This window comes from Scardinius erythrophthalmus (assembly GCF_964197995.2).
Source record: "Scardinius erythrophthalmus genome assembly, chromosome: 15".
NCBI lineage: Eukaryota > Metazoa > Chordata > Actinopteri > Cypriniformes > Leuciscidae > Scardinius > Scardinius erythrophthalmus.
Genome location: NC_138235.1, coordinates 13291241 through 13363329, shown reverse-complemented (window position 1 = coordinate 13363329; position 72089 = coordinate 13291241). Strand labels below are relative to the sequence as shown.

General features: G+C 40.2%; 1 protein-coding gene across 1 annotated transcript; it reads right to left on the bottom strand.

The window, feature by feature from the left end:
• Positions 1 to 21545: 21545 nt before the first annotated feature.
• On the bottom strand, positions 21546 to 48139 carry LOC308703180 (cadherin-like protein 26; the record flags this gene model as incomplete). The annotated part of the gene is made up of 15 exons (XM_081386501.1): positions 21546 to 21675; positions 22434 to 22591; positions 22765 to 22842; positions 25895 to 26013; positions 33818 to 34039; positions 34280 to 34504; positions 35293 to 35435; positions 35545 to 35864; positions 37303 to 37485; positions 37617 to 37748; positions 37902 to 38092; positions 43009 to 43153; positions 43248 to 43403; positions 43547 to 43663; positions 48017 to 48139. 15 exons carry the CDS (start codon positions 48137 to 48139, stop codon positions 21546 to 21548), a joined length of 2442 nt encoding a protein of 813 aa, XP_081242627.1.
• Between the last annotated feature and the right edge of the window lie 23950 nt (positions 48140 to 72089).

The window sequence follows — 72089 nt, the reverse complement described above, 5'->3', positions numbered from 1 at the left end:
GGGATGATGCACTAGGCTACCTGTTTCAGCCGTATATATGCCCATAGAAAATTAATTTTCTAAATAAATAAGCTAAATAAGCGGAGGAATCAAGAAATTAATAGGATAATGTATTAAGGTTTTTAGTCTATATTGACCTTAATTAAAGGTGGTATCAGTGATTTCAGGCCCAAAAATATTTTTATCACATTCATCTAATCTTTCCTAACGATCCGCTAGCTGCCCGCCCCATAAGCATGCCGTCAAAAAAAACGCGTCTCTGTAGGCAGCCTAGGCTCTGAGATCTACACACAAAAACAAATGGTTTAGCCAAACACTCAAAACCAAAACAAATAGTGTTCCAACCAATCACCGACAGGGGGAGGATGTTGTGAGGTTTTGTGCTCGTGCACGGCTGCACGCGAAGTCAGAGCTGAAGAAAAAGCTGGCTCAAAACCTCACAACATCCTCCCCCTGTCGGTGATTGGTTGGAACACTATTTGTTTTGGTTTTGAGTGTTTGGCTAAACCATTTGTTTTTGTGTGCAGATCTCAGAGCCTAGGCTGCCTATAGAGACGCGTTTTTTTGACGGCATGCTTATGGGGCGGGCAGCTAGCGTATCGTTAGGAAAGATTAGATGAATGTGATAAAAATATTTTTGGGCCTGAAATCACTGATACCACCTTAACAATACGTAAATTAATTAATTCTGTAATGTTACAAATAACTAATAAAGACATGGTGGCAGTTTAACAGAGACTTAACTTTACTCCGCTCATAGTGCAATGCAATAGTGCAATACTGTCTTGTTCCTTGCTTTTTGAAGAAGCCAAACACATGTCTGCATCTTTCATTAAAGGGATATAGTTCACCCAATGAAAAATGAAAATCATTTACTCACCCTCAAACTGTTTCAATCCTGTATAAATTTCTTTCTTCTGATGAACACAAAAGAATATATTTTGAAGAATGTCGATAACCAGACAGTGGATGGACCCCATTGACTTCCATAGTAGGAAAAAAAAAATACTATGGAAGTCAACAGCTACCATCAACTGTCTGGTTATCGACATTCTTCAAAATCTATTCTTTTGTGTTCAGCAGAAGAAAGAAACTGGTTTGAAACAACTCGAGAGTGAGTAAATGATGACAGAATTTTCATTTTTAACTAAGTGAACTAATCATTTAACAGAAACGAACTGTTGGCATATGTTTCACATCAGTACTGTCTAGTTTGTCCTGTTGGACACGACACACAGCAATACTGTCAAGTGTCACTTGTGACCATTGCTCTGAGCCATGTTTTCAGTGTCCTAAGAGCACTGAAACTTCTTTCAGTCCAGCTGATGAGACTGGGATGATTTGATCATCAGGCCACTCATTTCAACAAGACCAGCCTTCAACAGACCAAGCAATGTTATTTTTTCATGTTTTATGGGGACTTTCCATAGACATAATGATTTTTATACTGTACCAACAAACTGTGTATTCTAGCCCCCTATAGACTAACCTTACCTATCACAGAAAACTGTCTGCATTTTTACATTTTCAAAAAACAAAAGTCTGATTTATAAGCTGTTTTCTGAAGAAGAAAAAAATCCCCAAAAGGACGAGGATTTCGGATATTGACATATTTGTGGGGATATTTTGACCCTACAATGTAGAGTTGCACTCTCTCTCTCTCTCTCTCTCTCTCTCTCTCTCTCTCTCTCTCTCTCTCTCTCACGCTCACGCACACACACATACACACACTAACGATTATGTTAGTGTTATGTTACGATTGTCATTAGGCCTATATTGTAAAAACGTCTGTAGATCATTATGACAAATGATCTGTACAGAAATGTAATATAATTTGTATATTCTAATCTAGTGTATCACTTTAAGAGTGTTGGGCTCTTTAAGAATGCCCTCCCCTCCCTCAGTGCGCATGTTCTGAGAATGCACAGGTGAACTATGAGTGTACCGAATGTGCGGTGTTAGCGACAAGAGCTCAGTTAATAAATACCATTGTGTTCATACATGGATGTGGCAGTGTAATTAATGGAACACACAACATGGTGTCAGAAGACGACACAGACTTTTCGCCTGTGAGTAAACCATTTGTGTAGAAAGCAAAGGTTGAACTCGTTAAAGTTTCCTCAAGACCTCGCAGTGAGTGACAATGGCGGACTGTTTTAGAAGACCAGACCCGCTCACTTTTGATGTAAATATCGCCGACAATTGGCGAGTCTTTGAGCAAGAGTATGACATTTTCATCGCCGCAGCGCACTACGATAAACCTGCCAAGACAAGGGCGTACATCCTCCTCAATCTCGCAGGGCCGGAAGCCATTGAACGAGAGCGTTCATTTGTCTATGCAGCGGAGGTGCGTGCACCAGGCGAGGACGGCGCGATCTTGACTCCCGCAGAATCCAGAGAAGATCCGGAGTGCCTGAAGAGGAAATTTCGTGAAATATGCAGCCCACAACAAAATAAAACAATGGAGAGGCACAAGTTTCACTCCAGAAATCAGAAACAAGGTGAGACTATTGAAGCTTTCATCAGTGATCTCAGGATTATAGCTAAAAGTTGTCATTTTGGAGAATTGACAGACGAACTAATTTGTGATCGGATAGTATGTGGCATCAACAACGAAAGCTTAAGGAAAGTACTGTTAAGAGACAGTGATCTAACTCTGATCAAAGCAATCTCAATTTGTCGTATACATGAAATGACAGAGGAGAATAACAAAACATTGGCTATACCTCAGACTGGATGCAATACAGCCATTTTCCAGCAGGTGGCGCCAAAACACAAAACATAGACAGAGAACAGAACAACATGATTCACCAACCATAACCAATTGCAAAAATTGTGGAAATAATCATGCAGCAAAGAAGGAGAAATGCCCAGCTTTCGGACAACAATGTCATAACTGCAAGAAAATGAATCATTATAAGAAATGTTGTAAAGCACGTAGTCAGTTCGGTCAGAAGAAATTTAACCACAGGAAAGCGGTACATGAACTCGAAGTAGACAATCCCCCAGACCATGATGACACTTTTTATGTTGATGGCATTGAATTTGACAAGTGTGTCGACATTATTAACCCTTACATGCCAGTGTTGGAAGAGGGATTTGTCACTGTCCACATAAACAAAACTCCAATAGAGATGAAAGTTGACACTGGGGCAAAATGTAATGTAATGTCACAAAAGACTTTCGAACAAATTGCCAACAACGAACGGCCAGCGAAACAATCGAAGACACCTAACCTTGTAGCTTATGGTGGAGGTAAAATTGAAACGAAAGGCTTGGTCTCATTGCAGTGTGGCCTAAATGGGCAAAATCATTCACTTTCATTCTTCTTGGTGGATCAAGATGTCCAACCGCTGCTAGGATTTCGTGCATGCCTCGACATGGCGATCGTTACAATCAGCCCGGATGTGCATCATGTTAGTATGGAGGGCAGCACCGGAGACATTCTAACAGAGTACAAAGACTTATTTACTGACAAGCTCGGAGAACTTCCAATTACTTATTCTATGACGGTGGACCCCAGCGTGCAGCCAGTAGTTCGCCCCGCTCATCGCATTCCTCTGGCGATGCAAAGCCGTGTAAAAGCGGAGCTGGATCGCATGCAAGGTCTTGGCGTCATAACGGCAGTCTCAGAGCCGACGGATTGGGTTTCCTCCATGGTGGTTGCGCACAAAAAGGACAGGCAAGAAATCAGGCTGTGTATTAACCCAAAAGATCTTAACATGGCTTTAAAAAGACCCCATCACCCTATGCGCAGCGTAGAGGAAGTAGCGTCACAGATGTCAGGAGCAACCGTATTTTCGGTGCTAGACGCAAAGAACTCTTTCTGGCAGGTTCGCCTCGACCACAAGTCCTCCATGATGACCACATTCAGCACTCCATTTGGGCGCTATAGATTTCTTCGTATGCCTTTCGGCATAAACTCCGCAAGTGAGGTGTTCCAGCGCTCAATGGAGCAGTTGTTTTCAGGGTACCCCTATGCAATTATTGTAGATGACATCATCATCGGAGGTCGCAACCCTGCTGAACATGACATCAATCTGAAAAGGGTGTTAAACAGAGCACGTGAGATCAAGCTCAAGCTAAACCCTGTCAAATGCAAATTCCGACTGGACCAAGTCAGCTATGTGGGCCATGTCTTTACTAGTGAAGGCCTAAAAGCGGATCCTTCCAAAACAAAAGCAATCTCTGAGATGTCAGCCCCGAAGGATGTCCCTGCATTACAGCGTTTCCTCGGAATGGCAAATTATCTGGGGAAATTTATCCCAAACTTCAGCGACATTGCTGCGCCACTCAGAAAGCTGACACACAAAGAGACAGTATGGTGCTGGTACCAGAAACACCAACAAGCATTTGACACCCTCAAGTCGTGTTTGTCCACTCCACCTGTCTTATCATACTATGACGTAAAGAAGCCAGTCACGCTAACCTGCGATGCCTCATGCTTCGGGCTTGGTGCTGCATGCATGCAAGAGGGCAAACCAGTTGCATATGCCTCTCGCACGCTCACAGACACAGAGACACGGTATGCCCAAATTGAAAAGGAGCTGCTAGCTGTCGTATTTGCCTGCACCAAGTTCAGAGATTATGTGTATGGGAAACCTACACTCGTTGAGACCGACCACCAGCCTCTGGTAACAATTCTGAAGAAACCAATCCACACAGCTCCTGCAAGATTACAGAGGATGATGCTCAGATTACAGTGTTATAACATCACTTTGGTATACAAGAAGGGTAAGCTCATGTACCTTGCAGACACTCTATCTCGAGCTCCAAACACAGAAATTCCTCCAGACACTGAAAACAACACATTGGAGGTCATGTCTATCAACTACATTTCCACTGCTAGACTGGAGGAACTCAGAAAGCATACGGCGGAGGATGAGGTGTTACAGGATCTCAGCACTGTGATTCAACGAGGTTGGCCAATTAAAGAACACAGCGTGTGCCCCACTGTGCGTCCATACTTTCCCTACAGAGACGAACTGGTTGTGGAAAATGGAATAGTGATGAAAGGCCACAAAACAATCATCCCTCGCTCTTTGCAAAGAGAATACATCGGCATAGTTCACAGAGGCCACCCTGGGCTAGACGCTACCAAACACAGCGCGAGAGGAATAATTTTCTGGCCAACGATGACGGCTGACATCACAGCAGAACTCCTGTCATGCTCAGTCTGCAACAGCACTAAGCCACACCAACAAAAAGAACCACTAAGGCCATATCCGGTCCCAGACCTGCCTTGGTCTACAGTGGCAACAGATATGTTCGAATGGCGTGGACAAAACTATATGGTGCTTGTGGACTCATATTCGGATTGGTATGAGATTGACCTTCTCCATAACATAACATCGTCAGCTGTGATCATGAAACTAAAAAGACATTTCTCTGTGCACGGCACACCACATACACTCATTTCTGATAATGCCAGACAATACGCATCACAGCAGTTCAGAGACTTCGCTAAACACTGGGATTTCATTCATGTCACCAGTAGTCCAGAGTTCCCACAGTCGAATGGCCTGGCAGAAAGAGCAGTTCGAAGCGCAAAACAGCTGATGGAGAAAATCCCACAGAGATGGCACGGATGTGTTCCTTAACCTCCTGAATCTGAGAAACATTCCCCGTGACTCAATATTGGGTTCTCCTGCGCAACGCCTGTTATCACGACAGACACGGTCAGCCATTCCTGTTAATTCTAGACTGCACAACTTCGTACCAAAAGGATGACCCAAAAACGATACTTCGATAAATCAAGTCAGAATGCAGACGGCGAAAGGATATGAGCGCCTTGGCATGGTAAAAGAGGTGAATAAGGAGCCTCGCTCATATACCATCCAAAGCAATGGAAGAACATACAGGAGAAACCGACGTCACATCCTTCCCGTTGCAGAGCCCCCTCCATCGCGGTTCACCCCGGAGAACGTTGATTTTCAAAGCATCGCTACACATGCAGAGGACTTTGCTCCACATACACCACAAAAACACATTCCTCAACCAGAATCCACATATATTGACTTGACAAAGCACACGGTACAGTCTCCTACCAAGGTCAGTAATGTACCTTACAAAACACGTTCAGGTCGCATTTGCAAGCCGAATCCAAGGTACCAACAATAAGTTTCGGTAATGGGAGATAGTGACACTCAGGGTCTGATTCTGAATGCCAGATAAATGTGTTGATTATGGTCATTTCCATATACTGCCAGCATCATTTTTATGATGTGTTTTCTTTATGCATATAGAGATCATCTTGTGATCTGTACTTGTTATTGTTTAGTTATTTTCTGTAATGGATACATTGTTATAAAGGGAGTGATTTATGTTTTTGGTTATTGATCAAGTTAATATTACACTGTAGTGTTGGTCGTTGTTAAACATGTTTACTCTCTTTCTAAGATTGATAGTTTTATCTAAAGGAAGGGGATGTAGATCATTATGACAAATGATCTGTACAGAAATGTAATATAATTTGTATATTCTAATCTAGTGTATCACTTTAAGAGTGTTGGGCTCTTTAAGAATGCCCTCCCCTCCCTCAGTGCGCATGTTCTGAGAATGCACAGGTGAACTATGAGTGTACCGAATGTGCGGTGTTAGCGACAAGAGCTCAGTTAATAAATACCATTGTGTTCATACATGGATGTGGCAGTGTAATTAATGGAACACACAACAACGTCTGTCACCAAATCAATATTTGACGCGATTTGCCCCGTATTCTTGAGCACAGAACTGTTGATTTCTCCCTCGCTTACCGCATCTAGGTTTCCTTAGTACTCGGAGGAGTTTTGGCGCTTCGCACAACCGACTACAGCCTCTCACAAGTTAGAAAGAAAACACAAAGCCAATCAGTTTAGCCATGTGTGTTCAGGAGGCGGGACTCAGATCTATTAACCGTTTGTGTAACTGGCCAATTTTTTTTTTTAACGACGACAAGCCGGAATGAAAACAAGCCAAAATGAACTAGGAGTAACGAGGCTGTTTTTCAAATGTTAGGAGTAGAAAGTACATATCATTGCGTGAAAATGTAAGAAGTAGAAGTAAAAAGTCGTCTGAAAAATAATTACTCCAGTAAAGTATAGATACCCAAAATTTCTACTTAAGTAATGTAACGATGTATTAAGTAATGTAAAAAGTATTTGTACTACGTTACTTGACACCTCTGATATTTATATATATATTTCACTGTGGACTGTCTGTTTTTTTGGCACTGTAAATAAATTACACCTTGCACGAGAGTGCTCTGCGAGTAAGCCATCATTTTGTTTAGGCTACATCCTCATGGACCCAAGTTTCCTTTATTCCCTTCCGCGAAAGCGAGCAGTGGCACTCGCATCATCACATGCGGAGAGCATTTACTTTTCATTCACTAGGCTACATTTTTGACATAGGTGGATTTTAGAGGCTTTTGCATCAGAGGTTTTCATTTAGTAATTTAGCGGACACTTTTATCCAAAGCAACTTTTAAACACGAGAAGGGCTAGCATTATAATGTTTCAGAGATTGTTCAGAACTGTACAAGCTAGAACAGGGAGGGAATAAGAATAGTGAGCATATACGATTTTTATTTTTATCAACATAGTGCAGGCAGGGGTATTTAATTAAAGATTCAAGAGGTCCGGTCTCTATATTTCCTTCCCAGCTGAGGTAGGACAATACTTTTTGGAACAGTAATACAGTCACAAATCCAGGGCCCAGAGAGCCAAAACAGTGAAAATGTTTACCAAAAACTTACCAAAAAAAAAAAGTAAATATTTTTTCCAACTGGATATGAACACAAAAAGGTTAGATTAGATGTTTTAACAGGCTATTTTTTTATTTAAAATTTATTTTACATTTAGACACATTTGTGTATGGCACATAGAAGGTCTTGTGACTATGAAAACATAATAAGAAAAGTATGGACCATTTTAAAATTTTGCTCAAAGCAATAAACTGCTAAAACAAACAATGTAGGCTACATAATCTAATAATCAAAACTCACCCTATCTCTAAATAATTTTCCAAATTATAACAATAGAATAGGTTAATATTCTGCTAAATGTATATTAACCTTAACTTGTCTCAAACCTGGTTTAGTTAAACGGTTGGAGTCATCTGTATGATAGATAAAATAATTGTATTAGTGGCATTCTCGTTTTCTGCAGTGTTAGAAGGCATCTATTTTGCTGCTCACAGCGTGCTCACAGTAGCACTGTTGTTAAAAAAAAAACAAGTTTTTTTGTTAATCTACCCGAGGCAACTTTAGTTTAAAAGCATACTTAGAATGGAAACGCCACTTTTAAGTTTCACCAAATTTCCGTTTTCGGTCAAATTGCCTTTTGAATGGGAGTGTTTGGGGCACGACTATGATAGCATCAAAAATCCATCTATTTTTAAAACACTAAGAAGGCTCGACACAACATGAAACTTTGCTCAAAGTATCACCAGGGGCTCTACACATGAACTCCAGCATTGAGAACATTGTTTGTGTACACAGAGTTTACTAAAAAGAAAGATTTTGAACATTATTCGCTGAAGATGTAATTCTTTTTCTAAAACATTGTGATACATCAATACCTGCTTTATTAGATCTTATTAATACATTTGAAGAAATTTCTGGATACAAAATTAATAATGCAATAATGAATGGAATAAAGTTCCATTCTATATCTAAATGAGATTGACAGACAGCAACCTAGTAAGTGTGCTGCAACCTTCAATATCGTTGATTGTTTTACATATCTGGGTAATATATATAAAATATAAAAAAGTAAATTATATCCACTTCTTGAAAGTGTTAGTAGCTCTAGAAAGATGGATGTCCTTACCCATATCTTTAATTGGCCGAATAAAAAAAATCCTCTAAAATAATCTTGAATTACAGATGTTCCAGACTCCGTCTGACACTTTTGTACTTGCCATATGAGAGAGGACGTCTACAGTGTCCTAACCTTCTTTGGTACCATTGGGCTGTTCAACTTAGAACAATTATGTTTTATTTGTTTAACTCAAGACTGCCCACCATAAGTGGATATAGAATCTTCTGCTATCAAATCGGCCCTGCCTTTATATTTATGTTTATATTCATCAGAATTTAAAGAACTAAAAAAAAATAAAAAATTCCAATCCTATAGTTATAAATATGATTGCCGTATGGTATGTTGTGAATTTTTTGTAGGTGTCTCCTAACCTTTATCTTGTTTTAGTCCCATTTGGGGCAATACAAAGTTTAAACCAGGCAGATTAGACGCAGGTTTCAAGATTTGGGCAGACAAGGGCATACGTAAAATAGCAGATCTATGTTAACAACACTCTTATGTCATTTGAGGAAATAGTCAATACATATAATATTCCTAAAAAACATTTCTTTAAGTATTTACAAATAAAAAATGTCATACTCAAATCACAAAATAATTATCTGGATATGCCAACATTGTCTATCTTAGAAAAATAAATTTCAAGAAATTGTTCAAGTAAAGGCTTAATTTCATCATTATACAATATGCTGGTGTCAGGATCAAAGGACTCATTAAACTACAAACTGCAAGCCTGGAGAATGGATATTAACGAGGATATTCAGATGGAGGACTGGATGGAAGCAGCATGTAAAGAGGCTCAATCACAAAAAATTAACACACGTCTGAAACTGCTACAATATAAGTGGTTGATGCGGATTTTTTATAACTCCAGTTGTATTGCATAAAGATAATGAAAATGTCCCTGACACTTGCTTAAGATGCAGTGAGTTTAAAGGTACATTGTATCATTGCATATGGGAGTGCGAAGAAGTACATTTTTTTCGAAAGGTGTGAAAGAGAAGATCCTTGATGTTGTTCATTGCTCCCCAAATATATTAAATAATAATATAAATAGACACTGTGTATAAAGTTTGAAACATCTATTTTTGCCCCAGACATCAATTGTGTATTAAAAAAATGTCACATTTCCAAAAAATAAACAATTCTGTAAGCAAATCATTATGTAATATATTTCTAACTATATTGTGCAAATGAGGTACTGATAAAGAACATTAGTGTGAACACATATATTAATATATTTTGTTACCGTAACCACAGTTTTCAACATTTTAATGTAATTAGTGTAAAAAGACTATTAAAGTGTCACAGTTTAAACTTGTTCGGATTAGGTAGGGGGGTTAATGGAAGACCACCTTTAAATACTTTGTATTTGGTCATTCCAACTAACAGTTCAAAATACCTAATATAAAGTGAGACCATTTCATAGGTTTTAATTGAAGATGTTATGACATTCAGAAGAAAAAAAACCCACAGAAATTCAGAGACAAACACTTTTCACAGCACTGTATATCCAGCAGGTTTTTTTTTTTTCATTTATGTTTTCAATGGCATGATTTTAACCCATGCCTGTTTTGTCTTCCTGCAGAATGTCTGATACACTTTGTTTTGTTAACGGACCTTAGTATGAGGCTGGATTGAACCTGGTTAAGTGGCACTTTAAAGCTAGCACTAGATTATGTGAATTGTTGTCAGCTTAGAGTCAGGGTTGCAGTGCAGGCAGAAGATGAGGAGTCAAAAGTTCCAATGCAAAATGTTTACTAATAATATAATTCAAACAGGTACAGACAAGTCAAGTCAAGTCAAGTCAAGTCAAGTCAAAGTTTATTTATATAGCGCTTTTCACAACATAGATTGTATCAAAGCAGCTTTACAGTATTAAATTAAAACAATACGTCAATGTTTGTTTCTAGTGGAACGTCCACGTTTGGTAAGGCTGATCAATAGTATTGTTGATTGATTTTATTAAATATCCCCAAATATCCCCAACTGAGCAAGCCAAAGGCAACAGTGGCAAGGAACCGAAAAACTCTATCAGGTGACCTAATGGAGAAAAAAAAAAACACCTTGGGAGAACCCGGGCTCAGTCAGGGGCCAGTTCTCCTCTGGCGTTTATGAACTAGAGGTCGGATTTAACTATAAGATTAAAAGTATTATATGAATGCCTGGCTGAAGAGATGCGTCTTTAATCTAGTTTTAAACTGGGAGAGCGAGTCTGAGCAACGAACAGTATCAGGAAGGCTATTCCAGAGTTTTGGAGCTAAATGTGAAAATGCTTTCCCTCCTTTGGTGGATCTGGATATCCTAGGTATGACCAAAAGCCTCGAATTTAGTGATCTTAAAGAGCGCAATGGATTATAGGGCGATAGAAGATCCGTTAAATAGACTGGAGCTAAGCCGTTTAGGGCTTTATAAGTCAGTAGCAATACCTTGTAATTAATACGGAACTTTATAGGTAACCAATGTAGTGATGATAAAATCGGTGTTATATGATCATATTTTCTTGATCTACAGTAGTAAGAACTCTAGCGGCTGCATTTTGGACTAACTGTATCTTGTTTATTGAGGTTGCAGGACAACCAGCTAATAAAGCATTACTGTAATCTAGTCTTGAGGTCATGAATGCATGATCTAACTTTTCTGCGTCAGAAACTGATAGCATATTACGTAGCTTAGCAATGTTTCTAAGGTGGAAAAAGGCTGTTCTTGTAACATATGAAATATGATTTTCAAAAGACAGGTTGCAGTCTAATATAACACCCAGGTCTTTTACTGTAGGATAAAGTAACAGGACATCCTACCATGTTAAAGTTGTATTGTGACAGGTTTTGTGGGCGGTTTTTTGAACCGATAAGTATTACCTCTGTCTTGTCTGGATTTAATAAAAGAAAATTGCGCGTCATCCAATCTTTTATATCTTTAACACACTCTGTCAATTTGTATAATTTAGCGTTTTCATCCGGCCGTGATGAAATATAGATTTGAGTGTCATCAGCATAACAATGGAAACTAATTCCATGCTTCCTTATAATATTTCCAAGTGGCAGCATATTGAAAGTAACAGAGGGCCTAACAGAGATCCCTGTGGCACTCCATAGTTTACTGGAGTTGATCGATTTTTCTCCATTTAAAAAGACAAAATGGTAGCGGTCAGATAAGTACGATCTAAACCAGCTTAATGCTTGTCCTTGAACACCAGTATAATTTTGTAGTTTATCTAAGAGTATTGTGTGATCTATAGTATCGAACGCAGCACTAAGATCAAGTAAAACTAGTATTGAGATACAGCCTTGGTCAGAAGCTAAAAGTAAATAATTTGTGATTTTTAACGAGCGCAGTTTCAGTGCTATGATGCGGTCTGAATCCTGACTGAAACTTTTCATAGATGTCATTTTCTTGCAAGAAAGAGCCCAGTTGGGTGGACACAACTTTTTCTAGTATTTTAGACATAAAAGGAAGATTTGAAATGGGTCTATAATTTGCTAGATTATGTGGGTCTAATTGTGGTTTCTTAATGAGAGGTTTTATAACTGCCAATTAAAATGTTCTTGGAACATAAGCTAAAGATAAAGACGAGTTAATAATATTGAGCAGAGGCTCTTCCACTACAGCTAACACACTAGTTTAGTTGGTATAAGATCTAATAAACATGTTGTTGTTTTAGATGAAGTGATAAGTTTATTTAACTCTTTGTGATAAAACAGAGAGGTCCAGAGACGAAAAGCAGGTAGAGTTCTTTTAATAGAAACAAGGTAAATGCCGTACAGGCTGATAACAGAAAGTCACTTCTCAAATAAACAAACAAAGGTATCATTCACTGCTTCTCTCAATGTATGTAGAAACTGAAGAGAAAACTGTCGATCTGGACCACTCCTGAGTAGCGAGGACTGGGAAGCAGGTGAGCAGTCGAACCCTCTGCTATTCTCCACGGAGAACACTGGGTACAGTACAGAAGAGGTAACTCACAGCAGTTGATAACAGTTGCACAGTATTCAGCAGGACCAGACAGGACAAGACAGGACAGGACAGGACAGGACAAGACTAGGTATTCCTTCAGAGCAATAACAGCCGACGTGCATCACAGAGAAACAATAATCTGACAATACAGACACGAAAGAGAGAACTAGATATAGCGAAGACAAAAGTGAAAGATAGAGAACAGGTGTGTAGATGGGATGCGAATGAGAACCAGCTGATGGAGATGAGGTGAAGCGTTAATGAGTGTGTGCTTAAGTGTGTGAGAAAGGAGGTAGTAAGGCGTAAAACAGCCAGCAGAGGGAGACAAAGGAAAGAAAAAGAGAAGGAAAGAGCCAGGATCATGACACTCTTTTTGTTCTATAGTTGTAAAGCACTGTAAAACAGACAGGCTGATGGTTCACACACACCTAAATACAACGGAGAACGGACAAAGACTAACTAAACGGGATGACGAACTAAACCCAGGTGATACAGATTAGAAATGCGCGGATGGGCTATTATTTCATCCGCAACCGCATCACAAAACTTATCATCCGTCCGCCATCCATCTGCACCAACGTTTTTAGAAAGCTCTTACCTCAGAATATCAGCAGTGAACTCCGTCTCCGATCGGCGCACAGGGACAAAAATAAATAAATAGCCTAAATGAAACTGAAACGCACTTCGGCAAACCTAACCTTATCTGATGCTACTGTACAATCCTGGAAATTTGTTAATGAAACATAGATTAAAATTAAGATACAATTAATACAAAACTAAATTCGCTTTAAAGGGTTAGTTCACCCAAAAATGAAAATTCTGTCAGTAATTACTCACCCTCATATTGTTCCAACCCCGTAAGACCTTCGTTCATCTTTGGAACACAAATTAAGATATTTTTGATTAAATCTGAGCCATGTCTGAATCCTCCATAGGCTGCTATGTGACCGAAACTTGCTGGCCCAGAAAAGTTATTAAAGAGATCGTTTATATAGTCCAAGTGACTCCAGTGGCTCAATCTTAAGTATATCAAGCGACGAGAATACTTTTTGTGCGCAAAAACAAACAAAAATAACGACTTTATTCCACTATTCATTTCCTTCTCTCTGGACCTCTAGTTGGTTCGCATAGTGTTTTTGCGCAGCGCGTCCGTGTTACACGTCACCACGTAGGCTCACTATTGGCCGACGCCGGTCATGTGGGTGATGCGTGATGACGTACATCACAGACGCGCAGCGCAAAAACACTACGAGGCCCAGAGAGAAGGAAATGAAAAGTGGAATAAAGTCGTTATTTTTGTTTGTTTTTGCGCACAAAAAGTATTCTCGTCGCTTGATATACTTAAGATTGAGCCACTGGAGTCACTTGGACTATATAACGATCTCTTTAATAACTTTTCTGGGCCAGCAAGTTTCGGTCACATAGCAGCCTATAGAGGATTCAGACATGGCTCAGATTTCATCAAAAATATCTTAATTTGTGTTCCGAAGATGAACGAAGATCTTACGCGGTTGGAACAATATGAGGGTGAGTAATTACTGACAGAATTTTCATTTTTGGGTGAACTAACCCTTTAAAGAAAGGCTTTGTGCTTTCTGTTTGAGGTCTCTGTGAAAGTTTGAAAGTCTTTTAGTGCCGCTTTCAGAGTGGTCGCGTCCGTGAGAACTGTCAAGTAACATTGTTTTTTCCTCATAAATGCAAACACGAAAAATAAATGACAAAAGACTTTTTAAAAAAGAAAAACCATCAATTTTTGGAGAAAATGGATAGATTTATAGCGTATTGGGGAAAAAATGGATGGATTTAGTGTTTTGGGGGAAAAAATGGATGGATTTATAGCGTTTTGAAACGAAAAAAAAAAATAACAGATTTTTTCATCAACAATATTGTTGTTTGATTTAATAATCATTGTTCAACATGTTCAGGCTGAGCCAAAAAAACAACAACAACATTTTAATAGGATAAATTATTCACAAAATGTGTTGGTCTAGGTAAAAAAAAAAAAAAAACATTTTCCTGAAAACTATTGAAATGGATTTATCATGTTTTGGAAAAGAGCTTCTCAATTATAAATTATTATTAATAAATTATAATACAATTAATAAAAGAAGTTAAACTACGCATGTATGGGTTGTGACACAGTGATGAATTTGGAAACTTAAAATGGCACTTTATAACGAAAAGGTTGCCGACCCCTGGCCTATAGGCAAAGTATTGACCCACCTTGCTCTGTTGGTGGCATGGGCTCGGTGATAGGAAACAAAAACCTTGAAATAATTATAAATGGCCCCGCCAAATCACAGAGATGCCGATTCGCACGGGATTAATATTATCACAGGACCTCGGTGTTCGGCGAAATATGGTAAGTCATTTGCGGGGAAATTTTTACTTTACAAATTACAGACATGGCCGATTCGCACGCGATTAAGATCATAGACAATCTCTGCAATTATTACAAATTACTAGAGTTCACCAGGTAATACTTATCCCATGCGAATAGGGCTTAAAGGGGTCATATAATGGTACATGTACTTTTACAAGTTGATTGTACTGAAATGTGTGTTGGCAGTGCCTGTACACAACCATCATAAAATGATAAAAATCCATCCAGTGTGGATTTTTTTTAATCTCCTTGTATGTTTTCTAATCTCTAAAATCAAGCCGTTCGACCTAGTGACGTCACACGGTCAGATCGCCCCTCCCACGATTTGTGATTGACAGCAGAGGTTCAACACAGTCCCGCCCTCGCTCGTGAGCGAGCTGTCTATCATCATAGTCCGCGCGTCATTGTTGATACTCACTGGAGCACTGTCTATGAGTAGAATGGCGTCTAAGCGATTGGGGTGTTCTGTTCTTGGGTGTAATAATGAACACAGCAGTCATGTTGATGTTCCTAAATCCGAACCACTGAAGATGCAGTGGCTGAGTTTGTTTTCGAAGGGAATATTCCCCACGATCAACGTCAATGCTTTCATGTTTGAGCGAATCATTTCACACACCATCTGATCTGACTCGATTCAAGATGGCGGCAAGCTCAACAGGTGCTACTGGTGCTCTTGTAGCCCTTTTGATATACTCCTTTGTTTGCAACTTTTTAAACCACCCATTTGTTAATGTTCACGTTTGTAAATGGGAATATGACCAAAAAACGCTTGGCAGTTGCAAGCTTTTTTGTTCTGGACGAAACGTGATCCTCGCTAATTTTTGGAGGTACTCCTCAATAAACAAATATGCGCATGGTATTGTTCAAAGAGAACGCAGGAGAGATAAGTTGATAATATCTCTCTGCCTTTTGTTATCGGGAGACATTCATCAGTGCCCTGGGCCTGAAAATCAATCTTTTCGGGGAATCGGAGATTTTACAACGGCGGACATGGATGGTGGCTGGCACCGGAAGGAGGGCGGCAGGTGTGCGGTAACGGAGTTTGAGGAGAAGTTGGAACATCAAGCCGGCAAGCACGTGGAGATCGGAAATCGCCTTTCTGTGGGAGCAACAATGGACGGCTTAGTAGATCCCCGGCGGGGGGAAGTTTCTTTATCATCGGACAGGCTGTGCCAACGGAATGGTCAGCAGTCAGAAGCTGGCGGCAGGGGACACACAAAAAGGTCTGCACAAACTCATACTGATGCTTCCGTGTTGGAAAAGCTACAAGCAGAGTCTTCGTTCCTGGACTTCAGTTTCACTAAAGGTCTACACATTATGCACCTCAATGTTCGCAGTCTTTTTTTCAAATTAGATGAGATAAGATTGATGATGTGTAATAGTAAAGTTGGAATTGTGTGCTTTTCAAAGACCTGGCTGGATGCCTCGATCAGTGATACAGAAATTGAAATGTAAAATTATGTTGTTTTAAGAAAAGATAGAAATCGTAATGGGGGTGGAGTATGTGTTTATATTAGGGCTGATATTTGTTTTAATCGTAGAATGGATTTAAATCACGATCTTATTGAAGCTGTGTGGTTTGATGTACAGTTAACTAAAAGTAAGCCTATATTAATTAGGGCTCTGTATAGACCTCCTGATCAGAATAATTTCTATCAGTTGTTGGAAGAATCTTTTGTCCCCTGTAGTGATTTTAAGGATGAGGTTATAATGATAGGTGATTTTAATACTGATGTTTCTAATAAGGATCATGGGATGTACAAAGCCTTAAATAGGTTTTGCAGGTTTTTGATTTACAGCAACTAATTCAAGAGCCCACACGTGTGGCTAAAATGAGTCAAACGGTCATTAATCTCATTTGGTATCTGAGCAATCTATGATTTCTCAGAGTGGGGTTGTAAATTGTACTATGAGTGACCACTCATTAATTTATTGTACAAGGAAAAAGTATAAAGTTGTATTGAAAAAACAAAACACAATTAAGATCAGGTCATTGAAAAAATACAGTCGTGAGGTTTTTATTGAGTGTTTGAATTCACTGAACTGGCCTTTAGTGTTATGTTCGGATGTTGATGAAGCATGGGGGCAGTTTAAAAATATGCTATTAGAGGCAGTAGATAAAGTTGCTCCAATAAAAACTATTAGAGTAAAACTGAGGTCAGAGCCATGGATGAATGGTGATATTTTAGAAGCAATTAGTAAGAGAAAAAAAGCCTTTTCTGTATTTAGAAAGAGTAAAGAGCAGGATGACTTGGATAATTATAAGAAGTTAAGAAATATAGTGCAAAAGATGATTTAAACGTGTAAAAGGGACTTTTTTCGTGATAAATTAACTGAGCATAAAGGTAACCCAAAGAAACTTTGGCAGTCATTGAAACAAATTGGGTACAGTAATAGGCTTAAGACAAAGACAAAAAATATTTGCCTTAACATCAATGGGGAGCTCTCTTCTAATCAATTAAAGGTTGCAGATAAATTTAACTCCCTTTTTACTTCTATAGCTGGACATTTAGTTGAAAAGCTACCAAGAAAAACTGGGTTATATGATGGTGAGGTCATGAGTAATTATTATTCTAAGCTTGGAGTGGTAGCAGACTCTTTTGGCCTTTCTATGGTTTCACAGGACGAGGTATTAAAGTTATTGAATGAACTTAAGTGTTCAAAAGCAATTGGTCTAGATGAAATTCCTGCCAGATTTTTAAAAGATGCTGCAGAATATATTTCTCCATATCTCACTCATATTTGTAATCTTTCAATTATGTCAGGTAGAGTTCCGAAAGATTTGAAGCTTGCTAGGGTTGTTCCGCTATATTAAAAAGGGAGTAAATTAGAAGAGGGTAATTATAGTCCTGTTTCGATTTTGGGGGTTGTATCAAAAGTTTTGAAAGAATAATACAAGAGCAAATAAATAATTACATTAGTAATTCTGATTTGTTTTATGATTTGCGATCTGGTTTTAGAACATCTTATTCTACGGACACGTGTTTATTATATTTGACAGATTATTTAAGAAGTGAGACCGACTTGGGCAAGCTTTGTGGTATGGTATTGTTAGACCTCCAGAAAGCATTTGATACCGTTGACCATCAGATCTTGTTGATTAAACTAAAAGCCCTAGGTTTTAACAGTATGGCATGTGAATGGATTCGATCATACTTGACTGAGAGGTGTCAAAGAGTTTATATTAACAGCACTCTGTCTGAGGCTAGAGAAACAACGTGTGGGGTGCCTCAGGGTAGTGTCCTGGGCCCATTGTTGTTTCTCTTGTATATAAATGATATGAAATCTGTTTGCAATTGAAATCTTTTTCTCTACGCGGATGATTCAGCCTTGGTGTTCTCCCATAAGGATAAATAAGTTATTGAGAACCATTTAAGTGAGGAATTAAAGAACATAAGTGAATGGCTGATAGAGAACAAACTGTCTTTGCATCTGGGGAAAACTGAATCTATTTTATTTGGTTCAAAAATAAGGTTGAGTAGGACTTCTGAGCTCAAAATTTCTGTGGGTGGCACCCAGATTTGAAGTTAAAAATTGTGTAAAATATTTAGGCTGTGATTTGGATAGTTCTGTGAGTGAGAAAGTATGGGTCAAAGTGTTATTATAAAGGTGAACCAAAGAATTAAATTCCTGGCACATAAGGCTCAGTTTCTAAATAAAGAAACCTTAAAAATGTTAGCAAATGCTTTAATTCAGCCACACTTTGATTATGCTTGTACTACATGGTACAGTAGCACCCCCAAGAGGATAAAAGTTCAACTCCAAACGACACAGAATAAATTAGTCAGGTTGATTTTAAACCTCAACAATAGGAACCATGTCGGCTCTCCCGAATGTAAGAAATTAAAATGGTTGACAGTTGAAAACAGGGTGAGACAGTTGAAATTGAGATTAACACGAAAGATTTTGTATAGAAATGAGCCAAAGTATTTTAAAGATTATTTTAAGCTTATTAGGAACTTTCATAGCTATTCAACTAGAGGTAGTGCCACAGACATAGTTCCTTGTAGATTTAAGAGCTGTTCTGGGCAGAACACTTTTTTGTACACGGCAGCAATGGAATGGAACAAACTCCCAGTTGAGATTAAGTTAAGCCAGTCAGATCGTTGTTTTAATAAAGCATGTGGTGAATGGTTGCTAAATGCTAAGTAGATTGTTTTTTTATGTGATCTTAAGGAATATTTGTTATTGAAGTGTATGTAATTGTTTATATTATTTTTATTTTGGATGTGGTTAAATGTACAAGGTACCTTTTAGTCATCTGTAGCTTGCCTGGCCATCTTTATCAGACTACAATGAGGACCACAATGGAAATAAGTTTCTAACTTTTTTGTGTTATCCTCGACAGTTTTGATTAATGTATAATGTCATTGTGATGACTTCTTGTTATACATTTTTTTTTTTTTACTGTCTAATAAATCAATCAATCAAAACCAGACTGCTGTACAAACGAGGGTCAGTATAAAGCTGGATTTGCTAAGAAGCTGCTCCTGAAAAAAGGATCAGTACCAACTATTTGTGTTCCTGCTGCACCTCCAGAAGAACTGAAGTGAGTGTAACGTTTTATTAACCTTTATATTAATATTTATATTAATCTTTGCAAATCGCTTGCACGCTTCACGATGAATGCGGCTATTTTTACACTCAGGTACATTACTGCATGTTTTCTATGTACGACGTTATCAATATAATTCATAATCCCATGTTTATAATGAACAACGCGTTATGGTTATTGTGTTATTGTGTTACAAACGGTGTACGCACAGAACAGAGGGGCGGGGTGAGCAAAGCTCATTATCATTTAAAGACACATGCACTTAAACGCATGCTGAAAACAGAGCTGTTTTTGACCAGTTAAAATTAGTGTTTTCTTACAGAATTTTTAAAGTACATTACAAACTTTTAATTTAGACCCTAAAGAATCATATTACTGTAGCTTGTACAAAAATGGCATTATATGACCCCTTTAAAACTTATTCCATGCAACACTTTTCTGACCTTCTATTTCCTTTGTTTTTAATTCTCCTTTTTTGAGTTTGTCACGTACCTCCTTCGCCGGCGTTGCCATCTCTGATAATAACAAGCAGTCTGCATAGACTCGACTAGGCCATATTACTGCCTGATGAAAATTTGACTATTTCAAAGTGTGCTTGATTTTTTTTGGATGTAGGTATAGTCAGATAACAATATTTAACAATGTATACATATATTTTTCATTTGATTGGTTCAACTGCCCGCCACCCGCCCGAATGTAATTAAAATATTATTTTTCGTCATGTCATCCGCCCAATCCGTGGTTTATCCTGTAACCGCCAATCGATACGCGACATGAAGACAGGCAGACAAGTCCAATGAAAACAAACTAAACAGAACACAGCTGTGACATTACTCTGTCCTCGCACCGTAGATATACCAACTGCGGAGGGAGGGGACTCAGGAGGACAAAGAGCAGGTAAGGGCAGATTAGGGCAGGAGAGGCCAGGGTGGAGCAGACTATGCAGGTGGCCAGGGCGGAGCAGTTGGCCAAGGCGGAGCCATGGAGGCGGCAGGGCTGACGACTCCAGGGTGCCGACTGACGGGGGCGCAGCAGGTGGGAGAGGAGACAAGGGTGGAGCCGGAGAGCCGACGAGTCCAGGCGACGCAGAGGATCCGGCGGGACCGCTGGCTCTGGCGACTGGGGTGCAGGCAGGGACACAGAAGGGCACGGTGGAGACAGAGGGAGTGAGGACCAAGGAGGAACTGAAGGGAGTGAGGAGTCCAGTGGAACTGGGGGGGACGAGCCATAGCCAGAGGAGTGCAGTCCAGAGGTGAGGGAAGGTTGACGAGCGACCAAGGTGGATCCGGGGGGACGAGGGAGCCTGGTGGAACTGATGGGCCACGGTGGAACTGAGGGAGGTAGGAGCCAAGGGGACATTAATGGACTGTCAGGCTGAGGCGGAGTCCTGATCGCGGAGGTTGGAGGCGGAGACCGGGGATCTACTGACCAGGCTGGAGTTGTAGGAGACAGACTCACGGACAAAAGACTCAGGTTCGGCAGGGTTGACGTGAAGCTCAGGGTTGGCAGGACTGACGTGAAACATCTCTGGCTCGGCAGGACTGACTTGAAGCATTTCTGGCTTGGCAGGACTGATGTGAACAGTCTCTGGCTCGGTAGACATGACGGGAAGGAACTCAGGCTCGGCAGGACTGATGAATAGTTCCGGGCAGACAGATTGAACTTATGGAGGATGACAGAGTACATTTGTGTCTATTAAGTCTATTTCCTCTGGATTCTGGACAAGGACAGGAACAGTGGACTCTGGACGGGCGGTCTCGGCGGGACGAGACTCTGGTTCTGCAGGCATGACGTGAAGATCAGGCTGGTCAGGCATGACATGAGGATTCGCTGGGTCTAGCTGTGTTTTGGATTAAGGCACAACAATCTCCAGACACTGGATGATGGTCTCCCTCCAGTCCGGTGGTGTCTGGGAGGTCGATTTGATGGTTAAAGTGGCCCCGATCTGGAACAAGGTGCACAGGCTCTCATCGTTGAGGGTGCTGGTGACGACAAGGCAACAAATGTAAAAAAGTTTTGACTCTCCTGAGCAAGGATGATCATTCTGACCCTATCGTCCATTTTGGGCAGTCCGTTCTTCTGTCACGGTGCGGTGCAGGCAGAAGAAGAGGAGTCAAAAGTTCCAATGCAAAACGTTTACTAATAATATTATTCAAACAGGTACAGACAGGCAGAAAGTTCACACACACCTAAATACAACAGAACAGACAAAGACTGCCTGAACTGAAGGAACTTACTAACACAGATGAACACTGATTAACAGAACACAGGTGATGTAGATGATGATGATGATGATGATGATGAACTAAACCCAGGTGATACAGATGAACTGATAATGATGATGATACGTGAGATGAAGACAGGCAGACAAGTCCAACGAAAACAAACTAAACAGAACACAACTGTGACACTTAGTGGTTAAAACACCAGAAGAAAACAAGACGTGGCGCTGAGAGTCACAACAAAAAATGTATCTACACTGACACAAAGCCTAAAACCTGAGCTTACATTAACATCAACACTATTAAACAGTAGAAAACAGTAGAATCTTTGAAGACCCTCAGTCCATTTGTCCTGAGTGTTAGACCCAGCATCGCTGATCATCCAATATTCTATATCAATATTTTTGATTTCAAGTTTTCATTCAGTATCTCGTTTTCAAAAAATCTTCTACACTTCTTGAGATAACTGTTACCTTTGCATTAGGTCAGGTCTGGAAATTATTGCTAGTTGACAGAACCTGTTGTCCAGATTGATAAGCATCTCTGGATGAAAGTCATTCTCTGGAATAGAGAGTGCATCCAGTTCAGCATTGTCCATAGCTTGTCCTTCATCCGCGTAGCAGTGCGGCTCATAAACAACAAACTCCTCATCACGGGTTTGGAGAGCAAGTAGTTTCTGAAGAGAAGAGAGGGGGGGAAATGAAAATGGTTGACCATCCTGTCAAACATTTGGACATGTTTCTTATGATCTAAAGGTTCTGAATGCTTCTAAATTATTATTAATAAAGAATGAGTAGATTTGTTCAATCCTCTGATTAGCAGTCTATGTTGAAAGAAGCATAAAATCACCTTGTTGATGATAACAGCAAGGCTGTTGCTCAGGTAAGCCGCATTGCCGTAAAAAGCACTTGATCTGATACTCGAACGCTGCTTAAAAAAAAACACAGATTATGATGTAAGAAAAGCTGAGCTGAGCCAATGTTTGCATATGTTATTAATTATTACTGTTTACATTCTTACATTGAAATTTTCTCTGTATGATCTTGTGGAACTCTAGAAAACACACATAGCAGAAACAGTCCATCACAAAACCAATGAAATGACCAAAACATTGGTAACTTGCTGTGGTTGTAATACTCACCCTATGTATTGAGCGTATGAACATCTGGTCGGGGAAGTCTAGCTTTGGAGCCTCCAGTGTTTTATGTATCACCTGGATATTTTGAAGCAAAAAGATAATAAAAAAAAAAAAAGTTACATCTCCTGTATATGATAGCAAACAGGATGCAGAATTTCACTTTAAAGGAGTAGAAATAAAATTGAACTGTATTTTTTAAATAAAACATTTAATTTTTCAGTTTGAATTACTCATGAACAATTACTCATACACATAACATACAGAAACATTTCCAGAAATGTTAGATGATATTATTTATGTTTGAAATAATTTTGAAACATAAAGATTATTTCCCAGAATGCTCTAATTAACCCCAAAGACAAACATGAAGAGATTTATTGTTACTCACAGTTCGTGATGTGAGCTTGTGGCTTGAATTTACATTTGTAGACAACTTTAAGCTGGTATTTACGTTAGAGGAATCTGTTTTCTGAATGCCTATACTGGAAGGAACCTTTCTGAAGACATCCTGATGATTTAAATTAAAACAATCATTCAAGGCAACAATGAATGTTTTATATAAATAAGAGTTACACTTAGAGATGCGCAGATGGGCTATTATTTCATCCGCAACCGCATCACAAAACTCATCATCCGTCCGCCATCCATCCGCACCAACGTTTTTGACCAATTTTCAAAACCGCACCCGCCCGCCATCCGCTGATTGCAGTAGCACCTCAATGCAGTACATGAGATCCGGGGGGCGGAGTTGGGTCCAGATATAAGGGGTGGAGATTAGTAGGTTTAGGAGTGGGTTTAGGGATTAAGGGGTGGAGATGGGTAGGTTTAGGGGTGGGTTTAGTGATCAGGGGGTGGAGATGGGTAGGTTTAGGTATATGTAAGGTGGGAGGAGTTGGATCTGGATCCGACTCCTCCCCGTGGATTTCATATTCTGCAGTGAGGACAATCTCGCTGATTGGGCAATGCAAGGCGCTGCTGATGACAGCCGCGAGACTAGAAAGCTGTTACCTCAGAATATCGGCAGTGAACTCCGTCTCCGATCGGCGCACAGGGACAAAAATAAATAAATAGCCTAAATTAAACGCACTGCGGCAAACCTGACCTTATCTGATAGACTACTGTACAATTCAGGAAATTGGTTAATGAAACATGGATTAAAATTAAGATACAATTAATACAAAATGAAATTCGCTTTAAAGAAAGGCTTTGTGCTTTCTGTTTGAGGTCTCTGTGAAAGTTTGAAAGTCTTTTAGTGCCGCTTTCAGAGTGGTCACGTCTGTAAGAACAGTCACGTAACATTGTTTTTTCCTCATAAATGCAAACACGAAAAATAAATGACAAAAGACTTTTTAAAAAAGACAAACCATCAATTTTTGGAGAAAATGGATGGATTTATAGTGTTTTGGGGGAAAAAAATGGATGGATTTATAGCGTTTTGAAACAAAACAAAAAAAACCTTTGAATTTATCATCAACAATATTGTTGTTTGATTTAATAATCATTGTTCAACATGTTCAGACTGAGCCAAAAAACAACAACATTTTAACAGGATAAATTATTCACAAAATGTGTGGGTCTAGGTAAAAAATGTCATTTTTTTAAAAGAGCTCCTCAATTATAAATGATTATTAATAAATTATAATACAATTAATAAAACAAGTTATACTACGTATGGATGGGTTGTGGCACAGTGATGAATTTGGAAACTTAAAATGGCACTTTATAACAAAAAGGTTGCCGACCCCTGGCCTATAGGCAAAGTATTGACCCACCTTGCTCTGTTGCTGGCATGGGCTCGGTGACAGGAAACAAAAACCTTGAAAAAAATTATAAATGGCCCCGCCGAATTACAGACATGGCCGATTCGCACGGGATTAAGATCACAAACAATCTCTGCAATTATTACAAATTACTAGAGGTCACCAGGTAATAATACTTATCCCGTGCGAATAGGGCTTAAAACTTATTCCAGGCAACACTTTTCTGACCTTCTATTTTCTTTGTTTTTAATTCTCCTTTTTTGAGATAGTCACGTAGCTTCTTTGCCGGCGTTGCCATCTCTGATAATAACAAGCAGTCTGCATAGACTCGACTAGGCCATATTACTGCCTGATGAAAATTTGACTATTTCAAAGTGTGATCGATTTTTTTTTGGATGTAGGTATAGTCAGATAACAATATTTAACAATGTATACATATATTTTTCATTTGATTGGTTCAACCGCCCGTCACCCGCCCGAATGCAATTAAAATATTATTTTTCGTCACGTCACAGCCGATCCACGGTTTATCCGCGGAGTCCGCGGCTGTAACCGCCAACCGCGCATCTCTAGTGACACATTTATTAATAATTTACACATTACAATAAGGTTCGGTTAATTATTATTTGTTAATGAATTAGGTAGCATGTACTATGAACAATAGTTTTTACAGCATTTACAAATCTATAAAGTTAATGTGGTAACATGTTATTTTACATGTTATTTGTTTCTTACACATATAACGTATCATATGTCTCACAATGCATTGATGTTTCTTGAGCATCAAATCAGCATATTAGAATGATTTCTGAAGGACCATGTGACACTGAAGACTGGAGTAATGATGCTGAAAATTCAGCTTTGATCACAGGAAAAAAATACACTGTAAAGTATATAACAATAGCAAAGAAAAATTACCATTAAATGAACAAATGCTGTAAAAGAACTGTTCATTATTCAATGTTATTACATAATGTTGACATATAGAACCTTGTTGTAAAGTGTTGCCTAAAAATGAATAAAATGCACCAATTCAAATATTACTGAAGGGCCGCTACTGTGGGTTGTGTGATGAAATTACCACGCAGTCTGTTCCTGGATTTTCCGTATTTGTTTTGATGAGACAACCAATGCCATCGTCCATTTCAATCATTTTTCTTTCTGCCTTGCAGGAGATCAGAAGTACCATCAAGCACATTCCTGAAAAACGAGAGAATTTCTGTCTACCTTGCTGTAACCGTGGTTCGATTAACAGTGGAAGACCGCCAGAAATGGTTAGTCATATTGGGAAGGTTAACTGTTTATGTACCATACAGAGAATCTTGCATTGATTCAGTCAGTACTAGAGCTCCAGGTTCCAGACACACAACTTCAATCTCTCCAGAAATGGATATTAGCTTTTATTGTCTCTCCTGCACACGTCTCAGGACCGCCCAGATCGGTGGAAGAGGAGGATAAGCATATAGCAGGAGATATGGCCACACGTGAGCTATGGCTTGTACTTGAACAAGTACTTGATTCTGCTCAACCAAAGGGGACAATGTGTTAATGTCCTGCTGGCAAAGAGGTCAACTGACACCATCCCATATCTCTCCCAAATTGATCAAACCACTGGTCTGTGGAGACACCCATCCACTGAGCTCAGGCTGCAGTGAGAAAGGGAATCCGCCACACTCTTGCTCTGACCAGGAATGTGCATTGCTCTAATTGACAGGAGGTGTCTGTCTGCAAGAAGCAACAATGCTGACGATTGATGAGAAACACTAATGTGGTATTTTCTGTTTTCACTAGTATCTGTCTCCTGCAGGTCCCTGTCTGAAAAGATGAAGGGTTAGAAATACCACCCATAACTCAAACAGATTGATATGACATACCCTCAGCCATGAACTAAACCTCCCCTGTATGCCACAATTCTGCCACAGTTCTCCCCATCCTGTCAGAAAAGCATCCGTGGTTTCCACTTTTTTGCATGTTCTGTCTTGTCTGCACCTGTTCTTGTTAGTCCCTGATTAGTTAACCTTCATCCACCTGTGTCTAGTTAGTTCCCTCGTTTACCCTTGTTTATATATTCTCCCTGTTCAGTCCAGTCCCTTGTTGGTTATTGTTTGTGTCTGTTATACACACTGTTGCGTCCTGTTCACCTGCTTGTGTCCTTTAAAGCTTTGTCATATTTTGGAATCAAGAATTGTCTGTCTGCTTCATCAGCCAAAGCTGATGTAACAGAATAACCGACCCAACAAAGAAATGAACTTGATGGAATCACCCAAGCTGCAGCTTCTCCTCTGCCCTGAGGGCAGGCCCTATCTGGGTTACCTGGCCTGGATGCTCCGGAACAGCGGTCTCTCTTCACCGGCCGACAAGCCCAAGGCGTATACTTCAGGGCCCCGGAGTCGACGCATGTGAGAAAGTCCATCGCAGAGCCAGGAGCGGACTGTGACCTGATAGACCTGTGGTCCGCGGATCCTGTTCCCACCCTCACTTCATCTTCTTCACCGGTCCTGCCCAGAAGTCTTCCGCCCGTATCCCTGCACTGTCCTTCTCCCGTCTCCATCATTGGTCATGACCAGCCCCCTGGATCCGTCGTCACCACTGGTGTCGAGTAGCTCCCCGGCTCTGCCACCACTGCTCACTCCGTGCAGCTCATACTCCATGCCTCGGGCTCCCGTGCCACCAGCTCGGCTAGAGGCAGAGTCCCCGACTACACCTCGGGCCTCCAGGCCCAAACCACCACCTCGGCCAGTCACCCTGTCGCCCTCACCTCGACCCATCACTCCTTCATCGCCTCCGCAGCCCGTCTGCCTGGAAGCTCCGCTGGGCTTGCTCGACACTCCAGTTCGGCCTTCAACCTGCACCTCTTTGGCCCCCTGGACTCCTCCCTTCCTCTGACCTCCCCATCGGCCTCCCTCACCACATCGTCACCCCGGTCATCTGTCCCCATGTCACCGCCTCCGTCCCTCAGGTCAGCGGCTCAGCTCCCGTCTTCCGGTTCTACGGTGTTGCCTTGGACCGTCAGCCGCTTGGTTCCACCGGTTCCTCCACCTCTCACCATGGTTCCGCCTCCACTGATCGGCTCCAGGGTTCCGTTCGCCCCCTCTGTATGGATCCAACCTGGCTCCTCTTACCATCTGCGCCACCATGGTGCCCATGGCCGACGCCCCCAGGGTCCAGTCCATCCCCAGCTCCACACCCTCTGCCGAAACCGCCGCCCCTTTTCTATTTTTATCAGGCTTGTTCGACTCCATGCTTCCACTTCTATGATAGTAGCTATAGGCTTATGTTGAACTAAGTATTACATAAGTACATTAAGTATTGAATGAAAATGTCTCTGAAACATCTGTGTATTTGGCAAATATTGCATTTATTTCACCTCAGCTATGGTAAAGTATGCAAACACCATGTGAGCGGTCACTACGGGAACCAGAAAGTGTCCGGCTTCACCCGTCCATTTGCAGCTGCTCCCCGCCTGTACGCGGCAACATTCGCCAATTTGTTACATCCACCCGCAGCCGATGTCGAACACACCTATCAACTTCTGTCATCATCACGGCGCAAGGACACGCCTTTCTGAGGGGGGTCATGATGTCACAATTATGTTCTGTCTTGTAATCTGTGGATTATTCTTAGAATCAAACTCAATCAATTCAGACAGAGGTATTGCTATTGATGCTGATGGTAATATAAAGGTAATATTAGTGTCTGACCAGCTAGTTGTGCCTCAGGCTTGTTACATCTAGCCCGGCCCTCTAGCTGCTACCGTAGGCGCACACCAGGCTCAACATCCCTGGTGAGTCGGTACAGTCAGCAGCTGCCAACGCCGAACCCCGGGCGGCGGTTAACTAACCCGGAAAACTCAGCTTGTCTGAGCCTGGGCGCGTGGAGCCCCTGGTGGAGGAAATTCCACCAAAACGGGTCTTTGGACCTTCCACTGCATCCAGGATCATCTCCAGTCGTCCTGACTACGTCTTGCCACTGGGTACAGATGTGGCTGGTCGAGAGAGTGAGGATGAATGCTGCGCAAATCACCCTCACTTAAATCCAAGTTCTCTGCGCAAGTCATGGCACTTTTTTCTTACCATCGTCATTATCCAAGTCCTGTGGCGATGGGTGAGCGACGAAGCAGCAGGCACGGATATGCTGGAAGCTGTAGTCGCAAACCTGCATGCAGGCGGCTCAGGATATTGGTCGTTCCCTCACTGGACCGAAGCAGCAGTGAAGTCCGGCAGCACCCTGAGTGACTGAGCAGCCCTATTCAGGATCGCACTGCTCACCTCCGTAGTGAGGAAAGGGTTAGAAAAGGTACCCTAAACATTGTCTGCTTCAATACATCCTGGCCAGCCTACCGCAGCTGGCGGGATCCCATACTTGCGGTCGAAAAACAAAAAATAAAACGAAAAAGACCAAAGTGATACCACTCACTGTAGGCGCCTGGAATGTGCGCACCTTGATGGACACATCTGGATCAAAAAGACCTGAGAGACGCACCGCCCTCGTGGGCAGAGAGCTAGCCAGATATAATGTGGATGTTGCTGCCCTTAGTGAGACCCGACTGGCCGATACTGGACAAGTGACTGAAGTGGGTGCAGGTTACACATTCTTCTGGAGCGGACGAGGCCAGGAGGAGAGACGGGAGGCTGGTGTTGGTTTTGCAGTAAAAAATCACCTGGTCAACCAACTGGCAAGCCAACCCAAGGGGATAAACGACCGTTTAATGACCTTACAGCTCCACCTAGTTGGTAAAAAGGCAGCCACCATCATCAGTGCCTATGCCCCTACCATGACCAACTCTGACGAGATCAAAACCAAGTTTTATAATGACCTGGAAGTCATTATTGCTGCCACAGCCAGCTCGGATAAACTCCTGATACTGGGTGATTTCAATGCCAGAGTTGGAAGTGACCATCAATCATGGAATGGAGTCATAGGTGCACATGGTATTGGAAAATGTAACAGCAACGGTCTTCTACTGCTGCAAACATGCTCTGAGTTTGACCTGCTCATCACCAACACGATATTCCAACTACCAAAGCGCAAGAAAACTTCATGGATGCATCCTCGTTCACACCACTGGCACTTGATTGACTACGTCATCGTGAGGAGGAGCGACCGGCACGATGTCAGGGTGACCAAGGCAATGTGTGGTGCTGAATGTTGGACTGACCATCGTCTCATTATCTCCAAACTTAACATCCGGATTAAGCCTAGCAGACGCCCACAAGGACAAAGATGTGTCAAGCGTCTTAACATCACTCGCCTACAACAGGAACACACCAGACTGGCCTTTGTTGAGGCTTTAGACCATCACCTGGAGTCTCTAAGCTTCGAGCATACAGACGCTGAGGCAGACTGGACTGCTCTCAAGACCGTGCTGCATTCTACAGCTCTTGAATCACTTGGTGTTCCATTACGTACACATCAAGACTGGTTCGATGAGAACGATGCAGAAATCCGAGCACTCCTTGACGAAAAACATCGCCTGCATAAAGCATATCTGAATGACAGCAGCTCAAGTTTAAAGAAAACTGCCTTCCTCAACATTCGCAGGATTGTTCAGCAGAGACTCAGAGTCATGCAAGACGCCTGGCTGTGCGCAAAAGCTGAGGAGATTCAATCCTACGCTGACAGTAATAACACCAAGTGCCTCTACTATGCACTCAAGCAGGTCTATGGTCCGCAACACTCAGGAACTTCATCTCTCCTGAACTTAGATGGAACAACACTCCTTACGGAGAAGGACAAAATACTTGAAAGGTGGGTCGAACACTACAGTGCGGTCCTTAATCGGCCATCGTGCATAAATGAGGAGGCAATTGCGAGATTGCCTCAAGTGGAAATAAACCAGTCCTTGGCTGTTCTACCATCCACTGAGGAAACTAGCAAAGCCATAACACTTCTCTCATCAGGCAAAGCTCCAGGGTCCGATGCCATTCCAGCAGAAATTTACAAGGCTGGAGGGCCTCGCTTAGTCGAGAAACTGACCGACCTCTTCCAGGTTATGTGGAAATTAGAAGCCGTTCCCAAGGAGTTCAAGGATACTACTATAATCAATCTATATAAAAGGAAAGGCGATCGGCAGGACTGCGACAACCATAGAGGCATCTCCATACTATCAGTCGCTGGCAAAATCTTGGCAAGAATCCTTCTGAACCGCCTAATTGTCCATCTAGACCAGGGTCTGCTACCTGAGAGTCAGTGTGGCTTCAGAAAAGACCGCGGAACCACTGACATGGTATTTACTGCTCGGCAGTTACAGGAGAAATGCCAAGAACAAAATGTTGATCTATATATGGCTTTCGTTGATTTAACAAAAGCATTCGACACAGTCAGCCGGCAGGGCCTATGGAAAATCATGGCCAAGTATGGGTGTCCAGACAAGTTCATTGGCATTGTGCGCAATCTCCATGATGGTATGATGGCCAGCGTCAGAGACCAGCAAGAACTCTCTGATCCGTTCCCAATCACAAACGGGGTGAAGCAAGGCTGCGTTTTAGCACCAACGCTCTTCAGCATGGTGTTTTCTGCCATGCTGCAAGACTCATTCCAGAATTACAACACTGGGATTAACTTCATTTACCGTTTTGACGGTGGGCTATTCAATCTGCGGAGGATGCAAGCCAAAACTAGAGTGGAGGAAGTCACTGTTCGAGAACTTTTGTTTGCTGATGACTGTGCTCTGGCTGCTGGCTCAAATAAAGATCTACAGGACAGTATGGACCACCTCTCCTCAGCTTGCAACAACTTCGGCCTAACAATCAGCACAAAGAAGACTGAAGTCCTATACCAACCTGCTCCTGGGAAACCCTACACTGAGCCAACCATCTTTGTGAATGGGAAAAAGCTCTCAGCCGTTGACAAGTTTATTTACCTTGGTAGTGCACTCTCTCGTGCTGTGCACATAGATGATGAAATTAACATCAGGATTGTCAAGGCCAGCGCAGCCTTTGGACGTCTACGTGACTCAGTATGGGAAAGGACTGGCATCAAACAGGAGACAAAACTGAAGGTCTACCGGGCTGTTGTCTTACCAACTCTTCTGTATGGGTGCGAAGCCTGGACAGTCTACCAGCGCCATGCCAAAAAATTGAATCATATCCACTTGAGCTGTCTGAGGAAACTGCTGAGGATCAAGTGGCAAGACAGAATCCCTGACACGGAAGTCCTCAGCAGGGCAAATATCCCCAGCATTTACACCATGCTTGCGAAGGAACAGCTCAGATGGACTGGCCACATGATCAGAATGCCCTACGTGAGACTTCCAAAACAAGTCTTCTTTGGCGAGCTGAAAAATGGCAAGCGAGCACAAGGTGGCCCCAAAAAGCGCTACAAGGACACCCTTAAAGCTTCCTTGAAGAGCTTTGGACTCGACCTGAAAAGCTGGGAACCCCTAGCACAGGACCGACCTGCCTGGAGAAGAAAAGTCCAGGATGGTGCAGTCCTCTGTGAGAGTAGGAGAAGCTCCTGTGCTATCTTGAAGAGGCAGCAACGCAAATCTACCAAGGAAGGACATGTGGCTGCACCTCAGAGCTCTACATCCTCCCTGACCTGTCCAGTGTGCCGCAGGGAATTCCGGGCTCGGACTGGCCTCTTCAGCCATCTGCGCACTCATCAAACCTCAACAAAATGACAAACGTGCCTTGGTCATCATCAACTCTGATGGACGAACAAGAAGAATATAAAGGAATTAAATTCTTAGAAGTAAAACATGCACATATCTATGTACTCCGCATTCAACATAACCCGTAGTATAGGGCAGACATGTGGGGGCCGGCAGCTCGAGGAAACCCTCTTCTGGCAGCAGACTCCTAAAATTTGTCTCTTTTAATGCATAGTATAGGACACTTAACAAATGATGGTCTGGTTGCTCGGGGGCTGCTCCCCTCTGGCAGCAGGTCCAGTCACAGAAAAGAAGGAAAAGCCCCGAATCCCTTTTAACACATATCATTAAGACTATTCTTGTTATCATGAGCATCAATCAGTCTGAGATTACTATACCTTTAATGAATAAAAGTTGAGTATTTTATGTATCATTCAAACACTTTGATACAGAGTAATGCTATATGGGTTGTAATGGTGATGATGAATAACGGTAATGGCAACATGGTAATGAATTCTGTATGGGAGACAGAAATAATACACTGGTTGTAGCGTGTGAGATACTGTAAATGTTGACCTGGTATAATGCAGTGTCGCATTTGTTAATATGTAACCAACTCGGTTGATAGTTGTTTTGTAAAATGGTAAGAAATATGCAGTGTTGTTGTCTATTGTTATTTGGGTTTATGAACAGGGGTGGGAGTCAATAAGCTTGTCTTCTTCCCACTCCTTTTTGAGCTGTAATGTAAATTATTTTGTCTTTTTTTTCTCTTTTATTATGTATATATATATTTCTGTTTTTCTTTTCTTTAGCTCGAAATAAAATATTCAAATCAAATCAAATCAAAATGTCTGCACTTGTTCTTGTTAGTCCCTGATTAGTTAACCTTCATCCACCTGTGTAGTTAGTTCCCTCGTTTACCCTGTGTTTATATTCTCCCCGTTCAGTTTAGTCCCTTGTCGGTTATTGTTCGTGTCTATGTTATAAACGCTGTTGTGTCCTGTTCACCTGCCTGTGTACATTAAAGCCATGTCATATTTTGGAATCAAGCTTTGTCTGTCTGCTTCGTCAGCCAAAGCGTGACAGGTGTGTCATTGATTACAGTCACGTATGACTGGATCAACATGAGAATCTCATAAGTGTACGCTAGTGCACAAACTTTTCCACTATGATTCACCATCTTTGGCGGTCTGGAACAATAAAATAAAAATGTAATTCTCAAAAACATGTCATTCAAAACGCGGTTTCAATAGGTTTCAACAGAATTTTTTGTTGTTGTTTTACCACACCTTTAATGGTTGGATTGACTTGTACAGAAGGATGGGTTTTTAGTATTATGAAACTGTTTGCAAAATCCTTCATCATCTATTAGGACTGTTAATACCATCAAAACATTGTAAATCACTGCATTACCAATGAAGATCAGAACTGTAAGAACAATGATCCAGGCTGCAGCAGGTCCCATTTGAGCCATCCGAGTCATCCTGACATGGCAGTTGTGAGCTATAGAGCAGTCACACACTGTGACCGACAGGTTTTGGATGGAGGACAATCCCTGCTGGTCTGATATTTTGATCTGGAGGAGGTGATGACCTGAATACACACTGTGTTCTTTTACAAGACTGACCGTTGTGCCTTCAAGAGAAAAATATGTGTTAGTATTACTGCTAAAAGATACAGAAACACAACCTCAAAGAGGAGGTGGAAGAGTGTTGTCTTTCTAAGAGATCTCTGGCATTATTTGCCTAGAGTAACATAACATAACTGTTCATAACTTATTTTTCTTCTGTGATGTGTTTTCCAGATTGAAACAGGACATTAAGTGAGGAATTGTGTAGGGGGGACTGGGATGAGTGAAGTAGAAGGTGACATTACCATGGGTTGGTTCAACTCTCCATTTTTCCTTAACATCTCCTAAAAGCTCATAGTTGAAAGGTGAACTGTATGGAGGAAGGTCCAGGTCTACAGCTGTGATATTGGCCACTGTGGGCTCTGTATCCAGGCATATGTTGACTGTGTTCACTTCCAGCATTGGTACGTTATCATTTTGATCATTCAGGTGAATAAATAGAGTTCCAGTGCCTGTCAGCGGTGGGACACCTGCCAGTCGGAGACATGGGGTAAACAGAAATTCATTTGGAGTACAAAACATGATAATGCCATCCATAATCATTCATGAGTTTAGCTTTCTTCATTATGATAAGAGGACAGTTGTATCACCATAACATTTCTGACACTGACTTTATGCCATTATCGTAAGTCTGATTACACAAGACTAACTGGCTAGCTAATTTTTTTCATGCATTTTCCGCTAAACAGATGTTAATGCTGGACTCTGTGTGGTTAATTACTTAATTAAATTTAATTTGTAAATAAGTTTGTAAATAAAGTAAAATAACTTTGTCCAGGTATAGGCCTACTTCAGAATATGAGAATGTCTATAATAGTTAGAAGTACACTACTGTTCAAAGGTTTGTGGTCAGTCAGATTTCTTTTAAGTCTGTTATGCTCACCAAGGCTACGTTTATTCGATCAGAAATACAGTAAAAGCAGTAGCATTGTGCAAAATTATTCCCATTTATCCATGTGATGCAATGCTGTAATTGCAGCATCATTTCTCCAGTCTTCAGTGTCACATGATCCTTCAGAAATCATTCTAATATGAAACATTTCTGATTATTATCAATGTTGAAAACCGTTGTGCTGCCAAATATTTTTGTGGAAACAGTGATAACTTTTTCAGGATTATTTAATGAAAAGTTCAAAAGAACAGCATTTATTTGAAATAGAAATCTTTTGTAACAAAAATGTCTTTACTGTCACTTTGGATCAATTGAATGCATCTTTGCTGAATAAAAGTATTCATTTCTTTAAAAACATCATCTTACCATCATCCACAGCATATAGGGTTGCTCTATATGTGCTGTTTATCCCAAACGGTGACTCTTTGTCCATAATTTTATTCGTGGATACTCGTCCAGTCTTTGCATCAACAGTTATCCATCCATCAATATCTTCACCTTTAACAAATCTGAGAACCAAACAAACACCAGATGAATTCACCTGTGTATATATGTGGTCCTGTACCTCCAATAAACTACAGTGGCATTAGTTTTACACATATTATGAGCTTCTCATACTTAAATGTGTTTGTATGGCTTCCATCCATGTCTTTAGCAGTGAAGGTTGTGAGACTTGTTCCTGCTGCTATGTTCTCCATTATGTGAACGTGTTTAACAGGGGGTATAAATACCGGAGGGTCGTTGACATCTTCAACATAAATAGTCACTGGAATGGTATTATAGAGGTTTTCAATACTCATGCCAGAGTTTTGGGGTATAACGTCGACCTCCCACTTGGCATTCTCTTCTTGCTTTTTGACCTTACATGAAAAGTAAGGAAGTTCGTTCTGCACACTGATGGATAGACTTTGGTATGTTTGCTCCTCGTAGTCCATTTGCTAAGTGTTTGGAATGAGCCAAAAAATAAAGAGAGTTCAGAGGGGTGTGAACATGAATGTATGCATACATTTTTTTATATCTTTTTTTAGATATGGAAAAATTTAATAAACAAACTACAGCTTGTTCAAAACGCAGCAGCTCGAGTTCTTACCAGAACCAGGAAGTATGACCATATTAGCCCAGTTCTGTCAAAACTGCACTGGCTCCCTATTAAACATCGCATCAATTTTAAAATATTGCTGATTACTTACAAAGCACTAAATGGTTTAGCTCCGCAGTACTTGAGCGAGCTCTTAACGCATTATACTCCTTCACGTCTATTGCGATCTCAAAATTTCGGCCAGTTGATAATACCTAGAATATCAAAATCGACTGCTGGCGGTAGATCCTTCTCCTATTTAGCACCAAAACTTTGGAACAGTCTTCCTAACATTGTCCGGGAAGCAGACACACTCTGTCAGTTCAAATCTAGATTAAAGACACATCTCTTTGATCTAGCATTCACATAATACATTATAGACTTCTATAATTCAATATTAGGCTGCATAGATTAGGTCAGCTAGAACCGGGAACACTTCCCATAAATCCTGATGTACTTGTTACATCATGAGAAGAATGGCATCTACGCTAATTTTAGTGTCTGTGTTTATCCCGAGGTTTTCCCGCAGCCTGCCGGATCCAGGCCGTATCCAGATCTGACGAAGGACCTTCGCCTGGACCGATGACAACGCAGTGCTGAAGTGCCAACTAGTCTCTCCCTATGGAGTGTCCCTTTACCACTCTACAGATAAAGCGTCGTCGGGAAAACTCAATTTGCGTATCTACCCCGAATTGATAAAATAAAATAAAATTCTGAATTAAAACTATAAGGAAACACCAGTAATTTGTTTAGGCTTGGTTTTTAGGGAATTCCAAACCTGCATACATATATTCAAACGCACATAACTATTGAACCCGTTCTTAATGCGCATCTGAACACCATCAGCGTTTCTCACAGGTTCGCGTTTAAAGTCTATGTAGAGAGAATGGTGTCGTCTTGGCGGCCCCTAATTTAATAACAAATGATCGTTGCGACGGAAGCAAATCAATCAAAACCAACTTTAGCTGGAAAATAACTTTATTAAAGAACCGCTATAAAGCCAAAACAATCTTACGTTAAATTATACATTTATCTCTGTAAAGCTGCTTTGAGACAATCTACATTGTTAAAAGCGCTATATAAATGAAGATGACTTGACTTGACTTTAATGTCTTAATAGCTCCAATCCCAGCAGAGGCAACAATATAACGACAAGGTATTTCAGTGCAAACTGGTTCTGGCGCAATCAAAACATTTTCTCTGTTTGTTTGAGCATCATAAGCAGCCTAAACCAGCAACACTGACTCAACCTTTGGGCACGCTGACTTACACAATAAAAACGTCAACCATATGCCTACCTTAACAACTGTTAAAATCCCCTCGTTTGTTTTAGGGTCTGTTTCAATTTTGAACTGCTCTTTTTTATCTCCATGGATAGTGTATTTGGCTTTCCAGGCTTTTGAACCACGGGTGTCTTTGTCTGTTACTTGCAGTCGCAGAACTTCAACCCCAGTTTCACGCTCCTTGACCTTCCCAGGTCCCTGAAACACAAGCCAAATATTTGGTTGGGTTTTATAGAACAATATGCCTACCATTAGAAAAAATAAAAAAATTAAATAAAAAAATAACAAGCATCGAAACTTGGAAACTTCCAGTCCAATATGAAACCTACTGTTTTGCCAGAGAACTCTGGAAGATTGTTGTTTTTGTCCAAAATATTGATTATCACTGTACTTGTACTTGATAATTGGATCTTTTCCCCTTTGTCCTTTGCTTCAACCAGGATTGTATATTTCTGAGCTTTCTGGAAAATATTAACTTAGTAGAAGATTTCTTGTGTAGGAATGGAGAAATATTTATAAAGCACAAAAAGCAATGCATGTTCCATCTGAATGGAATAACAGGTAAAGGTACAAAAGTAGCTTATTATTACCAATGAAATAAATTTGTTTCATACCTCATAGTTCAAACACCCATTAAAATAAACGTTCCCGTATTGTTGCTGTTGCTGATTTACATCTTCTTGCTGAATATAAAATGTAACATTATCTGGTGTTGGTGTGACAGACTTGATTGTTAAATCAAATGTTCCATTGTTTGTTGTTGAATCATCTTCATCAGATGCCAGTACTGTCACTACTGTTTCACCTAGAAAAAAAGTGCTAGATGAATGTAAAGTAAGTTCTTCACCCTCAAAGAATTTATTCAATATTTAACAGGGTATCTGCACATTTTTGATCAACAAATTTAATGACTTTTAAGACCTTTTTAAGACCTTCAAGAATAAAAATTAAGACCATTACCATGGAAAAAAAAATATATAAAAATGACACTCTAGGGTGTTCAGGTTAACAAAGCACATTTGTATTTGAGCAACAGTGCAAATAGTCTTAATAGCCTTTGGTGCTCCAATTCATGCTTTCGTCAAACATGACAACGAAGCTGCCTTGATTCACACTTGACAGAAGTCCCCTTTTTATGTACTGAACAAGTCCAAATCGAGTAAGAGAAGAGGTTTTGTCCCTGCCACAACTAAATGTTTTTGCACATTCCTCAGGGAACATTGCCCTGAAGTGCTCATGTCTTCGTTGGATGTATAGGAGTGATGTCGGCTAACCGTGTGCAAAACCCACAGCATTTCAGCCTTCAGTGTATTAGTTGGGGAGAATGTAAAATGGTGCCCCAAAGACACCAACGCGGCTGTAATGTTAGCTTCAGGGCCGTAGCCTAGCCATCATTTCAAAAGTGAGGGGGACAGAATAACTACCAATTCTTTTTTCAGGCTTGTTGACAGGTTTTTCCTTAAAGGTGCTGTATGTAGTTTTTAGCGGCCTCTAGCTGTGATGTTTCAGATTACAACCAATAAGTTTACAAGCGCGTGCTCGAATTTATGAGCGAGCACTGTGGGTACCAGCCAGACTGAGACGCAACCGGACGTAACACACAAAGCATCCCACAACATGCTGGAAACTCAGGTAAACTCCCACTGCAACGTTAAAATAATAGGCTACTTTTATCAGCTTGACGTTGAACTAATGCTCCATGCTCGTACCATGATAAGTATGGATCCTATCAACCGTGCCGAATTTTGCCACTGCAAGCACTACTTCACATTTTCTTCAGGAAATGTACATTCTAGGTTTGTAGATAAGGTTTCTCCATTATTCAAATGCCCTGCCGATGTTGATCAGAGTTTTTTACTCGAAGTTCATCCGATTCACGTCTGGCCTTACGAGCTTCAGCAGAAAAAACGTTTTTTTTGTTGTTTTTTATCAATATGTGGAGTTTGTGTTGGAGTCTGTGTTGTGCTGGGAGCAGGTCGTTTCTTAGTGTTATCAGACATGTCATAAGTTGCATAAGTCATAAGTCCATGTCATAAGTTGCAGTGTCGTCGCTGTTGAGTGCAAAGTCAGTAGGCTAGACGAGGCGAGAGGCTCTGGAGCGCGCATGCAGGTGACGTCACTGGCGGTAAATCCGACCCGGGACCTTCACATAAAAATAAGAATACTTGCTTTCAGAGGTAATAGCAAAACCCGCAAAGTGGATAATTTTAATGTGAGATTACAACCTCTTCACACACAGGGAATAAAAAAATGATTCGTTTTGGTTGAAAAGCTACATACAGCACCTTTAATTGGCTTAAAATGCTATTTATTTTTAAAGCAATACAACAGAAAGAAAAAAATGCAGAGGTTCAGTATACCGTATACTTTATAGGCTATAAAAAAAGTATACTTATACTTTATATACTTATGGTAAAATCCTGATCATGTATTTTACTAGTTAATAAAGTAAGCTAATAAAAAGAAAATTTTGTACATTTTAAAGATAAATTCATTAATCTGGTGCACTTAGTCACTCGAATCCACTGTTAAAAATAAATAATCCATTGGCCAACCGCCCAAACCTAACGTTATATTCTCTGATTTAGATATCTGCATCTGATCATTGCATTACAATTATTCAAATGATCAGTATTAAGCATGATAATATGGTAAAATCGTTGTTATTTTGGCAAAATTACATTTCCTTAATAGCCTAGCAGAGTCTTACTAAAACTTTCCAATAGGCCTTATGCCCAGCTCCACTACTTCCTGAACTTCAGCCAGCTCCTTTGTTTCCTATCTGTCATTATTGGTCAAACTGATTAATCCAGGTGTGTCTGATTATTGTTACTAAGGTCAGGCACACCTGGATTAATCAGTTTGTCCAATAATTGCAGACAGGAAACAAAGGAGCTGGCTGAAGTTCAGGAAGTAGTGGAGCTGGGCATAAAGCCTATTGCAAACCTTTTAAAACTACTTCAAACTTTCTAGTTAGGCTTTTTCAAGAGAACTTAGTTTGTAGACAACTTTTAGACAAACGTAGACAAATTTTATCTAATTGTAAAGTGTTAACAAATTATGGTAAACATAATCTAACCTAAGATTCAAGCAGATAGTGGCTGTTAATGCATGAAAATACAAATTCAGCATTAACAATCACCATGTTTATTCTAATTTGAAGGGCTTCGATAATATATCTGTGAAAATAAAATATTAGGAATAAAAACAGTTAGTGAATATTTTAAATTTACAACAAAACTTGTTATTCAACAAGAGAAATAGGCTGAGTTATCCGCATTGTGCAACACAATTCGAATACCACATGAATTATAGATGACAACTTACTTGCAGTACTTGATTTTTTGTGAATAAGGAGTGAAGAGTTTTTTTTTCCGTTTTGAACTCATTGCGACCTCTATGAAAATTATTCGGCGCGGCCGCGTGCATTTGGGCGTGATGCACGAGTGACTGATTACCATGGAAACGTGAAAGTCACGTATGTAGATAGACTATCCTTGACTCTTTGGATAAAAAAATCACGATGTAGGCAAACAGCTGAATGGGGACAGTTGTTGCCTGACTGTCGCGCTTGTGCTTCTCCCCTTTCATATGCGCGTCACCGCACTTCGTATACCGTCGTTTTCTTGTAACCAGCCGCTATATTTCTCATCATTGAGCCAGTTATCATTAAATTTGCACTTCCCTATCTTAGCTCGCGTCTGCCACTACACTTCTTCGTCTGTTTCTATGACAGGCCTACGGAAAACACTGCCCCCTAAATGGTGTGTGATGCCTGTGCAATAGGCACACGCTACTTTTTACTGTCTTTAGACAGAGACGTGCGCTGGTGAAATGGAAAATACCGGTAGTTTCTCCCGACAAAAGGAGAAACTCCGCCAGATGAAATTTAATGCCGCCCAGGTGAAATTTAATGCCACTCTTCAAAAATGAGTGAAATTTAATACATTTTAAGACCTTAAAAAACGTATATTTTATTTAAGACGTTTTAAGACTTTTTAAGGACCCGCGGGGACCCTGTTTAAGAATATTTCACCCAGTCCTTATTTATCCACCCTTATGTTGTTTCAAACCTGTAAGCTGTTTTTACTGCTGTATTACAGAATCCAATCCTATATGTTTAATAATCATGGCCATTGCTCTTAGGAAATAGAACTTTACACTTTATATTAAGTATCTTTAACAATAGCTGGTCGTAAGAATCTGACCAAAATACACTCACCTAAAGGATTATTAGGAACTCCTGTTCAATTTCTCATTAATGCAATTATCTAATCAACCAATCACATGGCAGTTGCTTCAATGCATTTAAGAGTGTGGTCCTGGTCAAGACAATCTCCTGAACTCCAAACTGAATGTCTGAATGGGAAAGAAAGGTGATTTAAGTAATTTTGAGCGTGGCATGGTTGTTGGTGCCAGACGGGCCGGTCTGAGTATTTCACAATCTGCTCAGTTACTGGGATTTTCACGCACAACCATTTCTAGGGTTTACAAAGAATGGTGTGAAAAGGGAAAAACATCCAGTATGCGGCAGTCCTGTGGGCGAAAATGCCTTGTTGATGCTAGAGGTCAGAGGAGAATGGGCCGACTGATTCAAGCTGATAGAAGAGCAACTTTGACTGAAATAACCACTCGTTACAACCGAGGTATGCAGCAAAGCATTTGTGAAGCCACAACACGCACAACCTTGAGGCGGATGGGCTACAACAGCAGAAGACCCCACCGGGTACCACTCATCTCCACTACAAATAGGAAAAAGAGGCTACAATTTACACGAGCTCACCAGAATTGGACAGTTGAAGACTGGAAAAATGTTGCCTGGTCTGATGAGTCTCGATTTCTGTTGAGACATTCAGATGGTAGAGTCAGAATTTGGCGTAAACAGAATGAGAACATGGATCCATCATGCCTTGTTACCACTGTGCAGGCTGGTGGTGGTGGTGTAATGGTGTGGGGGATGTTTTCTTGGCACACTTTAGGCCCATTAGTGCCAATTGGGCATCGTTTAAATGCAACGGCCTACCTGAGAATTGTTTCTGACCATGTCCATACCTTTATGACCACCATGTACCCATCCTCTGATGGCTACTTCCAGCAGGATAATGCACCATGTCACAAAGCTCGAATAATTTCAAATTGGTTTCTTGAACATGACAATGAGTTCACTGTACTAAAATGGCCCCCACAGTCACCAGATCTCAACCCAATAGAGCATCTTTGGGATGTGGTGGAACGGGAGCTTCGTGCCCTGGATGTGCATCCCACAAATCTCCATCAACTGCAAGATGCTATCCTATCAATATGGGCCAACATTTCTAAAGAATGCTTTCAGCACCTTGTTGAATCAATGCCACGTAGAATTAAGGCAGTTCTGAAGGTGAAAGGGGGTCAAACACAGTATTAGTATGGTGTTCCTAATAATCCTTTAGGTGAGTGTAAGTTGTTTATTCATTAAAAATCTTGCTCTCATATCTTGTAATAACTTAAATAAGTTACAATGCCTCAAATTAATTTGAACTTTGATTGTATATATGTAAAAAAATGTTGTGTCGTGTGTAACAATTCTAATAATTTATAAATGTTTGCTTTTGTGTTATGAGAAAATATATATAGTGGTCTGCAACGACATTAAAAAAATGTCAAATGCCTTGTGGGTGAACTAATCATTTAATTTTACAATTTCATAAATAAATTAGTGAAGGGCAAACTAAACTGGGTTACCTTGAGAATGTGACTCATCCACAGTCACTTGATAGACCGACTGCTGAAATTTTGGAGCGTGATCATTTATGTCCAATATTTGGATATGAACCCCGAGCCTTGTCTCCACTTCATTGGTTGATGTGTCTTTTGCTTCAAATGTCAACTGTAATTGAGTCCAGCGCATGTCAATGTATAAGCCTTTTTTGCAGTGTATTTACATGAATTTCAATGCGATTTGTTTATTAGGGAGTACTTACTTTGAGAACTTTAATTCCTTGTTTATTTTCAAAGTCCACCTTTCCATATACTAAAACATAACCTTTGGTATCAATACTGAGAATACCCTTTGGCTCTAAATCCATACCCTGACCTTTTAGCTGGAATCTGACTAAATAAGTCTCATTCAATTCAATCTGAAACACAAACAACATGCACACTTAAATGTTCACATAATCATGCTAATCCAGTACTTGTACACATATGTAATTTGAAAAACGCTATAAAAATGAAATGTAATTGAACGATAAAACAGGTAACTGTTTCTAACTCCGCTCACCTGGCCTAGGATATATGGAAATGGTCCAGGGTTTTCTTCCTCGATAGTGAAAGATTCAATGATCCATGCGCGCTTCTGTCTTCCCCTGTCAGCCCACGCACACACGGTCCAGGTAAACTGAGTTAAAACGAAGTCATCATAAATAATGTTATGAAAGTTGTTACAAAGGTTATGTCAACCAAGTGAATCACACGAATTCTGGCCATAACATGTCCTATTTTACCTATATTTTCATTATCTTCAGTGCTGGGTAGATTACTAGATTACAAATTGTAGTCCTTCATTGAATACAAATTACATGAAATTAGTTTTTTAGTTAGTAACATAATCGATCACATTACATGTAATATAATCTGATTACTTTTAAATTACTTTGGACCTAACTCGTTTATCACATTGATTTGAGTAAAATCCTTTATTATGCTGATAAAAAAAAAAAAAAAATACAAAGAAAGAAAAATGATTACTGTACATTTTCTGTTTTCAACAACATTAGGTGCATTAAACATTACATTATTTCAGGGTTTTTTTTTTGTGAAGAAACTGCAGGGGGTTTGTAAACTGATGAAAAGTTAATAAATTAAATCTTAAAAATGTTAAATTAAAAGAAATAAAACATTTTAAAATTAAAACGATCAAAATGAAGCACTAACTAAAAAAAAGTATATTTTTATTTATTTATATATTTTTTCGGTCTCTCAAAAGTCCATTTAATTATACTCGGCCTGATAATATAGTGGCCGGTCTGTGTTTATTCTGTAAAACTGGAAGACTTTCTGAACATATATATAGGCTTTTTTGGATAGGAAAAATTAAAAGATAAAAAGAATAATTAAGGAGAATAATGCAGTTTTAATAATTTACTGCCATTTTGTGAATATTAAGTAATCATGTAATCAATAAAAAAGTAACTAGTATTTTAAAATGCCATATAATATAATCCTCTATAAGGATTTCATTTTTGGAATCTGATCAGTTTTTTTTTTTTATTCAGTAAGGTTTATTAAGTAAGGTGTACATTTTCAAAAGTCTTAGTACAAAAATCCAAACTGATAACACTTGTAACAGCTAGTCATTCTTTCATAACCTGATCCCATGCTTTCATTACAGTTATAGACTTTCCAGTCCTCATAACCATAGTTTCAAACACCATATTATTGTAATATGTAAAGAGAACATTTGGTTTAATCACCAAAACACAACAGTATGATCTTCTTTCAGTTTAGTACTTTTAACAATCAGTTCATTCAACAGCAAACATTTCAAGATGCATGTTTCCATTCACCCTTGTTGCTGAAATAATTACAGTAATACAGGCTACAGTTGCCACATTAGAAAATACACTTACACCACATAACTTATGTAGTGTAAGTAAAAAGTTCTCAAAAGTTTGATAGTAATGGCTTTATGAAAGGCAGCTACTGTGAATGAAACATTTAGATGAAACAGTTATTTTGTGTTGTGAAAAGGATATGTGCGGGCAGGACCGTGGGAAGAGGTTTTAAGTTGGGGGTGCTGTAGTGGGAGGTGCATTTTTTGTTTGTCAGGTGGACACCTCTTAATAATGTGTAAGTTTAATAAAGTAAACACACACTAATACGAATCAAACATGTTTATACCAATCTTGTAACCAGACTCTGTTACACACAGCAGACACGTACAAATAGCCAAGACATAGTTAAACAGGTCCAAAAGGTTGTCGCACACAGCGGACAAGAACATATCAACAAAAGCAAATATCTTTAACATCACATATACATAAGCCTTCGTTATTTAAACTTCTGGCTCTATCAGGGCGCAGACACACACTCACAGAAAACAGCTAATAAGAACATAAAAATAGCCTACGAATAATTAAACCGGTCCACAGGCTGGCAGCGCACAGCGGACACGAACATATCCAAATATAGTCACATTTTCACCGTTTCAAAAGCCCAATTTGCACAGCACACAATAATACAACCAAATACATTTTTGCTGCAAAATTATCAGTGTGAAATTAATGCGTATGTTATGTTATGTTAAACTGCTTAGCGGCAGCTTATAATAAACCAAACGTTTTACCTTGAGCAGGGTGCTCTTGTTAAATTACTCCAAGTTGGAGAATGATCGCTCGGACAAGGCCACTGATATAAGTAAACACAGACACAATTGTTTCAGCCTCAGTAAACAGAGCTCTCGTTTGAGGATGGAGCTTAGATAGGCATGATGCTACATCTCTCACTGTGCTACATTGAGATTCTCTGGTGACATCGCAAAGCATTTTGAGCTGGAGATTAAGGCGGTCCGTTACAATATTACAATCAATTTATCAGTTCCAAAGAACTCTTTGATTATTCATTTATTCTAAGAAAAGTGTATCTTTCATGGTCACTGAAAAATAATTATTCCTTAGCGTGTACAGCACAGCATGTAACAGGATCAAGACCGTAAAAGGGACTTTGTATGCAAACAGTAGCCTGGGAAAACCCAGACTACTTCTGGCGAATTTCAATTCTCTCTTCAGGATAGTCTGGAGAAGAGCCCATTCAAACTCATTACTGTGCCGCTGAAATCGCGGCACCAATCAGAAACGTTTGGGGAGGGATTTACATGATGACGACAGCGCAGCGAAGCTGAAGGAGTTCTCACGCACACGCAGTGAAAAATACATTGCGGAGCAGAGAGGAGACTGACAACACGCTGGCAGACAGGACAGAGCAGGCTACTTTTCGGTTACGTTTGATATTAAACATATTAAACAAAGTCTCAGCTTACAAATTTGGTAATTTTTCAAAAGAAATTTAAACAATAAATACCGTTTTGTTGCTCTTTAATGTGCCGTGACAGATCGCTGTGTAGAGCATCAGTTAAAGCTGTTCTTGTGAACCGATAATCTCTTCCTTCTAGTTAATTTATAGCCTCAAATAAACATGAACAAAAATAAGAAGGAATGTTGTTTTAACCATGGAAAGTGGTCAGTACACTCCGTTTTTCAAGTTCAAATCCTCCTATGTTAATCTACTCTCCTAACTGCTTTGTCGGACAAAATGGCGGATGGCGAAGTATGATTGGTCAGATCACCTGTCAATCAAGCTGAGCTACGTCGGTTGGTGACGCCCCTTTGGAAATGATTCGTCTACATAGCTTATCCAGAGCCTACACTCAGTTTCAACTGAGAAGGGTCTGGTTTTAACCAGGCTATGCAAACAGAGAATCAGAAACCAAATGCATAATTGTGCACAATTTTAATAACTAAATCACAAACATGACTAAACTAAACAAAACAAACAAACAAACATACATACATACATACATACATGCATAGGTCAAGTGGTGAGTGTTATGGAACCCGAAACAGGAAATAGAACTCTGGAGTAAGATCTATTTTAGTATGAAAAGAACCATAAGCTTATCTTCAGAGCACCTCATTACAGTATACTTGCATGGCAGTTGCAATCGTGGAAAATTCTTGAAGTGGATGAAGATTGGATTCATTGATGGGTCTATGGCCTTGAAGAAAAGCATGGTGGCTTCGAGCACATGGCTGTTGTGAATGGAAGCCTGCTGTCCTGGCTTGCTGAGGGCATGCTGGATGTCTGAGAAGACCAGGAGTGGATCGTTGCATCAGTGATGGTAAAAGTCTGACTCCCTTTTTGGAGTATGAAAGCATGGCAGGCATTGCTCAGGCCTGTTTGGGCCCAGGGAGCTGGGCCCAAGTGGGGGCGGTCCAGCCCCTCCCCCAGTAACAGCAGAAGCTGCCTTGTTGTCGGATGAGAAGCGTTGAGAAGAGAGAGGGCGGTCACTGTGGTCCGTCTCTAATAAAGCCTGAGAATGGCCACCCCTCTCTGGGTTTGCTGTACCAATGAGAAGGGTGGACTGGCTGGCGGGAGTTTCCTCTGTGGTGAAGATTTATGACGATATCTCAAATCTGCCTTACCTCTTTTCTGTTAATTAATACTCAGATAGATATAACAAATCCACACTGCATTCTAAGAGAAGGTGATGTACATCAAAGCGTGAGTTATCAAATGAGGATTAATTAGATAGGAGACATGAAACAGGTAAAGTTACATTGACCGTTGGTTGTATAATAAAATACATACCATGGTGTATACATAATAGGACACAAAACATCACACTCATTCACACAGTTTCTGGGATGCACTTTAATTTTTAGCTCAGTTTGTCTCTGATTAATGCAGCGAAGTCTGCATGGAAGATTGTTTCTTCCCATTGTCTCTCTCTTCCACATGCGCCACATACCTTTCGATCGTAAAAACTCTCTGTGTTCCCTGTAACAAGACACCGTCCTACCAGTGTGTTAGCGTCATTTGGGATGTTAAGTTTTGGTGAAAGTTTCACAGTGAGTTTGCTGGATTATTCATTAAATAAATGAATTGTGTGTGTCTGATTGGTCCAGACGCTACAGTTGTGAGCCACTGCCTCTGGTTCCATGGTTTGGCGAAAGCGGTCCGGGGTTCTACTCACTCTTGCGGTGGTGTCTGTGTCTGGCATTTTCAGGTCCATCTCTGAGGCACATGCTTCAACCTTGTGGACCATCTCCTCTACAATGACTTCATCACGAAGTGCCGCTATGCGATCTTTGAGCATATTTGCGCATTCAAGTGCACCAAGGGCACTTGCTTTGGAGCTCTGCAGGCCCCGGGCCACTGCCCCGCAGGGTTCGAACAGTGCTTGGCAACAGAGAAGACCGAAAAATGTTCTCCCTTTTTTGGGCTTGGTTTCACAGTCCCCCAATCTACTTTGCATCTACTGTCCCCTCTGAGAATATTCGTCATCTTTCAGCAAATTGAGTGTAGCCAGAAGAGTACTGTAAGAGAAACAGACGCGTTTGATTGCTGTGGTGCTCAAAAACACATCCTTGATGCAGGAGAAAAGAGTTTGTCCAGTGCTGTCCTTTGCATTATAAAATCCCAAAAATAAACAGTGAGACTCCAGGCTGCCGTCAACAAATTGCAAATTACACGATAACTGCTCACGTCAGTAGTCCCATAAGCTGTTAATCCATAAAATCTGGATTCCGATGAACGGGCGACAATATCCCTCTGAATAGCATGGGCAAACTATTGGATAATTTCACTTTGTATGGCACCAGGTTTTTTGAGAATTGGAGAGATATAGGCCATTTTTAATGATGAAGGAACAGTAGCAGAAGATAATGAAGAGCCTACTATAGCTGTTATAATAGGAGAGATCGAATGAGTACAAGACTTAACTAAAACAGTAGGTAAAGGATCAAGTGAGCAAGTAGAAGACTTAGACTTTGTGATCAACTTAGTGATGAAATCAACTGAAGGCAGCTCAAAGTTAGAGAAAGTTTTAGCAGGGACAAAAATATGATTATGTCCAATTTGATAATCACTAGAAATTAAGTCAGAATTAACTAGTTCTTGATGAATATTGTCAATCTTAGATCTAAAAAAAATTGAAACAGATGCACATTGATTGGGAGAAAGTGAAACAGTATTATGAGGTTTCAACAGTTTGTTAAAAGTACTGAATAAAGTCCTTGTATTACTTTGTCCATTGGCAGTGATATTTGTATAAAAAGATGATTTTGCGCTTTCCAGCTCAGCCTTGTAAGAAACCAGATGCTCGGAGTACATCTGTTTGTGTACTTCAAGACCAGTTAGTTTGCATAGTCTCTCCAGTCGGCGACCTAAAGCCTTTTGATGTCAAAGTTCCGGAGTATACCATGGGGACGAGTTGACATAGGATACAATACGAGTTCTCATAGGAGCCACATTGTCAAGTATTTGAGAAAAACTATTGTTATAAAAATGTATTTTATTTTATAATTAATATTGTTATTTCAACCTTTTGGGAATCTTATTCATCTTCACCAGACTAGACATTATTGTTATTTTACATGTAGGAGATTCTCATTTTAGTAGTAAGTCAGTGTGATTCTTAATAGAGGGGTGATTTAGTCTAGCAGCTAAAAATGTGGGTTACTGCCCAAAAATGGATTGGTTTGAAAAAGTTTAAAGGCCTCAAGAAACAAACCTTGAACTACCACATTCTTCTCCTTGAAAAAAGCCAATAACCCAAGGTTGCTCGAGGAGGATTGTTCCTGTGACTTAAGGTCGTAATGTCGTGTGAAAGTCAAAGAAACAAATTCAAATGTTTTTGTGGAATAGAAACACTGTAATAAATTGGTGAGGATTTACTTTGCAACAATATTCACTCATAATCATACATTGTTCGCTCGTTGGCCAGAGGAGAACTGGCCCCCGACTGAGCTTGGGTTCTCCCAAAGTTTTTTTTCTCCATTCTGTCACTGATGGAGATTTGGTTCCTTGCCACTGTCGCCTTGGCTTTTGGCTTGCTTAGTTGGGGACATTTAATATTCAACAATATTACTGATCTGCCTTACTTAGGGTGGACGATGAAGCAATTTTCTTCTAGAAACAAACTTTGTTGTATTATTTTCATGTTATCAATGTGAAGCTGCTTTGATACAATCTGTATTGTTAAAAGCGCTATATAAATAAAGGTGACTTGACTTGACTCCAAAATTGCAAAAAGATTTTGACAAGCTTATTAAAATCATTTAATTTGTTGCCATAGTCAGGATAATTAAAATATAATTTGCACCAAAGGAGAACTTCTGAAGAGTAAATTATGTTGCATAAATGATTCTTTATTATGTCCTTTATTATGTTATTTATAATTTCACTTTTTTTGGGCCAGCATTTACATTAATAAATCAAACTTTCTGTGATGTTTCCCTTTCTAACATTGCTTGAGGACATATACGCTTGCACTACTTGACATTCCCTTAATGACAAACAATGTCAAACCTTCAAAATTAAGCTCGCAACTGAACATATAATATAGAATACTATATTTAAGAGAGACAGCCAATGCACATTTGACTGAATTCACATAATTATTAGTTTTACTAATAAGCATATTTGAGAGTACCTTAAGGCATGAACTTACAATTTAAACCATTCTTAAAGTGCATGCTCATGTGTCATGATCTCAAAGACGTCCAGGAATGAAAGACACTTTTCATCCACACCCAATAGTGGTAACATGTATCCAGTCAACAGAACTAATTAAATAAGCATGCTCTACCTACAGTTTTTACTATAAGACACATAACAAATAATCACATCAGCTAATTATTCGATGGAAATCAAACATTATTCAGCTCATTGTACATAAACCTGTATTTCATCTGACTTTATACAGTGTGCTAGACTTAGTTTCTGCAACATAAACACATGGCTAAAGCTGTATCACATCACACAGACTTTGAACTCACCAGCACTAGGAGCAAACTGACAGGAAGGGTCTTCATGTTGAAGCAGATCGTCAAGCAATCCAGTGTGAATGAGTCTGAGTTTCCTTCTTTCTGGTAGAGCAATAGTGTTCACCGCTGCTCATATAACTGATGGGAGAGGGGAGGGGATATTCAAATCAGGGAGAGCAGGGACTGGCTCAGTGCCATTTTACTATCATTGATATACTATTATAGTTTTAGTTCATAATTTGAATTATTTGTGTGTGTGTGTGTGTGTGTGTGTGTGTGTTTGTTTATATGTCTACAGTTTTATTGAGTTTTAGTTTATTTAGTTTTAGTTATTTTTGTAGGCTACTTTAACTTAATCTAAACCAAAATGAGAAATATTACTTTGGCAACTATAGCTGAAATTAAATATGTTTAAAACATTCAGCAAATGTTTTGTACTTTATACCAGGGGTCGGCAAGTAACTTTGGCCGCGGGCCAATATTTTTTTTAGCCAGTAGATGACGGGCCAGCTACACAGAGTAGGTCTGGATACAAATTAAATACTCTTATATAGGCCTATAATCGCGGAATATGATGGGTCCGTCACGTCCGTGGATCATTCGTTCAATCGTTTTTTTTGTTGTTGTTTTTTTTATTAAAACCAAAAATAAAAAGATGAAAAACGACTTGTTTTTCCATTATTTATTTCCTGAACTAAAAAAGTTTCTATCCAAAAATAGAAAAAAAATAATTACTGGATTAGACTCATTTTAAACAGATCAAGTAGCCTACTATTGTGGTAACAGATTACAGCCATTTTAATAAAGGTGCATGTGAATAGCAATCATGCCTCATTCGCTTACAGTCCGACTTTTGAACTTTATTCCTTTTTTATTATTATTATTTATTCGGGACACACTCCTAAGGTTTAAGAAGGTCTGCGCGGGACTGTTTTTTCCGTCCCGCTCCCACAAGGTTCTATTCAGCAACCGCTTAAAATACACTCGGTGTTCACCCGCTTTATTTCCCGACCTGACGGTCCGCAAAATTTAGATCTCGTTTCCATAATCTCACATTCAAATGTCTCTAACGGAAAGAGAGAGATTAAGTAGCCTATAACAATTATAATTGGCTATACAAAAATTGTGTTCGTGTCAACATAAAATATTATTTTAACATTGTAGCCTACTGTCAGCAGAGAAAAAAAAATGGCACAGGAAAAATGTATAAAATATAAATAGCCTAACATAAATTGAATAGGACAAAGCCCACTCAAATTTCAAAGCAACATAAACGAAAATCATATTGCCCTACTGAGAAATGAAGTAGGCTATTTTCTGCCGAACTATTTCAAACATCCTTGCAAAAAAAGAAAGTTGTTGACTGACAATGGTTTCAGTACCAAACAGCTCCTCAGAGGTGTACAGGCGGTCAGAATTAAGCGCGGATACGCTGTCAAAAGATGTCGGGAGTGGGCTATTGTCAGTCAGACCGCCCGCTCTGTCCAAAGTACACCAAACTTCTGACCGCTACCGTCTTTTGACGCGCGAATGCACACAAAGTGGTCAAGCATATAACTAGACGCGGCAGGCGCGAATTTGACGCGCTATTCGCGGCCGGTGTGAACGCACAGTTATAGCCTACTTTAAAATGTAATCCCGCGCCGCATGGCGGTGAAATCGCCGCGCGACTACGGCTTTTCTCAAGTATTGGAAGAGTTTTGTGCAGCATTTAGGACTTCCAAAATAATCCGGCGGGCCAGAAAATATTGCTGGCGGGCCAGTTTTGGCCCGCGGGCCGCCAGTTGTCGTTCCCTGCTTTATACAGTAATCAACATCTGAAGTGGATCAAAACCTTTCATTAAAGTTATACATGAAGTTTGAACAATACCTGTTCTTGTCTTAGGACAACTTTGACAAACTTTTTTCATCCACTTATTCAGAAAAGTATGAATAATGACTTCAAAATTAAAAGCAAATTCGACCAAATAAAAAGAAAAACATATTTGTCATACTGATTATCCAATACGGAGCCCTGCACTTGACATGCAGAAGAAAAAATACACATCTGTCACGGAACAGAGACTCCAAACAATAATGGTAGAGGTGAGAAACTGGTTTATTGATGCAAATAGCAGTAGAGGGAACCTTTAAAGGTATGTCTAAAAGTAATGTAATGGACTTTATGTAATATAAAGTAATGACGAATGGAGATACTGACAGTCTTTTCTGTTTAGATGGTTGAGGAGGTCGTGGATAGAGCGGAGGATGGTGGAAGCACACACCAGTGTGGGAAGGAGACTAGGAGACTTGGAAGGTAAAGTAATTATTTATGTTCCCTGTAAATTATTTTTGACTGCATTATAATGATTTCTTAATTCAGAATATGATCAAGATTGGAGACTTTGCCAAAGATGCATAGAAGATAAGAAAAAACAATGAGATGAGTCCTTAATCATATATGAGATCAGACAAAGTGCCAGAGTGAGGTGTGTGCTTATAAGTGTAGGTGGTGATGAGCAGATGGCGTGCAGGAGCTGATGATTAATACTCACCTGATAGTGATCGTTGTGATTGAATGGTGATGGAGCCTGACCGATCCTTGACAACATCATAGCCATAAATTAAAAATCCCTTCCATCGTTTCAAATTGAATCATTGCCACATTGTACTAATTCATTCCCTCATTTTAATTTAGACTTAAATCATTTTAAAACAACAATAATTGACACAGTTTAACTAAATTAAAATTAGAAGACAAATTAGTACAATGTGGCAGATTATAAATTCATAATTCATGCTTCGTAATCCAACAACAATCTAGCAACAATTACTAAAGCAAAGCATGCATGTGAAATGCCTGAAATGGATTAATGTTTTACCCCTTGGTGTGGAGGTCTTAATTTCTTAATTTCACCATAAACAAAAGCTAAAAAAAGAAAGAAAACTTATCTCGTTATTTCGAGATATTAAGTTGTTATATCAACATAATTTCTCGTTATTTCGACATAAGTCTTTATTTCGAGATATTAAGTCGTTATATTGACATAATATCTCGTTATTTCGAAATAAGTCGTTATTTCGACATAATATCTCGTTATTTCGACATAAATCGTTATTTCGACATAAGTCGTTATTTCGAGATATTAAGTCGTTATATCGACATAATATCTTGTTATTTCGACATAAGTCGTTATTTCAACATAAATATCTCGTTATTTCGACATAATATCTCATTATTTCGAAATAAATATCTCGTTATTTCGACAGGGGACATTCCAATATTCATTAAGCGATTTTTCTAGACTAGTAGGCTAGTCATTCAATTAGGACTTATCGCACGTTATATTCAATCCTGGGTGCATATAGGCTGCAGCCTATTCCGCGCTCAAGCGCATGCATAAATCTTGCCGCAAAGCACCGGCAAAAGTAGGCTAATGAAGATAAATGTGTCTGAAAAAATAACGAAGCATTTTAATTCGTAAGCTTTCTCATGTCTGTGAGGCTTGTCTATACGCTGTTTTTCAGTTCATTTTTAAGACGTGCTCCAGTTCACGGAGACCATGAAAGCGCGTCCTGTTTGTTTTCTTTTCTTTTACGAAAGCACACTGTTTTCTGTTTTCACAGTTTCCTGAAAATGCGAGTGATGGCACCGGCGCCTCCATGTCATGCAGTAAGTGCGCTCCACACTCCGCACAAACACTTGGATATGCGCCTAATAATAGCAAACATGCATCTAGGTTAACGTTAGAGTGAGCGGTCATACCAGACCCTTCATGTTTAACAAATCAAATTCTGTTGCATTTTCTTACGCCAGTTTGCGGCTGGGCGGCTAAAACACAACACTAAACCAATACAGATAAACGCCCAATGCTGGTGATTTTCTTTAAATAAATTCATTTAGACTTTAAAATAAATATTATTTGTGATCTAATTAATTCCACAATAATTTGTTTATTGTATTAACTACTTATATTTTTATATTTTTATATTTTTACATTTTTGTTTTGCATTGAATACCATTTAAAGGATTTGTTGTGCACTGCAATGCCATCTTCCCATAGAAAGCCACGTTAAGAGTTTTCTTTATAATAAAGAGTTTTTATGGGAGGAAAATGCGTAACGTGTAATTAAATGCGTTGTGTTCATATTCTGGGCTCATCTGCTTTTCTGTAGGATAGTATGGTTTATTACAGTTTTTCTCGATTGCTTAAACACATTTCTTGAAACTATGCCTCGTATTCTCAAAACTATAAACACAAATAACGTCTCACCCAATTCCCCAAACATCCTATTTTCAGGTCAAAATGAAGCTCTACACTCAAAACCATTCACTCTTGCTGAAAAACCAAACTTTGCCCTCAGACAGGACACACAAGCCCTCAAAATCACACACACTACAACATAGTCTAAGACACTGGTGCAATAAATTCAAAACAACATTTCCAAAACTGGTAAGTTATGTTGCTTGTGGTTCCCCCATCACAAACCTTTTCACATGATGGATACATTGGCACATTTTTATTCATACACAGAAGACACACACACACACAAAAAAAAATTTTTTCCCTGTTTTACTCTTTTTTTTTTTACTCTCTCATCTAATTTTTTTTAAATATTTACTTACAGTAAGATGTGTGTGACCAACATCTGACAGTAAAAGTCTTTCTGGATCCATTGTTCCAAAATGCAATAAACTGATTTGGGCCCTTTTATATATCTATTGAAGGTTCTGATTGATGTGTTAAATTTTGACTCTTAGTGTTTCCACTTGGGTAATTGTGTGCTAACTGAGCTGAAGCTGTGCTGACTTGAGTGAACAATTTTGAATGCTAGTGCTTTCTAAATGACAACATGGTCTAAGCAATGAGAAATGAAGGGATTTGTGTGTAGAGTTTTGCAGTGACAGTTCAACAAATCTGAGTCTGACTCATGTGTCAAAACAGGGAATAGTGTAGTTTAGTGAAATGGGTGTGCTTTTTGATAAATGGCGTTATGGTTTTGAAATTTTAGTTCAAAAGCCTGGTTATAGTGTTTAAGCAATCGAGAAAAACTGTAATAAGGTGTGTACAGCATTTGATCTTTATCATTGTAGTAGCCTATTAAGCCACACTGAGCTTTTTCTTTATAATAAGGGTTTTCTATAACGCTTACCCTAATGTGCAATTAAACGCAATGTTCGTATTCTGGGATCATCTGCTAATCTGTAGGCTACACATGCTTTATTAATAAGGTGTGTACAGAATTTTATCTTTTAACATGAATGTCCATTAGGGGCTGCTGCTTAAGCTTTTTGAACATATGATAAAGACATGATAGGCTATACATTTTATGTGGATAAACTAAAGGCATATTTTGTACATGACTACACATGTCCTTATAAGGCCTAGAACATTTGTCGTTTTAAAGACATAACATCTTGTTATTACAAGAAAAAGATGTCTTTTTAACGACATTACATCTCATTATTCTGAGAAAAGATGTCGTTAAAACAACATAAGATCTTGTTATTGCGAGAAAATATGTCGTTTATATTGAGTGTAAAAATAATATGCATGTGGCAGCAATGCGTCACAATGTTGTTACCTTGAGGAGCTGCTTAATTCAAATTCTTTGGAAACATTGTCGAAGAGTAAATGATAAAAAAATTATCTGACACAAGGCACACCTAATTCCCAACAATGAGCAAACAATGTTATCAGAGGGTGTAATCAGAGCACTTGCCTGCACTTTGGTTATTGGCATGGTTCATTCGTTGAAACATGGAACAGGCTTGGCAAGTCTATGTTAGTCCATTATTTGTATTTTACAAATTTGACCTTAGCAGTACTTATTTGGTCAAGTGTGTGATGTTACAGTATGTCAGTTGTTAAGATGTAACATTAATAAAAAAACATGGATATTGATAAGTTACATTTTGTATTATTTGTATACCGACCTCCATCAACCCTGTAAGACTTGAGAAATTAGATAAATGCCAGGCAGTCTACTTGAGGAACAACCACTCCCTGAGGACAAAGGACCTTTTTTGGAAATTAACACTTAAATTTGGGAAATTAACATTTGAACTCTCTCTTGTGAAACTAGCACCATCATTCGAGACGCAAGTATCACCTAAGCAATCCTAATCTACATTTCTTCCCCTCTTCCTCCATCCCTCATTCTGAGATCACCAAAATTCACCCAAGAATTTATAATGTGGATAATTATCATACAGTATTACACATTTTGTATCATATGAAATGTCTCTGCGACTGGTACAAAGGTCTCATTCCCAAAGAAGTAAAACAAAAGGTAATAAGGTTTTTAAGAGTTTATAGATAACTGGCATACAGAGGAGGGTGGGTCTCTAGACAAATGGTCCCCTACTCCCAAAAGGTATCAACTCTGAATGTAAATTCCCATTGTTAGCAGATGTTTCCATGTGAAAGAAGTTTCTGTCTATATAATGAAATGCAACTTCATTATATAGCGCAATTCTCTGCGCTATATCAGCGCAATTCTGTACCTCAGATTAGCCCATGAATGCTGAGTGCGGCCGAGACTCTTAGCGTCATGTATTGAATTGAATTTATTTCAGGATAACCCCTTGAGATGTATCTGTCAGGAAGCATACAACGGATCCAGTAGCGAGTCGAAATAAGGTTTATTGTAAACAATCAGTAGAACAAATAGGTAGGCTGGCAAACAACAAGCTCTCAGCAGGTCCTAGGAAACACGAGAACAGTCGAATAGAATCCAAGCAGGGTCGAAGAGAAGTGACGCGTCGTGAATCTCCTCAGCACAGGCAGACCACAGTACAGGCAGAACGACAAACAGGAGATCCGTGCAAGCCGAGAGCAGGACCAGAACTGCACAGAACAGATGTCAGCACAAGAACCAGCAACCAAAACGATCTGACACAGAACATGAGTAAGACAGCACTACATATAGGACAATTAAACGAGACGCACCTGCGACTGATCTGATCGCTCGTCAGCACAGCTGGTGCTGATAGGCAATCATGTCAGCGCAGTACACACAGAATGAGCAAGCAAACCCATGAACCGTGACATTACCCCACCCCCTAGGAGCGTCACCTGACGCTCTCAGAGGGTCCTACCTGGCGATTGTAATCATCGATAAGGGAATGATCCAATATGTCCCGGGCAGGAACCCAACTCCTCTCCTCCGGGCCGTAACCCTCCCAGTCCACCAAGTACTGGAATCCACGTCCCCTCCGCCTTGAGTCCAGGATGCGATTAACCGAATAGGTTGGTTCCCCATCTACGATTCGCGGCGGTGGGGGAACCGGGACAGGCGGATTAATAGCTGAACGAAAAACTGGCTTGATTTTAGAAACATGGAAGGCGGGGTGAATTCTCCGGTACGCCGGAGGAAGTTTGAGGCGGAACGTCACCGGACTAAGGATCTTGGTGATGGTAAACGGGCCGATGAATTTAGGAGCTAATTTTCTACAAACGGAGCGGAGAGGAATATCAGCAGATGAAAGCCACACTTTTTGACCAGCGACGTAGACGGGAGGTCTCGACCGGTGGCGATCGGCCTGGACCTTAGTGCGCAAACCCACCTGGAGAAGGGTCTCCCTGGCCGTTCTCCAGATGTCTCTGCACCCCTGGACGAATTCGTGGGCAGAGGGAACTGCGACTTCGGATTCCAGACTAGGAAAAATTGGTGGCTGGTACCCTAAACTACACTCAAACGGAGATAGGCCCGTGGACGACACTGGTAATGAGTTATGCGCGTACTCAACCCATGAGATATGCTGACTCCAAGAGGACGGATTCTGTGACACTAAACATCGCAAACCTCGTTCCAAATCTTGGTTGGCCCTCTCCGTCTGACCGTTGCTCTGGGGATGAAACCCAGAAGAAAGGCTGACATTCGCCCCCAGCAACCGACAAAACTCTCTCCAAAATTTGGATATAAACTGGGGACCCCTGTCAGAGACCACGTCTGTCGGGAGGCCATGGATACGAAACACGTGGTCTATGACAGCAACCGCTGTCTCTCTGGCTGATGGTAATTTGGGCAGAGGGATGAAATGCGTAGCCTTCGAGAACCTGTCCACCACGGTTAAAACCACCGTGTTACCCTGTGAGGCAGGGAGACCTGTCACGAAATCTAGCGCAATATGTGACCAGGGTCTCGAAGGAACTGACAACGGTTGAAGGAACCCAGCAGGAGGACGAGTGGAAGACTTACAACTGGCACAGACCGAGCAGGCCAATACAAAACGACGAGTGTCGCGAGCCATAGTTTGCCACCAGAACCGTTGCTTAATGAGAAAAATGGTACGATTGACTCCTGGATGACAAGCCACCTTGGAACAATGACCCCACCGGATGACGTTGGACCGCAACTTCTCTGGCACAAATAAACGACCTGGTGGACATCCGGGCGGAGGCACTACCCCGTCTAAGGCCATGCGGACCTTCGATTCGATCTCCCAGGTCAACATTGAAACCACACAATTACGTGGAACGATGGACTCGGGAGAAACCGGGCGTTCAGATTGGTCAAAAATGCGGGACAATGCGTCAGGTTTGATGTTCTTGGAACCTGGACGATAGGAAATGGAAAAATCGAACCGACCGAAAAAAAGTGCCCACCGAGCCTGCCTAGAGTTAAGTCGTTTGGCGGATCTGATGTATTCAAGGTTCTTGTGGTCGGTCCAAACAATGAAAGGTACCCCCGAACCCTCCAACCAATGACGCCACTCCTCCAAGGCTAACTTGACTGCCAACAATTCTCTATTACCAATGTCGTAATTACGTTCGGCGGAAGACAAACGATGAGAATAATAAGCGCACGGATGAACCTTGCCGTCCACGGAGGAGCGCTGGGAGAGAACCGCACCTACCCCCACCTCTGACGCATCGACCTCCACCACAAACTGACGAGAGGAATCAGGGGCGACAAGAATGGGGGCTGAAACAAAGCAGTCCTTGAGTTTGGAAAATGCAACTTCAGCTGCACTAGACCAACTGAAAGTCGTCATGGTGGAGGTCAAGGCTGTCAGAGGCGCGGCTAGTTGGCTATAGTTGTGAATAAAACGCCGGTAAAAATTGGCAAAGCCCAGAAACCTCTGCAGGGCCTTGCGGGAATCTGGAGTTGGCCAATTAACCACTGCCTGAATCTTGTCGGGATCCATGCGCACCCCCTCAGACGACACGATGTATCCTAAAAAAGGAACTGACTGTGCATGAAAAGCGCATTTCTCCGCCTTGACAAAAAGCCCATTCTCTAACAGCCTCTGAAGCACTCGTCTGACATGCTGAATGTGTTCCTGGAGAGACGAAGAAAAAATCAATATGTCATCCAGGTAAACATATATGAACTGATCGACCATGTCTCTCAGCACGTCATTGACGAGTGCCTGGAAAACCGCGGGGCAGTTGGAAAGGCCGAAAGGCATAACCAAGTATTCAAAGTGCCCCCTGGGGGTATTAAACGCGGTTTTCCACTCATCCCCCTTCCTGATGCGGACCAAATGATAGGCGTTACGTAGGTCCAACTTTGTGAACAAAGAAGCGCCCTGCAACCTCTCGAAGGCTGAAGACATCAGCGGCAAAGGATAAGTATTCTTTACCGTGATGCTGTTCAGCCCTCGGTAATCAATACAAGGACGCAGGGAACCATCCTTCTTTCCCACAAAGAAGAACCCCGCCCCTGCAGGAGAAGAGGAAGGACGGATGAGTTTGGCTGCCAGAGAATCAGAAATATATTTCTCCATGGCCTCCCTCTCCGGAGTGGAAAGAGAGTATAATCTGCCCTTAGGCGGAGACGTACCTGGCAATAAGACTATAGCACAGTCATAAGGACGGTGCGGAGGAAGAGAAGCCGCCCGGGACTTCCTTCAGGTCGTGGTACTCCCCGGGCACGTTAGACAGATCTGCCTGCTCATCCTGCAACACAGAACAAGACACAGAAGAACACGCAGACACCAAACAAGACGCATGACAGTTCTCACTTCAAGACATGACTGAGTTCTGACGCCAGTTTATGTGAGGATTGTGCAGGGTGAGCCAGGGGTGTCCCAACACCACAGGAGCAAAAGTCGAGTCAATGAGGAGAAAGTAAATCTCCTCAACGTGGTTACCCGATGTGATAAGACTCACCGGTCCGGTGGAATGGGTGACCGATGACAGGAGTTGTCCACCCAGTGCATTAACTGAGATAGGGTGAGTAACGGGAATTATGGGAACTCCCAGACGACGTGCCAGGTCACGGTCCATAAAGCTCCCCTCCGCACCGGAGTCCACCAGAGCCTCACACTGATGATAAGAGGCGGCCCACTGCAGTCTTACCGGAAGGAGCGTTGCTTCTCGAGAGGATTCATTCCAGGAAATGCCACCCGTCAGTAACCTCCGTTCTACTGACGGGTGTTGGCTTTTACCGGGCACTTGGATGCAAAGTGACCCCCGGCTCCGCAGTACAAGCACAGTCCTTGTGCTCTTCTGCGCTCCTTCTCCTCTCTAGAGAGACGAGCTCTGCCCACCTGCATGGGCTCTGGATCGAATGAGTGGCCGACCGCATCACCTGAAGGGAAGACCGGATGGACCTCCACGTCTGGAACTCGACCTCTCTGCATCAGAAGACTTCGACGTTGTAATCTCGTGTCTACTCGGATAGCTAGATCAATCAATCCATCCAATGTTGCAGGTAACTCCAGGGTGTATATCTCATTTTGTATGCGGTCGGCCAACCCATGCAGAAACATGTCCCACTGCGCCTCGCTGTTCCACTTACACTCCGCAGCCAGCGTCCGGAATTCAATGGAATAGTCCGTAACCGATCTCTGCCCCTGACGTAGATCGGCTAATACTCTTGCTGCTTCCTTGCCTGCAACTGCCCGATCAAAAACTTTCTTGAGCTCGGTGCTGAAGGTCTGGAAAGACTCCAAACAGTCATGTCCCTGCTCCCAAACAGTGGTTCCCCACAGCGCCGCTCGTCCAGATAGTAGGGTAATGACAAAAGCCACTTTAGATTCCTCTGTGGGAAATGATGAGTGCTGTAGGGCAAAAAACAATGAGCATTTTGTCAAAAATGATCGACATAGATGTGGCTCACCAGCATAGGCAGCAGGAGGAGGCAGACGGGGCTCCGGATTGTAGGCGGGGCGATCGGTGGGCGGAACAGCGGGTGGTGGATTAGGCGCAGTGGGCGCGTGGGCAGGCTCGACTCTAAGATGTTGCTGTTGCGTGGTTAAATCAGATACTTGCGTCACTAAAGCCTGGATTGCTCGACCAGAAGCCGTGATTTGTTCGTCCTGTCGATCGAATCGAGCATTAATGTTGTGAAGGGCTTCTCTCAGTACGTTTATACTCGCTGGATCCATAACGGTCAGATCGTTATGTCAGGAAGCATACAACGGATCCAGTAGCGAGTCGAAATAAGGTTTATTGTAAACAATCAGTAGAACAAATAGGTAGGCTGGCAAACAACAAGCTCTCAGCAGGTCCTAGGAAACACGAGAACAGTCGAATAGAATCCAAGCAGGGTCGAAGAGAAGTGACGCGTCGTGAATCTCCTCAGCACAGGTAGACCACAGTACAGGCAGAACGACAAACAGGAGATCCGTGCAAGCCGAGAGCAGGACCAGAACTGCACAGAACAGATGTCAGCACAAGAACCAGCAACCAAAACGATCTGACACAGAACATGAGTAAGACAGCACTACATATAGGACAATTAAACGAGACGCACCTGCGACTGATCTGATCGCTCGTCAGCACAGCTGGTGCTGATAGGCAATCAGATCAGCGCAGTACACACAGAATGAGCAAGCAAACCCATGAACCGTGACAGTATCATCTCATTTTCAAGGGGGTCCTGCGCATATGTACAGACACAAAGGTTAATCACACAGTACATATACAAAAAAACACAGATACAAACATATATACAAAACAATACCTCGCTCACCTGCCCTTGCACCCATAATTAATATAGCACACATATTAAAGTATATTCACAAATAATCACCCAAATACATAAAAAATAATAATAATAATAATAATAAATCGATTATCAATATGCCTTATGACAAAATGTAACATACAGGATAACGTCACATCTCACATGGAAATGTAAAAGAAAATCAAGATAAAGAAAATAACAAAGAAAGTCATAATTGTACACATATTACTAAATGTTTTTTACATGAACCAATTATATGTAATAACATTGGTGTCCCTAATTACAAGAACATGTAGTTTTAAGAAAAGAAAAAAAGTGACGATTTGAATAACCCAAATGTAGAAATAGACCTTAAAAAAGAGGAAGGTTATTCCAGTCATGAGGGGCTTTATATTGGAATGCTCTCCTACCAGCTACAGAAAGTAACCTTGGTACCAAAAAAAATGTTGCACATTGGAGGTGTCTAAGTGAGTATGTTGAGCAATAAGGTATTAAGTGCTGTTTAAGGTATTTATTTTATTTATTTATTCATTTATTTGACATGGACATTGCAATTAAACATAGTACAAAACAAGTTTGTAACTGATGCTATGCAAAAAGAGTTTATAGCTAATGCTAATTTACAACTCCAGTCCATGGTTGGGCCTTTACACTACAACATTTTCTATTTCATCATAAAAATGTATAGACACACCATATAAATCACTTACATACACAAACTAGCTATTTACAAATGGGTACATTCCTGTTTCGATTTCATCCAAGACTTAACACGAGATGTGAACATTTTAATCTCAGTCATTGTTTTATATTCAGTGGGTAATGAGTTCCACAACTTTGCACTTTTATATGAAAAAGCAGACTGACCAAATGAAGTCTTACGGTATGGAACTATACAGTTGTTATTGATAGAGCCTCTGGTGACTTTGTTGATGTTTTGTCTCTGCATAAATGAACTGAGTGGCTCAGGTGCTAAATAATTGAGACATTTGAAAGTTAGTTTGAGAAAACATAAATCACTAAAGCTTTCAAAGCTTAACAATTTATACTTCTGGAGAATATTGCAGTGATGGTAGCGGATTGGCTTCTTGTCCATAATCTTTATAGTTTGATTGTATAATGACCTGATGTGTTTAGTTGCTGAGAGCGTGGCCTGTGCCCATGCTGTCATGCAGTATGATATATGAGAAAATATCATAGCATGCATGTACAGGAGGGCGGCCTGGTTTGGAATGTATTGTCTAATTAATTTGAAACAGTTTAGGTTGCTTTGTATAGTTTTTGAGATTTTCTTAAGATGTTTGTCAAATTTTAATTGGGGGTCAAGGATCAATCCAAGGTATTTAAAATCTGTTACCAATTTTATAGTTGTGTTTTGCAAATTAATCTGAAAATTTTGTTCCACATTTTGTCTTTTAATTGAAAAACACATTGCTACAGTTTTAGTTGAATTTAGCACCAACTGATTTTGAATGAGCCATTGACTGACCTCAGCCATACAAGTGGTCAAAACCTCCGCTGACTGTTCCGGTGACTTAGCGGGTGCATAAAAAACAGCATCGTCCGCATAAAGTTGGCAATTTACATCTGGACAGATTTGTGGCAAATCATTTATAAAAAGACTAAACATCAAGGGTCCCAGTATAGAGCCCTGTGGTATGCCCCTTTGAGTGCGTAAGAATGATGACTTATCCTGACCAACTTTAACACACTGATGTCGGTCTTGAAGATAAGATGTGAACCAGCTAACTGTCTCAGCAGAAAAGTTAAAGGATGTCATCTTGGATAGTAGTAGGCTATGACTGACCGTTTCGAAGGCTTTTTTTAGATCTAAAAACACCGCTCCTACCACCTGACTCCTGTCCATGGACTGTTTTAGATTTTCAATCAAACAGCAGTTTGCAATTTCGGTTGAATGACCCGGTCTAAAACCAAACTGCTGTGGGTGGAGGAGCTGATTGGTTTCCAAATGGTCAATCAATTGTGCAGCTACTACTTTCTCAAGTACTTTTGATATAATAGGCAAAATGGATATGGGCCGATAATTACACATACTGTCCAGGCTTCCTGCTTTGAATATTGGTATGATGACTGCCTTTTTTCCAATCTGAAGGAAATTTACACGTTCTTATTGACAGATTAACTAGATGTGTCAATGGTCTGCTCAGGACACTACTGTATTTTTTAAGAAAGCAACAATCAATATTAAAAATGTCATTTGATTTAGAATTAACTAATTTTGCAATGATTGATGCCACTTTTGTTTCATCAACTGTTTGGATGTAAAAACAATCTGCAGAGGCAGAAGGTGCTGAACAATTTAAGTTTTCAGTTGTCGAAAAATCTTTACACAAATCCTCTACTGATTGCACAAAATATGAGTTAAATTCGTTTGCCATTATGGCAGTGTCATTCATATTTTTGCCATCTATAGTAAGTCCCCGAATTCCTTTGTCTTTAATTGTTTTATTAGTCAAGTTATTTAAGTATTTCCAGAGAGAATTATTATTTCCCTTTGCATTTCCTATAAGTTTAGTATAATAAGATGCTTTCGCTTTTCGTAATTCTTGGACCACTTTATTTCTTAAACTTTTATAAGTTAAGATATCAATATTAAGCTTTGAGCTTAAAGATTTCTTTAGGGCCATATCTCTCATCTTCATTAGCTTTTTCATATCATTATTTAGCCACGGAAGGGTATTATTATTTTGTTTGTATTTCTTTTGCTTTCTAAATTTTTCTATTAACCCTGAGATAACTGCTGTCATAGAATTGCAACATTCATCCACATCCTCCATGGCCATAATTTGTTCCCAATTACAGTTCTTTAGTTCCCTTTCAAACTGCACAGTTTTGGATTTCGGGATAACTAATCTTATATTATTATTATTATTATCAGGTTTACCAAAATATTGCAGTCTCTTTTTAGTGAGTTTTCTAACTGTCAGGGTCATGTTGTGGTCTGAGAGTCCCGTTATCAGATTATAGGTCCTAGTAATACGCTCTGGTCTGTTAGTAAAAGCCATGTCAATGAGCGTTTTTGTATGCCGAGTAATCCTCGTAGGCCCTTTAATCATTTGTTCATAATCAAAATTAGTCATTATAGTTTTTAATTTTAGTCTACAGACCAATTGATATTGAAGTCACCATACCATATTGTCTCTCTATGAACCTCAAGCTGTTTTGCTACCTTACTCAACTCATCATAAAAAGACACATTATCAGAAGGTGGGTTATAGAGGACTACAATATTAAAGCTCATGGATGTTGATAGAGTTACATTAAGAGCAAGGCATTCAAGGGGGGTGTTAAGTTCTACTACGTGACAATTAAATATATCTTTGATGTAGATTAGCACGCCTCCCCCCTTCCCAGAGTTTCTGTCCTTTCTGTAGCATTGATATCCAGAAACGTTGATCATATTTGTTGAAATATTATTGTGCAACCAGGTTTCCGTCAAACAAATATAGTCCAAGTTGGAGTCCAAGAGAAGCGCTGAGATCTGATCCCTTTTGGAGATTAGACTGCGGATGTTTAATTGTCCTCCTAGGATTCCTTTTGGTTTGCTCACAGGTTCCCAGAGCACTCGGGCATGGTTGACCGTTTGAAAGAAAAGATGTTCTTTTTGCTTTTGCGTAGCAAGACTGGCCATATTGGAGCGCGTTTGTAGCGTCTTACACGCCCCTCCATTAGCACGCCGTGCTGCCCCACTGTTTACCGATTGAGAGTCATCCCGCGCGGTTCTGCGTAAAACAGTAATCGGCGCGGTCTGCATAATCTAAGCACCCGCGCATGAGTCTATCAAAGAGAATGACTCACCGGTCAGGCTGCGATCCGTTGTAAACAGGCGGCTAAGATCAATAGCGGTGCGCTCCTCGGCTTGACGCTGCTCCTGTAGTTCCTGGCTCAGAGCCAACAGCTGATCGGGCCGGGGCTCTGCTCCGCGGGGCTCCAGTACGTGCAGGGGCGGTGCCTACACGCAGGGTGCGATTTGCCGGGGGGGATGCGTGGGATTTCCCCCTTTCTGGTCAATGTATCCCTGCCTCTGCTTAATTATTTTTATCCCCAGTGGGGATAAATTTATCCCCCCCTCAAAGTGATCAGTGCTACTACACTAGTGGCGAGGCGGATCACAAAACTTATCACGGATCCGTGGTTTGATTAAACTCCATTTTATTTTAAAATGCGCTACTTTGACTGGCTCCGCGCAGCCTCTATCACCACTCTGAAGACTTGCTCAATTTCCCGCCCACGGCGCTATATGATTGGTTACACCTCACGAGTAATAGCCTATCAACACTTGCGAGACGGCTGCAGGTCTTTTTTTACGCCGCATATTCAGCATGTTACTGAAGCGTGAATAAAAATCACAATCTGATTATCTGTTTCTATGATGACAAGCAGGGTTAGTGTCCCAGTCACACCACTGAGAATGGCCGAAGTTACACATACGGTGTTTTACTCAATTGAGACTAAACGCAAAGGTTTTTTGATTACTCACTCACTCTTGAGTTTCTGGCGCGAGTGATTTCAATGTAAAGACGCGTTTACGCGCGTCTAGAGGTCCTGCGGCGCGGTAGACGCGAAGCCCGAATGAGGCGAATTGACTTTGTCGGCCCTGCCCGACACGTTAACTGTAATCATGAGCCCGAGCCCGATTTAAACCCGTCCAGAGAGAGAAGTTTTACACACATTTTTTTTAATACGTGGGCCGTTATAACCAGGTGGCGCCAGGGAAGTTGAGATGAAGCAAAGATGAAGTTGACGATCGCCATCTCCGTAGTGAATGCACATATATGGAGAAATGCATGAATTACATCAGAGTGTTGCCTATTTCTTTTCGTTTTAAATTGTTTCGTTTAAAGACATTTCAAGCTTTCTTTAGATATATTTCTTAATATTCTCTGTGTGAGGCATACACTGAGTTTCGGTTAATTTATGATGAGATGCGCAGTGCAAGTGACCGGGGCGCGCGGGCGCCTCCATGATTAGCCTATAGCCTATGTCTGCTATATTTGCTTCTTAAATACATGCAATTCGTTGATGAAAAATGTATTAAAATTAAGATACAATTTATACAAAACGAAATTCACTTTAAAGAAAGGCTTTCTACAAAACAAAACTTAATGAAGTGGTCAAAATCATGTCTGACCCACTCCAAGTCTCCCGATATACTGCACATCCTATCTTCGTGCTGTTCACTTTTCATAATCAACATAGATGAAAAAAAACAAAAAAAAATTATAATATTTTAACAAATATGCAACTAAATTTATTTAGTTATTTATTTATTAAATTTATTATTTAATGGCTAGGCTACAACACATAGTAGGCCTACAGAATCTCTGTACAAATTTCTGCACATTCATTTACTGCTTCTGAATTTTACACACAAGTTGAAAGGCATTTGTTTGTGCATAGTAAAACATATCTGCAACATTTATCAAGTTCACGGATAATTGTGCGTGCATTTATTAATTATTATCTTAATTAATAATGCAACAAGGACAAATCATGGTAACTGTCTTGTTTGTTTATTCAGAATGAAATGGATCGCAAATGGATCCGAATGAAGAAATGTAAAAAAAAAAAAAAAAAAAAAAAAAAAAAACGTGGACAATGATGAACACAGAAAATAAACATGAATGAACTTTGGATGAACTTTGGATGGCCTAGGAGTAGGCCTAGTAGGCTACAACTCTAATTCAACAAGGTTTTAGAATATAGAATATTTTTTAAACAAAATAAATATTTTTAAAGTTTATTATCTATATTATAGTATATTTATATGATCCTGTCCATTAGCTTTGATCCATGTACGGCTTTTCAGAATGTCACCAAGTAGCCTAAATATTTATGTAGCCTAATTTTTCAGCGCGGAAACTCTAGCTAGCTAGCTGGGAACAAATAAGGGTCCAGAGCAGCAAATGCAGTGAATGAAGTTCATGTTCTCATGGTTTATTTTTATGAATAAAAATGTTTCAAAACATCCCCCCCTCTGTTTTTTTCACAAATCGCACCCTGCCTACACGTATCCACCAGCACCTAGCCCCACCTGCTCCACAGAGCTAGCCTGCTTCTCCAGCGAGCTTGGGCCAGGATTTAGGTGTATATCCCCAGCTAAAAGCATAAGCATCAGTAGTATTTTGGATGATTGTGCTTTGCCCTGCTGAGATGTTGCCTTGTTGCCCTTGTTGCCCTTGCTCCTGTTGCTCTTCCACCAGAATGATGACCAGATGGAATACAAAGTGTTGTGTCCATACCCAAACATATAGAGCTTAGTTTGTTTACCATAGAATAAGCCATCTTAGTTACCCTCATAAGATGAAAACTTGGTACTCCAAACACCGAACAACAAAAATAAAAGTAATAAAATACAAAAGGCTTGAGTGGAGCCCAACAAACCACCCCTGCCTTCGGCAGCCATCTTGTTAAAAAAAAAAAAAAAAAAAAAAAAAATGCAGGACAATTGGAATGAACACATTTAAAAATAAACAGAATCCAGTGGTAATCCCTACGTGGTTTTGGTTGCAACCAGTGTTGTGAATCATACATAAAACAATGATGAGTTTTAAATGGACAGTTCAATATAAATCTGCAAAGAGAATTGAATACAACATTAAGGGGTTTAAGATTGGACTCTAAGGTATTAGTGTAAACTAACTATGTCTGCATAATCAATAATTGGTATTACCAGTTGAGAAATAATTTTTTTCCTGACTTGAGTCGAAAAACAATTAGTTGATCTGTACAGAGTGTTAAGACATCCATATACTTTCCTAATGATATTATCAATGTGTATCTTAAAGGTAAGGTTGGAATCGAGCCAGAGGCCCAAATATTTAAATTCCTCCACAATCTGCATAAGGGACCCATCTAAAAACTTTATTTCAAAACAGGAAGCACAACGGCGATTTTGTATCGTGGAAAACACCATGCAGCAGGACTTCTTCATGTTCAACAGAAGTTTATTAATGAACATCCACTGTTGTACTTTATCAAAGTTAGATTGAAGAGTTCTTTGAACTTGCAGCAAATCCCGATCAGAGGTATAGATGACAGTGTCATCAGCATAAAGCTCTAATTCACAATGAGAACAAACATGTGCCAGGTCATTGATAAAAATTGAAAAAAGTAAGGGGCCTGAAGTAGAGCCTTGAGGAACACCTTTATCAACAATTAAATAATCTGACTGGAATCCTTGGTAAACAACACATTGACGTCTATTATGCAAATAAGAGTTGAACCAGAGCACAGCATGTTTATTCAGTAGAAGGTATTATTATTATCCAGTAGAAGGTAATGGTCAACCATATCAAAGGCCTTTGAGAGATCAATGAAAGCAGCTCCAGTGAAATGACCATTATCAAAACCCGAGAAAACATCATTTGTCAATTTTAAGAGAGCAGTTGAAGTAGAAAATTTGGATCTAAAGCCAGATTGATTTGGAGATAAAATGTTATAATTATTAATGTACTCAGTTAGTTGATTAAATTTTTTTTTTTTTCAAATATTTTAGCAACTACACAAATGATAGAAATCGGACGATAATTATTCACATCAGATTGGTCTCCACCTTTGAAAAGAGGTGTCACTCTTGCAGCTTTCCAAATTTGTGGCACAGTACAAGTAGTTAATGATAGATTAAAAATATCTGCAAGAGGAATCATCAATATGTGAGCTGCAATTTTGATAAACTTAGCTTCCAGATCGTCTGGTCCTGTACTACACTTTAATTTAAGGTCCTGTAATACATTAAAGACATCAGTAGGCATGATCTTTTTAAATGAAAAAGAACCAGCAGGCGTAGAAGAATAAGAAGACCATGTCACGATCAATAAACAGGAAGCAAGGATGCAAGTAATCCCTTTTATTGAATATAGTAGAAGTAGAACAATGATCGCAGGCTGGCAGGCTGGCAGGCGGGCAAGCAGGCGGGCAAGCAGGCAGGCAACGCAGGGACTAGATGGTCAGATGCTGGTGCAGAAGTGTAGAGGTGATGAGACAGTGAAGAATCCAGGTGAACACAAAATCCAGTGTAGGAGACGAGGACACGAACTGAAACTCCGACTGGACTGGATACACAAACACTGAAGACATCAAACAACGATCTGACAAAGAGAGGAGATTGTGATGAGAGTTTATAGGAGAGTAAATAGGCAGCAGCTGGTGCGGGGAATGACATCAGCTGGCGCACTGATCAGCAGTAACGAGTGGTAACGCCCACTCACACACCCACACACACAGAACAACAAATACACGAGACACGAAGAAAACAGTGAATTCATGAACCGTGACAGACCATGCCGAAACCATCAGGGCAAACATATTTTAAACTACATAAAGACGAAAAATGATGATTAAAGGCATGAGCTATATGCAAAGGATCAGATAAAATGTCATTATCCTTGCATATTTGTTTCACAGAAGTTTTTTTTTTATTTTTGTTAAGAATGTTATTTAAGTGATTCCAGAATTGCCTAGGATTATTGAAATCACGAGAGAAGCAGTCTCTATAATAATTAGATTTGGCATTCCTAGTTTCAGTTTTACATTTATTCCTTAACTGCCTGTATATTATCCCATCCGATTCATCTTTCGATAAACAATATTTAACCCAAGCTTTATCCCTTTGTTTGAATAGTTGGAGTAAATTAGAATTTATCCATGGTAAATGTCTACCTTTGACTTTAATCGTTCTCACAGAAGCATGTTTATCAATTACAGTTTTAACGTCAATATAGAAGAAGTTCCATGCCTCTTCCACAAGTGGAATTTGTTGAAGCCTGTCCCATCTAATATCTACTAGATCACGTATGTAATAATCAACATTAATATTTTTACATTGTCTTATTGTGATATATTTATAGGGGGAACTCTGTATTTTAATTTTCCAAATGCAGTATATTATAGAATGGTCACTAAAACAATCTGATAAAACACCCGATTTAATAATCCTATCCGGATTGGAAACAAGGATCCAATCAAGCAAGGCAGAAGACCGGCCATCAACTCTCGTGGGTTCTTTAATTAACTGAGTAAGGCTTACACTGCCTAAAAGATTTCTATCACCTGAGGAAGATCGATCCAACCAGTTATTATTAAAATCACCTAATATGATCAGTTCATTGTGTCTATCAAGAGAATTAATAGTAGCCAAGATACAATTTAAGGAATCAGTGGGAGCAGAGGGAGGTCTGTAAATATTACCGATAGTAAGCTGTTTATTTTCATGAAAAATTATATTAGTAAAAAGACACTCAAAGTTAGTAGGCTCAACATTAGGAGAGACACACTCAGAGACCAGATTTGTATCAACATAAGTAGCAACACCTCCTCCTCTTGATGTCCTATCAGCTCTATATAAAACATAATTAT